The sequence below is a fragment of the Peromyscus leucopus genome, chromosome 20 (assembly GCF_004664715.2).
Source record: "Peromyscus leucopus breed LL Stock chromosome 20, UCI_PerLeu_2.1, whole genome shotgun sequence".
Classification (NCBI taxonomy): Eukaryota; Metazoa; Chordata; class Mammalia; order Rodentia; family Cricetidae; genus Peromyscus; species Peromyscus leucopus.
Window position 1 is genome coordinate 35,520,886 of NC_051080.1, and position 70,528 is coordinate 35,591,413.

The 70,528-nt window shown below is 55.2% G+C and overlaps 2 protein-coding genes across 5 annotated transcripts in view; both read right to left on the minus strand.

Annotated features, from left to right (window-relative positions):
* Positions 1-27,321: 27,321 nt before the first annotated feature.
* On the minus strand, positions 27,322-34,578 carry LOC119086374. Of its 3 annotated transcripts, none has more exons than XM_037197656.1 (4): positions 34,448-34,578; positions 30,102-30,284; positions 28,817-28,981; positions 27,322-28,320 (listed from the first exon to the last, which is right to left on the minus strand). In XM_037197656.1, exons 1-4 carry the CDS (start codon positions 34,478-34,480, stop codon positions 28,270-28,272), a joined length of 432 nt encoding a protein of 143 aa, XP_037053551.1. In that variant the 5' UTR covers positions 34,481-34,578; the 3' UTR covers positions 27,322-28,269. The 3 variants fall into 3 exon arrangements, with proteins under 3 accessions (XP_037053551.1, XP_037053550.1, XP_037053549.1); XM_037197655.1 differs by having other exon boundaries at positions 30,102-30,416; positions 34,386-34,570; XM_037197654.1 differs by lacking the exon at positions 34,448-34,578 and having other exon boundaries at positions 30,102-30,859.
* A 26,372-nt stretch (positions 34,579-60,950) lies between these two features.
* Positions 60,951-70,528, minus strand: part of Mfng (MFNG O-fucosylpeptide 3-beta-N-acetylglucosaminyltransferase) — an 18,823-nt gene continuing 9,245 nt past the window's right edge. The window contains exons 4-8 of one of the 2 annotated variants that reach the window (XM_028871097.2): positions 70,094-70,247; positions 66,275-66,360; positions 64,535-64,700; positions 62,483-62,568; positions 60,951-61,610 (exon numbers count right to left, since the gene is read on the minus strand). In XM_028871097.2, coding sequence (XP_028726930.1) covers positions 61,544-61,610; positions 62,483-62,568; positions 64,535-64,700; positions 66,275-66,360; positions 70,094-70,247 — 559 coding nt within the window. In that variant the 3' untranslated portion in view covers positions 60,951-61,543. Of the gene's footprint in view, positions 61,611-62,083; positions 62,316-62,482; positions 62,569-64,534; positions 64,701-66,274; positions 66,361-70,093; positions 70,248-70,528 lie in introns of those variants that run through there. The other variant, XM_028871098.2, reaches the window with a different exon arrangement.

Here is a 70,528-nt window from a genome sequence, read left to right on the forward strand (position 1 = left end):
CGCCTTCTGGGGCAGGCAGGCTGGCCGTTCCAAACACAGCCCAGCGCGCAGTTTGGTTGTGTTGGCTAGCTCTGTGGATTTAAACTCCAGCTTCCACGCCATCGGGCAGAGCCGGCTGACCGCTGGAGCTGGCCGCAAGCCCCACCACACCCTACTGCCTGACTCAGACCCCATGGGCAGTTCTACATGGCACAGCCCCTATGCACAGCAGAATTTGTCACTCACTGACAATCTCAAAAGCTTTTCCAGAGCCAGGCGCAGCGGCTGTAATGCATGTAATCCCAGAGCATGGGTGTAGAAACAGGAGGATCAGGAGTTCAAGGCTGGCATCGGCTGCATAGCAAGTTCAAGGTCAGCCTGGGCTACATGAAACCTCTACTTTAGGGGGAGAAAAATTAAAAGATCGTCAGGGTGACCCACACTTGTAATGAACGTCAGCACTCCAGATGCTGAGGCAGGAGGATTGACAAAGTTTGAGTTCAGCCTGGGCCATGGTGTAAGACTGCCAGAGAGGGAAGGGACAAAGGGAGGGGGAGGAGGGAAGGAGGGGGAGGGGAGGGAGGGAGAGAGGGGGGAGGGAGGGAGGGAGGGAGGGGAGGGAGGGAGGGAGGGGAGAGGGGGGAGGGGGGAGGGAGGGAGGGTGGTGTGTGTGTGTTCATCTTGGTAATTTGGTTGCCACAGAAGGCAAGCTAACAGCTGAACTTGGTAGCCTGCTCCCATGGTCCCAGCACTCAGGAAGCTGAGGCAGAAGAACTTCCAAAAGTTCAAGGCTACGTAAGGAGCTTTAAGTCAGAAAAGCAAAAACAAAAACCACAGGAAGGCCCAGCTGAAGGATGAGGAAAGCAGGCTCAGGAAGGGTGGCGGTAACCAACCCACAGGTCCCAAGGGAGGGGACCAGACCTGGCTCATTTTCTCCCTGTCCCCCCCCCCCCCCGCCAGGTGGAGAGGTGCTGCCCTGTACCCAGAGGAGCTGGGCAGGCAACAAGGATGTGGTCTGCAGCCTCCAGCAGCTCGGAGTATTTGGGGCCAGGAGGGTGGCTAAGCAGAAGCCGGTACTGCCAACTCAAGGTGGCACTCCTGTGTGCCCAGCCCATCGCTGGGCACTTAGAAGATAAGAGCAGGGGGTAAAGGTGGCCCCTTCTCCTTGGAGTCCCCATGTCCTCGGCGCTGAGTGCACTTCCACAAACAGCCCAAGGCAGTAACCGTCCACAGTGCCTGCCTCCATGGACCAAAACTAAACCTCACAGTCCGGGTCTGTTTCGGTCACTACAACACCCTCCTCCAACTCCCAGCCCTCAGGAGAAGCTACAGGTCCAGGCAGCAGATTGTCACGGAGTCACTGAGAAGCCCCAGGAGCCTGGCCCTCAAAACCCTGCCTGTGTACTTCAAACCAGCACCTTCCAGCAAGAGGCAGGACACAGCATCCAGACCCTTTCAGGACAATCACTTGTCTCACAGCTCTCCTCCCGGGCCAGGACCCCTCTCATGGAGTACCCACCTCTTGGCTAAGCACAAGAAATAGTCAATGTCACCTGGGCAGTCATGGTGGCACATGCCTTTAACCCCACCCAGCACTCGGGAGGCAGAGCCAGGAGGATCTCTGTGAGTTCGAGGCCAGCCTGGTCTACAGAGTGAGTTCCAGGACAGGAACTAAACTACACAGAGAAACCCTGTCTCAAAAAAAAAAGAAAGAAAGAAAGGAAAGAGAGAGAGAGAGAGGAGAGAAGGAAGGAAGGAAGGAAGGAAGGAAGGAAGGAAGGAAGGAAAGGGAGGGAGAGAGGGAGGGAAGAAAGAAAGGAAGGAGGAAGGAAGGAAGGGAAAGAAAAGAAGAAAGAGAAAGAAAAGAAATATCCAGTGTCTCTACTAGGGACTAAGGTCAGGGCTGGGTGGCTCATTGTGACCCTGCAAGGTGACCAGTGGTATACCATGTGTCAAGAAGTCAAACGTCTTCCCCGGAGGGAGAACCAGAGCCGGACACACCCCTGGGCAGAGATGAAGAACACAGCTTGATGACCAGAATCCAGTGAGGCTCCGGGGGGAGGGAGGAAAGAGAAAAGAGGTGGGGTTCCTGGAGAAGTAGCAAGGTCAGGACAAGCCTATGGGTAGGGATGAGGGCATCCCAGAACTGTCACAGATCACGGAGATGCTGGCTGCTTAGAGGGACCCATCATGGCCCACTGCCTGGGTGTCACTGTGGAACCTACTGTACCCCGTGACACCTCAGGCTTATGTCACTTCCGCTACCCCCTCCATCCCTCAGTGCCCTGACACTTGACACCCCAGGCAGGTTCGCCTCTCCAGTCATAGATCCCCCACCAAACCAAATATGGCTGACAGCTGTCCGTCAATTTGCCCAAGGTCCCGCCGAGCCAAGAGTATCCAAGCAGGGACTCCAAGCCCGCTCACAGACACCCTCATCATTGCCTCCATGACTTCGAAAGAGGTCCCTAGGCCACCCCAGCTACTGCAGGGGTGAGCCAGGGCCACAAGGGGCAGAAACATGAGAAGGGTCTTGGGGGGGAAGGGGGAGGAGGGAGGGGCGGGCCCAGGAAGAAAACTGGATCCCAGTCCAGGTCCCCGTTGCCTTGGCAACAGGACTAATTAATTCCAACTTGGGCTCCATCTGTGCCTTGGCTGGATGGGCGGTTTGGGCTGGCGGGTGTTTGTTTTGAAGAGAAGGAGAGAGAAGCGAGAGAAGCTGGGAGGCTGTGGTCCCAAGGGCCGATGAGGGGGGCTGTGGCGCTCCCCCAGGTTCTCACATAGCATCCCCACCAACCACAGCACAGGCGGGCTCGGCCCCCAGAGGCAGCCTCCACTGTCCTTTCCCGGAGGAGGCTCAGCAATCCAGCCCAAACATGGCCTCGTGAAGACAGCAGCCAGAACCTCACCACCACCACCACCACCACCACCACCACCACCACCACCACCACCACACCACCACGTGTGTGCACACGTGCGCACACCGAAGAGAGCACAGGACAGAATGGCAAAGGCTGCGGTCCCAGGGCTGAGATACCTGAGCCTCAGTCTCTCCATCTGCAGGGTGGGCAGATACCCCCTGCTAAGGGAAGCCCTCTTGAGGGTCGCTTGTGGACATTGTCCATCCTAGGGTCAGAGAGGGTGTCACCCAGGAGGAATCTGGCCAGGGAACCACGGGTATAGCGATATCCAGAAGGTGGCAGTTTTGAAGAGCTAGGGCCTAGACCACAACTGGATATGTTGTGCATATGAGAGGGAGAAAGGGCCCTGAGGACGTCACAAGGCTGGGCCAAGTCCTGGCAGGTCTCAGGAGCTGCAGCAAGACATCTGGGTCTTGGCCCAGAAACAGTCAAAAGCCAGCGAAACGCTGGCGAGCTGGCGCTGAGGAAGGGGGCAGGGGGAGTAGGGGGGCTGCTGTGAGGATACAGGCAAGGATGGGGTGAAGTGCCAGCAAGGGCGGCAGAGGGGACAGACGCACGGAGATGCGAGGGCAGGGATTGGTGGTCTCTAGGATGGAAGCCCAGAGTAGGATTCAAGGATGCTGACCAGGCTGCAGGCCAGAAGCTGCAGTGCCCAGCCTGGAGCAGGGGGCCTCAGGAAGGGGCAAAGGGCAGGGTACGGAGGGCGAGGCCAGCAAGAGATGTGTTCTTAGGAGTCAGAGGTCATGTTCAATCAGCAGGGGGCCACAACTGATGCCTGACAGCCAGAGGCAGGTCCCGGGGTAGAGGATGGAGATTCGGGTGGCCCCCAGAACTCTGCTCTAAGAAACTCTAGGGGCATGGAGCATGGAGCACTGCCTAGGCCGTGGCTGAGGATGGGGACTCGGCTAAGGGGGTGCTCTTAGAGACAGGCATAGTGACAGCGCATGCCGGTGCCCTGGTGCCTGTTACCTAACGGTTCTTAGAGTCGGACCCCTCGGGTTCAAGTCCCCAGCCTCCCCCCAACCCTTGCAGAACAGCTTGATGCTGAGCCTCGCCTCACCCGGTGTCACTAGCAAGTCAAAGCAACACTGGGGGGGGGGGCTGGGATGTCCCACCGCCCCCCAGGCTCCAGGTGCTATGTGTTCAGGGAGCAGGCAAGGCACGGAGCTTTGGTGAGCATCTACTGTGTGCCAGGGACCCACCATGTGCTGAGCACCTGCCACGAACCGGGCACCTGCCATGTGCTGAACAACCACCATGTGCTAAACACCTACTATGTGCCAGGACCCTCACCTGTGTTACAGACCTGACTATGTGGGGAGGGAAGGCCAGGGCTCCTCGGGTACCCCCTCACCTCCCTGAACTACCACTCCTGAAACTCCAGATGGAGGAAAAAAGCAAAGGCATGGAGCACATGGCCCACAGGGTCACTGCGAGCATGAAATAAAGCATGTGAGTCGGGGGGTGGTGGTGCATGGTGGTGATCTCAGCACTCAGGAGGCAGAGGCAAGGGGAAGGCTGTAAATTCAAGGCCAGCCTGGGCTACATAGTGAGTTCCAGACCATGGCCTCAAAAAAAAAAAAAAAAAAAAAAACTGAAAAGAAAAAGATGCGGGGGGGGGGGGGGGGGAGAGAAAGGGAGAGGGGAAGCCTGTCCCCTGTCTGCATACAGCAAGCACTAACTCATTGAGCTCTACAGTCACTGTTAGTTCCGTTTCATCTCTCCTCCCAGCAGCTCACAGGACGGGACTACGAGGCCGCAGAGATCTGGACTCTGCCCTGCCTCTTAGCTGTGTGACTTGGACAAGGCACCTTCCCTCTCTGAGTCCCCCACCATTGTCCTGAAGGCTGGATGATACCCAAAATCCCGCTCAGTGCACACAGTAAGAACTCAAAAAATGATGGCAGTGATAGTCAGTGACGGGCTAGGGAGACGGGAACAGGGAACAAATGAATTCACAACGGAGGAGGCGCTGACGGTACCCCCCTGACTCAGGATCTCCCACCCAGGGAAAGGGCAGATGGCTTGGGGTCCTGGCGTCACACCCCCATCCATGCCTGCCCTCCCCTGACTCCCTTCAGGCAGCACCCAGCCACGCTCACCACCACCCCAGCCCCGGTTGTCCCAGCCCAGGGACCAGCCACAAGTCCCTCCTTCACCCCTCTGCATCTGCTCAGGGGGCTGGGGACGAGAGGGAATCGGAGACTTGATTTCTGCCTTCTGTCCCTATTACCATCCTCCCTGGCATCAGGGATGGTGTCCTCGGGCACGGTGAAGGGGATACCAGTCACATACCCCCCCCCCCAAAAAAAAAGCTTGTGAGGGCCAAACAAGCAGGGTGGAGGTGAAGAGCAAGCAGGGAATCTGAACTAGCGGGATCTCTGGATAATGTGACCAGAAGCGAGACAGAGCTGCCAGGCTCCGAAGAGTTTACAGGTGAGGGTGAGGGTTCCTCTGCCCCACTTTCCTGGGACCCTCTCTGGATTCCTGCCCCATCCTGAGACGGCCACAGGCTGGGGGGGGCGGGGAGCAGGAGGCAGCTTACCACAGCTGGTACCCAGCCCATGGGCTTGGCAGAGAGATGGATACTTTTAGGCTAATAACACGGGGAAGCCTTCCCATCGGCATAGTGCGTGAGCATTCTCGTGGACACGGGCACACTCATGTTTGTGTTGAACAAAGAGGAGGGGCGGGTCCTAGGCCAACCCCTGCTGGCACTCTGGGAAACCCCTGGGGCAGGTCCTAGGCCAACCCCTGCTGGCGCTCTGGGAAACCCCTGGGACAGGTCCTAGGTCAACCCCTGCTGGCACTCTGGGAAACCCCTGGGGCAGGTCCTAGGCCAACCCCTGCTGGCACTCTGGGAAACCCCTGGGACAGGTCCTAGGTCAACCCCTGCTGGCACTCTGGGAAACCCCTGGGACAGGTCCTACATCAACCCCTGCTGGCACTCTGGGAAACCCCTGGGACAGGTCCTAGGTCAACCCCTGCTGGCACTCTGGGAAACCCCTGCTCTTCGGAACCAGCTCTGCCAGGAGGGAGTCTAAGGTAAAATCACCTGACAAGTGGCCACAGAGTACTGTTTGTTTGCTTATTTATTTGGAGGCGGGGTCACACGTACCCCAGGCTAGCCTGGAACTGTCTACGTAGCGGAGAGCGACCTTGAACTTCTGATCTTCCTGCCTTACCTCCCAAGTTCTGGGGTTAGAGGCCTCCCCCACCATACCTGGTCTATGCACCGCTGGGGACCGAACCCAGGGATTCGTGAGTCCTAGGCAAGCACTCTCCCAACTGAGCCATATCCTCGACCCCGGGTCGTTTCTTTATCTACAAATGCTGGCGGAGGGCCCTACATCGGGAACGGCAGGCTACAGTCCAGGCCTCGCCATCCGCCCTTTCCCTGAGTGGGAGATCCTGAGTCCGGGGGGCACAGGTGAGCATGTGGGCGGCCCTGAGGAGGCCACCCACATGGCAGTGTGTCCACTAGACTCCCTCCACCCCTAGCTACAGCCCTGTGTCCAACACTGCCGCGCATGCTCAGTTCTGCCGTGTCCCTCTCCTCCTGTCAAAGAACCATCACGGTGCTCACTATGTGCTGAACACCTACTGTGTGCCTAGGGCCTCACAGGCCTCTTTGCGCCAGATTTACATAACAACCCTACTAAAGGACCACTGTTAACCCATTTTACACATGGGGAAACTAAGGCTCCACTAAGCTGGTAAATGGTAAACTAAGGACTCAAACATAATCTGGTGGCAAGCTGCCACTCCCACCCAGGGTATGGCCTTCTTCCCAGACACTTAAAGCCTGGGTCATGGGCTGGACTGACCCCTCAGCTCTCAAGATCGCCAAGGGTACTTAGAACACAAAGTGGTTCAAATCCTAATGCCGCCATTGATTCACTGTGTGATGATGGGCAGGGTCCTTAACCTCTCTGTGCCTTGGTTTTTCCTTCTGTAAAGTGGGCCTAAAATAGTATCTATTTTGTTGGGCTACTGAGTGATCTTCTTAGAATAGCGCCCAGCGCAGGAGTTATTGATGCAGTTTTAATAAAAATAAATGATTGCCCCTGATTCTTGGGTGGCCCAAGCATTGGGTCCTACAGGGGGTAAGAGATAGTGCTACAATTTAAACCCTGACTATGGCCTCCCTGCCCAGAGCAAATTCCCAGGTTAACCTAGTGGACAAAAATTCCTAAAACCCACCAATTCAGATCCCAAGAAGAAAGGAGAGACTGTGATAGACAACGGGGGGGGGGGGGGTGCACAGGGGGATAGCATGGGGCTAAATCCCTAGACCCCCTCCAGCCTCCTGCACTCCCTCCTCGAGACTACCACTCACCTTCCCTACCCCATCTCAACTGTGGGAGACCACAGCAGATCTCTAGGTACACCCCGTCGCCACCGCCACCCAAAAGTCCCCTGGGCTCCCATGAGCCCATGTGAGAGCGGGCAGGGACTGCAAAGGGACATCCAGCACTCGGGAGCTCTGTCTCCATGCCACCCTTCTGCAGAAGCAGACAGGTCAGAACCCCATCTAGAACGGGGTTCTGCATGTGCTCAGCCAAAAGGCACCGGGGGAGCCCAGATGCCCACACTCGGACCTGGAAGCAGATCTCCTCCACCTTGGTCTCAGGGTGCACCCAGGAAGCCTGCCCTAGGGAGGAGGCAATGATTGGCTACCCGGAGCAGAGAGGTAAACAGGGCACAGGGAAGTCGGGGGGGGGGGTGGCATGGGGCAGCTCCTGCTATGCCTGAGGGGATCAGGAACAGCGACTCCCAGACAGTTTTGTGGCGAACCCCAACCAGGAAAAAAAAAAAGTTGCTGTGCGTGGGTTTGGAGAGACTGAAGACAGGTCCAGTGGCAGGCTTTGGGGGTCTTGGAGACAGCAGCCTAGTGCTTTCTATTCACACTCTATGAGCAGGCATCAATCCTTAAAGGGGGTTGTAAACCCATACATTCTTTGTCCAGGATACCCTCCAACCCAAGCCCACCCCACAGCAAAACTGCCCAGGCCACACATGCATCACAGGCCAAGAGCGAGAGAGAAGGCTGTGGGACCCAGATGGGACGAGGCATAGATCTGGGGACCAGACATAGCAGAAAGGAGAACCCAGGAGACAGCAGCAAGAAAGTTCTGCTCAGGCCCCTGTACCCCAGCTCAGAAGCTGCTCAAGGCCGCTGCCATCACCCAATCAGAAAGGCCAGACGCAGACAGCCACAGGGAACGGCAGGTGGGTGTCCAGCATGTGCCTGGTGGGCAAGACGGAGGCCACATTCCTATTTTATCTGCCCAGTCCTCCAAACAGCACTGGCCCCCTTTACAAATGGAGAAACTGAGGCTGGGGGGATGACCTTCCCCGAGCCACAGAAGGGCAAAGAGCTGGAACAGAGCCCATACTTCTATTCCAAAGGCAGAGCCTTTGCAGGCCCTTGTCCACAGGCAGTGAGCAGGGTGGGAGGGGCCACAGAGGCAGACATCCCCACCTTTCCTGGCCCTGGCCGCCAGAGGCCACGCCCAGCTTCCAACCCGCCTCAGAACATGAAGGCTGGAGCCTTGCTTATTCCCCTCAACAGGAATCTGGGTACAGAGCCGGTGTTCAGGAGCCCTTACTGGGTCATGGGTGGGGCTGGGCACTGAAGGGCACCACCTCAGGCTGTTGAGGAATGGAGCCAGGAAACTGGCATGTGGGCCCACGTGCCTGACTCCTCCTGCATCAACCACACGTCATAGCCCAGGAGTTTCTCAGCTCTAATCTGTCGCCCCTGCCAGCCCCCCTGAGTGTCTGGCAGAACTGAGAAGACTCGCCCGTGGAGGTTCTGCTTAGATCCGGGGCTCCTGAGCCAATGCCTCTCCTCTGCTAATCCCTTTGCGTCCATGCCACCCCAGGACGGGGCTGTTCCAGGAGAGCTCTGCCTCCCCACCCCATCCTCAGAGCCGAGCCCCTGTCTACCTGTTCACTTCAGTCACTGTTCTCGAGGGCAGGAGCAGGGTCTCATCCCGAGGTCCAGAGACAGGGTGGGACTAGCCAGGGTCACACCGCAAGGCGGAAGGCAGGAAGGAGGGCTACAGCCCCTCCCCGCTCCCTCCATGCCTATGACCATTAAAGCAGAGTTAATTGGGCGGTGACTCAGTGCGGACACAGGTGGATGAGAGGGTAGGTCTGCAGCAGCTTCTAGAAGTCGTCAGATGCAGGTCTTGGCAGCCCTGTGGATCTAGCCTGTGTGTGTGTGTGTGTGTGTGTGTGTGTGTGTGTGTGTGTGTGTGTGTTAGTGTGTGTGTCCCTCTGCCTCCTCTCATCCCCTTCCAGGGCAAGTCAGGCCCCCATTTCACAGATGAACAAACTGAGATAAGACTTGTGACAACTCTAAAATGGATCTAATGTACAGTGTCTCACTTTCGATGGCAGACAACCTGCCTGTGGCCTCTCTTCCACCACCCCCTTCCAGTCCCTAGGGGCCGCCTCTTGCAAGGAGTCTCCCCAGAATTCAGCGAGACTACAAGCAAGGGGACCAGCCTCTCCTACACACGTAGAGCAGGCCTAGCTCAGAACACCCCCAGCACCTCCGCCCTCAGACTAGGGATCCTAGAAGAGGAAGCCCTACCCCCTCACGCCGGGAACTCCCTTTCCTCAGACGAGAAAGCCGGAGAGGGACGCCCACCTCTTGCCTGGGCTCTCTGTGCACGCGGCCCCCTCCTTGAGTGCAGCATGCCACACCCAGTTCCCTCCTCTCTCAGCCTCCCTACTGGCGTACCTCCAGGCCGGGCCAGTACCAGGCAGGCCACCCTCCTTGCCAGGCCCCATCCATGAATCCCACCTCTGTTGGGTACCACAGACCCCCCTTTCTCCTCCCCAAACAAATGGGGTCTTGAGCAAGACATTGGGACACTGCACACAAGGCCTGATCTATTCCCTGACTGGCGTGGCTGCCAGTGGTGTGGGCAGCCAAGCCAGGGAGCCATCTGTCTGCTACACCACCCTTGTCCAGGCTCTAAAATGGGCCTGGGCACTCAACAACCATACTAACAGCACTAAACCCACAGCCCATGGCCCGGGTGACCAGGCTAGACCTCTGCACAGCCCGGGTGACCAGGCTAGACCTTTCCATGCCCAGGTGACCAGGCTAGACCTCTCCACAGCCCGGGTGACCAGGATAGACCCTTCCATGGCCCAGATGACCAGGAAAGACCTCTCCCATACCTGGACTGTTCTCTTCTCTTCCTATAGGAAGCTCTGAGCTTTGCTCAACCCCCTCCATGCCCTAGTAAAGAACTACTCAGACGTTGATGCTCTCAGACACTTCCCTATGATGTCTGGACTGCAATAGCCATGGGAGGGACTCAGGTGGGAAAGTCTCTGGCATGCAGTAGGAGTTCAATTAAACCAGCCTCCTGTCTGGTGGTGGGGCGCACCTTTAATCCCAGCACTCAGGAGGCAGAGGCAGGTAGAGCTCTGTGAGTTCAAGGCCAACTGGTCTATAGAGCCAGTTCCAGGATAGCCAGGACTACACAGAGAAACTCTGTCTCAATAATAATAATAATAATAATAATAATAATAATAATAATAATCAACAACCAGCTCCCTTCTCTCTCTTCTTTGAAATTCTCTCATTCTCTCCCCATTCTGAAATAATGAGGCACAACCAAACCCAAGCTGGTAGGGTGGAGTGTGGCCTGTCTCACATACACACACACACACACACACACACACACACACACACACACACACACACGAACTCATGCATGCACAAGAAATCAAAATTTCAGTTCCATGCAGGGCAGCTGTGAGGACTGTTGGATGGGTAGCGATACTATTTTTCCACTCTGGGGGTGGTGGTGGTCTCCAAGTTAAATTTGTACATCAAAGCCAAAAGTTGCTGTACCCTGAGAGAGGATCCCCATTTTACAATCACATAAACTGAGGACACAGAATGATTCCATATTCCTAAGGTCACCCAGCTAATGACCTGCGACTTGATTGCTTTTGACAGTTCCGATTGCAAACACAAACTCTTTCTCTTGTCTTAAGCCTTCCTCACCCAAGAGCTTTCTGTGATCTTGCCCCTGGAGCCGGGGTCAAGTCCTAACCCTCCAGCCTGGGACACACAGGCTGCCAGCAAGACTCTGCAGTGCAGCAGACAAAAGCCCCGGATCTAGAGTCCATCAGCCCAGGGCTCAAACGCAGGGCCTGTCACCAACTGCCCAGGCCCAGCTAGCCTCACTCTTCCCCTGTGTGAAATGGAACTACAAAGACCGACCTGCTGGGTTGACGTCAAGGTCACCCTCCCTCAGGCTCATCACATAGTTAATGAAGTTCTGTGTGCCAGGGCCCCATGCAGGCACTGGGACAGAACAGTGACGACACAGAGCCTTGCTCTGGGGAGCTCATACACCACAGCGTCAGGAGAGCAGAGAGTAAACAGACAAACAAAAAGGAATCAATGGGGGCTGGAGAGATGGCTCAGTGGTTAAGAGCACTGGCTGCTCTTCCAGAGGACCTGGGTTCAATTCCCAGCACCCACATGGCAGTTCACAACTGTATGTAACTCCAGTTCCAGGGGATCTAACACCCTAATCCCGACATACATGCAGGCAAAACACTAATGCACATAAAATAAGAATAAATAAGTCATTTTAAAAAAGATATCAAAGCCAGGTAGCACACACCTGTGTTCGTTCCCAGGACTCAGGGGATAATGGCAGGGGATCTGGAGCTCAAGGTCACCCTCACCTTCATGGTGAGGCTGGGATACATGAGACCCTACTTCAAATAGTGTCTTAGGATAGAGAGAGAACTCACAGGGAGGCATTTGCCTCCAAGCAGAAAGACCTAAGTTCGATCCCCAGGACATACATTCAAAAAAATTTTTTTCAGATATGGTGATTGATTGCTGTTAAAGACAGGAGGATGCCTGGACCTCACGGGCCAGCCAGTTTAGCCTACATGGTGAGTTCTAGGCCAGTGAGAGACTCTATCTTGAAAGAAAGAGGAAGGGAGGGAGGGAGGAGGGAGGGAGGGAGGGAGGGAGGGAGGGAGGGAGAAGGAAAGTTGAACAGTGTCTGAGAAATGACATCCTCTGCCGATAAATAACATCCTCTGTTGATAAATGATATCCTCTGTTGTCTACGCACATCCACACACCAGAACACACGTGTGTACATACACACACACAAACACACACTTAAAAAGTAAATAAACGGCCTGGAGAGATGGCTCAGCAGTTATGAGTACCAGTTGCTCTTCCAGAGGATCAGAGATCAATTCTCAGCACCACCCATTACAGATGGTGGCTCACAACCATCTATAATTCCAGTTCCAGGTGATCCAACACCCTCTTCTGGTCTCCTTGGGCATCAGGCACGCATGTGGTACACAGACATACATGCAGGCAAAACACCCCTACCCATAAAAATGGCGATTTTAAAAAGTAAACAAGGCACTGTTGGTTGTGTTCACAGCCGTAAGGAGAGAGAGTGAGGAGGTTCAGAGAGGGTCGTAGGGAGAGCTTTTTCCCAAAGAAGTGACAACTGGAATAGCCAGCCACAGAGCAGAAGCGACAGAAGAAGCAGCCATTGCAATGTCCAGGGAGTGGGCTGAGACTCGGAACCCAGAGACACCTGGGGACAGCAGGTACTCAACACCCAGGGCAGTGTCCTGACAACTAGAGATGTCCTCCTCGTACCGTAGTGCATGCAAAGTCCTCTTCCTCGCTGCACTATTTTAACTCCCATTTTACAGGCATTGCAGCTCCCAAGATCCCACGGAGGGGGACCACCTAAGCCTGGCCATCCCCAGCTCTGGGCTCCTGCCGGCTCCCCTGCCCAAGTGCGGCATTGTGCCCAACTAAAGTCTGGGGGTCCTTGGTCCATCTTAACACCACTTGAGGTCATCCAGCCTTCTGCCCCCTCCCCAGGCCAACCTGAAATGCAGAGAAGGCTGAGGGAATGGGAGGGTCTAGGCCAGGGACTCTCCACTGTTGCGGTGAAGCTGGACATCTCACCGTTCTAGACCAGAACCCGAGCCAAGATCCTTGTCACCTGAAGACAGTCATCTCGGCTGTGACTCGGGTGTCTCCAGAGTACCCTTCGTCACCCCTCTCAGTTTCTTGCCTTAATGTCCCTGGGGTGCCATAAAAGTAGAAAGGATAGACATTCCCTAAGTCCATTAGGGGGCCAGTGCTCCAGGCCAGGGCTGGTTTCGAAGGCTAAGAACACAGAACCCCAAGAAGGAAGGCAAAAAACAGGGATTTGGGCAATAGCTGTGGGCAGGACCCCTTGGTAAGAGGGCACCCAAAGCAAACAGAAGTCCCAGTCAGGGAGCCTACAAGTACATGGAGTTCCATGCTGATTGGCCACCAAGAGACCCCCCTCCCACTTCTAGAGAACTAGGGAAAAGGATACAAGGAGACAGATCTCTGGGGACAAGACCACTGGCCTCCCATAAACAACAGAAAATCACATTGAAGTCACCTTTAAGAGGACAGTAATGATGTCCCCTGCTGTGAGTCAGCCATGACCCAGAAACATGCTAGGTATGCTAGGTATCCACACCGTGTCCCCAACACAGCCATCCTGTGAAACAGACACCTCTTTCCCATTGTACCGAGAGGTAAACAGAGGCACAGGGTCACAGGACTCAAACCCAGAAGTTCAACATTCTTCTCAACTACTTCCTGTTATCCTGCCGAGGAAATGTTGCTTTCAGGGAATTCCTAGGGAGTGGGAGAGACAGAGTCAGGCCCCCCAGGGAAGGAGGGGGTCTGAAAGCTGGGTGTTCAGCAACCAGGGGCCTGGGCCTCTTGGGTGACCTCAGTCAGTGAACTTCCTCAACTAGGACCTCAAAGGCAGAAATAATGCCAGATGCCCAGAGCACCGCACTGGGTTGGCGGGTCCCCAGCATGTACAGGAACAAGAAACGAACATGTGTCCAGATGGGGACCTGGAAGGGCAAAGGCCCTGAGGAGAGAAGGCTAAGAGAGTCCCCGGCAGGCCGTGGTCCCCTCAGAACACCAAAGAAAGCTTTGAAAGGACAGTAGAAGGGACAGGAAGCTCAGGCCTACCCATGGGAAAGCGCCACCCCCCCCCAACACCCACTTCAGCCCGTAACAGCAACCGTGAGTCCCCCTGAAGCCCCCTCCCTGCTAATCCTCCAAAACGCCTTTCCGCAGAAGCCCCTTCTGGGACCTGCACATCTCAGCAGCCTCGGCCCTCCACGTGGAGACCACCACACCTTAGAGACAGCATCTCTCTCTGCTTAGCAACCACCAACACTCGAGCCCAGCCAACCAGCCTCCTCCCTGTCTCCTCCTCTCTCCATGGAGACCACAATGCCACAGCAACTGCCGTCACTCAGTGCCCGCCCGCTTGCCTGGACAACAGTTCCCTCCACGTGGCCACCACCAACACAGCTTTGCTGACAGCGACAGGCTCTCCTCTCCAGGGCAGCCACCAACCCTAGCTCGGCTGGAACAGTGCCGGCTGCCTGCCTGCCTGCCTGCGGCCTCCTGATACCAGACTGCTCTCCCCTGCTACCTCTAAAATTCAATGACAGACCCCCACCACCACATGCATACAGACAGCATCTTCTGTCCTCAGCTCTCACCTAGACCCTCCATCAGCCTGTTCCTTGCTGAAAAGCCCCCACTGGAGGGAAAAGAGGCCATGTTCTCCCAGACTTTCCCAGAGGCTGGCCCCCCGACTCCCCAGCAAATGCAGACATGCCTTGCACAGGCCAGGGAGAGTCAGCCTCTAAGCTAGACAAAAGGGCTGGAAGTGGGGGGCTCCTTCTCACCCACAGTGAAGGACTGTCCCAGCCCCCAACAGTCTGCCACTTTGCCAGCAGCCTCTGAGGCCTTGGGGAAAGGGAGCCAGGAAGAGACAAGGTTGGGGTGCCTGTGGCTGGGGGCAGGGCCTGGGACAGGCAGCGAGGGACTGAAGCTGGGCTACATCACAGGTTTGCAAGGCCGGGTCATGTGAGCCGTGCTCACGAACAGCCGCACACTCACAGTCATAAGGACCCTGTCCTTACCAGATGTCTGCCGGCAAAGGGGGCCCCCTGCAGCCAGTGAGGCTTTGTCCCTGACCCGGGTCTCAAGGAGGTCCCCCAGGCAGCGGCAGCGGCAGTGATGGCAATAGGGGTCTTGGGTCCTGGCCCAGTGCGGCAGGCAGCGGCGGTTCCTCAGTCGCTCTGCTCTGCCAGGAGGCGAGGGGGAGAGAGGGAGGGAGGGAAAGAGGAAGAGAGGGAGGGGACAGCAGGAGCAGGGAGGAGGGAAAATGCTGAAGTCTTGAAGGGTACACTCACTTCTTTCTTAGGTTTCCCATGGCAACAGCATATACCACAAATGATATCAGTGTGAGAGAGAAGAGGCCGAGGGAAGGGAGGGAGGGTGGAGGGAGAGGAGAGAGACGGAGACAGATCTAGAGACAGAGATGGAGGAAGGTGGCGACTGAGACGCGGGGAAGAGACGGAGATGAGGAGAGACATGGAGAGAGACAGGGAGAGAAGGAGACTGGGGAAGAAGACGGAGAGAGGAGAGAGAGAGAGAGAGAGAGAGAGAGAGAGAGAGAGAGAGAGAGAGAGAGAGATGGAGTAAGGTGGGGAGATGGGGAGAGAGGTCAGAGAGATGAGATGAGCGATAGATGAAGAGAGAGAACGATGAAGAGGTAAAGACAGAGACATTTGGGAGGAGATGGAAAGAGACAGAGATAGAGGGATGGGGAGGGAGATGGAGAGACATGGAGAGATACTGTCAGAGATGGCGAGGAAGACGGGAAAGGGGGAGAGAGCATGGACGAGAGATGGGGGCGTCAAAGATGGATCAGTGTGGCAAACTGGTTAGAGGCAGAAGTAGATGCCAGTGGGGGAGGAGTCCTGGAGGGGAGGAGCCTCAAGACACAGAAGGCAGCCTGGGGACCCTCCAAGGTACACCACAGGGCTCAGGGGCACAGCGAGAGGCCGGGGGTCACCAGACACCTCCGAAGCCCAGGGGCAGGAGAGTGATCAACAGATGGATGGATTTTCTGTGAACAGAGGGACTTCCAACTCTGCCGCTGGATTCCCGACCCTCCAATGGGCATCCTGGTCTGAAGGGACCTCTCAAGTCACCTCATTCACGGCCAGGGCCACACATTGTGCATACTCACCTAACGCCCAGGACCCGCACATACAGCCTTCACCTCCTCTCAGTGCCCACCTGCGCCACCGTCCAAATCACCAGCTCATCAACTGGAGCCACACCCTGGGCACTGCCAGTGAGGAAGAGCCCCCCCTGACCCCGCATGCCCTCTCTCATTCAAAACCCCACGTGGCTGGCACACACCCTTGGTCCAGTCCTGCCCTACCCGCCTCCAACCATGGCTTACATACCTGTCTGCCCTCCACCTGCATAGACACACTTGGGACAGGGATGGCAGAGGCCAAGCCCTGCCTCTGAATGTATACACACACGTGCTGTGCACACACACACACACACACACACACACACACACACACACACACACACGCACAGGCCCCTCGCCTGTCTGGTCCTACATCCTCCATCAGCCCAGATGGCGCTCCCAGACCTCCCCCGCAGGCAGGGGCTCACACCTCACCCCCTCACCAGTGCCATTCACAAACATATGTAGACCCACCCAGCACCGGCAGCCAGCGCCCTCAGAACATAAACACTGAGGCCCTGACTGCCTGGGTTCCCTCACCCCCACCAGAGGCAAGAAGGGTGAGCAAGAGTCCGGGCTTACAGAGCGGCTCCCAGCCCTAGCAGAGGCCCACTGAGACCCTCGGCCAGCAGGGCTGCAACCACCCCATTGGGCACACACTCTAGACACACACCCACACAGTGCACCCAGACAGAACCAACACGCCCACAGAGCCTGGACAGGGGGGGGGGGGGGGGGAGAGGGCGTGCTACACAGGCACACATCCTAACACGCAGCCCCACAGCTGTGTCAACACGCCTGGGAACACTGCAGAGACACACATCAGCACACCCACAGACACGCACTAGCCCCCCCCCCCACTGTGGACTGCTCGCACATTCAGACTTGCCAAAGGCACCCAGACAAACACGCCCCCGTGCACAGGACACCCTACAGAGTTTCACACGCCAACACATACATGTCCGAAAGCCTTGCCTACACAGGGAACCCCTCCCAGGCACCGGGACCCATGCACACCTGCCGCACAACCCCAGGACCCTCGACCATGCCTGCACCCTCTGCTGCTCTCCCAGGGGCTGCGCATTGGATCTCTAGTCTGACTGCCCCATCACCTTGTGGGCCTCGCTGTGATCCTACCCCCACCCCCACCCCCACTCGCACCCCCACCCCCACCCCGACCCGCCCCCGCCGGCTGCTCTCCATCTTGCGCACCGAGCCGAGCCCAGAGCCCGTGAAATTGGCTGCGAGAGCGTCAGCGGCTGCGGCTGCAAATTCTAAGCACAGGGAAGTAAGGCGGAAAGCGGCGGCCGAGCCGGGGGCGGGTGACGCCAGGCGGGGACGAGAAGCCGCAGGATGAGGCTGGGGCGGCGGCGACCCGCGGGACCAACCCCCGGCCCGCCGGATACATGCCTCCTTTGGGACGCCTTCCTGGCTCTGCACCCTCCTTCGTGCGCAGCCGCAGGCCCAGCTCCGTGCAGGAACTGGTGCTCTGTCCAAGGTGCTGGGGCAGTTGCTCGCCAGCTCCTCGCCTCCGAGGCCTAGCTTTACCAACTGTGCCACCTCGAACCCGGGACCACAGACTGCCTCCTCTTGATTATCTGTGCAACAGGGGCATCTGGGGACTGTGTCAGGGGCTCTCAGAATCCATGCGGGACAGCAATCAAAGCACGCTGAAGATTGCCCATCCATATCCACCTGTGTCACCCGTGGCAGGGCTCCTCGGGAGGACCAGGATGGACTTGCTGCCTCCTTATAGTCTGGGAAGAGTCCCAGAAAGCCAAAAAAACATGTAACAGGCCCCCTCCCCCTCTACCACCCAACCACAAACATGAATGAGTTGATCATCAAGGAACGCATCGAAGCGAGGTTCCTGAACCCTCACACCACCCTATGTGAGCTGAAGTCACACCAGGCAGGCCTTTAAAACCTGCATTTTAAACAAGCGCCAGAGCTCTGCATGCACCGTTTCTCAGCCCAGCACTTACAGGCCTGTGTGGCGGGTCCTCAAACCACAGGTCTAGACTTGCCTTCTCAAAATGCACTCCAGGCTTCCCTACCTCCACGGCCCTGGCCCACATGCGCTCTCTCCACCTGGCTGGGCCCCCCCACTCCCACCACCAGAGGCTGGCAGCCAAAATCCTCCAGCCAACACTAAACAAGCAAAAGAGTCTCTATGCCTCTCTGGCACGGAGCAGGTGCCGGCTCAAGGGAGTCCTACATTGCCCAGAACAGAAGGCAACCCAGCCTCCCCTAGCCAGCCTGGGGCCGCACGGCACCTGCCCGTCCTGATCAGAACACTCACTAATGAGGACCGGCTGTCGAGCAAGACCTACTATGTGCCTGAGGCTTAGAACTCGTCTCCAGAGGCACTTGTCTGAGCCCTGGGGCCTGCCGTTCTCCGTGGGTGCACAGTGTACATATGTGTGCCCAACCTAAATGAGAACGGTATCAACCATCCTCGGAGGGATGAAAGGAATGTGTGTTTGATGAGAACCTATAGAGTTCGGCACGCGGTGGGAAAGACAGACCAGAAATGGCTCAGCAAGCAGGCAGATCTGTGAAATCCCTCCCAGGTCACGAAAAGGGCAGGGAGAACAGGCAAGCAGGCCTCACATCTGTCTCTCCAAGACCCCCAGGAGGACCAAAGTGGGAAAGAGACAACACTCAGGAGGGAAACTGAGTCAAGTCTGAGTCTTGGAGCTGGCTCGGAACAGACGGGCCAACAACCCTTGGGAGTCACTTCCCACAATCCCTAGAGAGAGGGGGGTGACAGAAAGGATGTGTCTTGCCCTCTCCCAGGGGGGTAGAATGTAACTCCCAGACCCTCCCCACTTCCTGAACTGGTTCCTGCACAATTCAGGGGATGAGAAGGCAGGAAGTACACACACACACACACACACACACACACACACACACACACTGCCAAGTACCCACTAACACAATGCTGGAGGCACTGGGGAAGGCCAGAATCAGAGAACTGCCTTCAGGAACGTCCCAGGCCTGGGGTGGTGACAGAGAGAATGTTGGGAGAGTGAGACCTGGTGGCTGGGCCCACTGTCTCCTCCTGCCCCTTCTGTCCCTACAACCATCACACAAGGACCCCACCGCCTACTTCCTCCCATATAGCCAGGTCCCTGTCCCCATTTACAACTGAGTGACATGAGGCCCAGAGAGGGCCCTAGCAACAGGACATCCCAAGATGGAAGGACCCAGGCCCACTTGGCAAAGGAGTTTATCAATAAATGGGAGCTGGTTGTTCAGAGTCTCCCTGTGAAGTTCCAGCCCTGATCCCACTGCTCTGTGGCCCTGGGCTGGTCTGCAACCTCTGCGTCTTGTCCGTGAAATGAGGAATAACAGTTGCTCTTACTACACAAGGATTCTGTGGGATTAAGCAAGAGCCAAGGGCAAGTTATAGATTGTATCCCAAACCCGGCTCTAGGCAGGGGCTGGAGGGACCTTTCCTGATACAAGTCTCCAAATCACCACTGTGAGGGCCATTGCTTTCTGAAGCCAATCCCTTCCTCTGGCCTGCCCAGGCGGCTCTCCGGTCCTCAAGGCCCCTCGAGGGCTCCCTGGGAACTGTGTACTGGGCTGGGCTGAAGGGAAGTGAGCTCTATTATCCCAAGTCCACAGGCACGATCCCCAGCAACAATGTCAGAGCCTCTGCCCGGGGTGTTCACTGAGCCAGGAGAAGGTTAATTTGATCAGGGATCGGCTGGGACAGCTGGAGGCAGATGACTGCGTTAGCCTTCTGGACTGTTCTCACCCAAGCAGCCTGATGGGTACGGAGGGAGCGGTAAACTTAGAAGCAGTGTACTGGGGTAGTGCAGCGCGGTGGGTAGGGAGAGGCTTGGGGCAGGGAAGGACCTGGACTCTGGAGTCTTAGCAGGGGCAGGGGATGTGCAGGGTCTGACCTCACTTGTCGGATCCTAAGGTAAGCAGTCATTCCTTCCTCCTTACAGAGCCTGCGTCACACGCAACCAGGAATGGCCGCGGTGGCCCTAATCTGCTTCCAGAACAGTGCTGGGGGAACAAGAAGACCACATGGAGGAGAAAGCATGGGGATATCAGAGACCCTGGACCCTCCCCAGCCCCCGGAGAAGGATTGGCAGCTCGGTGTGCCTGTCTCTATCCAAATCTGTGGAAGCCACAGGCAGCCTCTGCCGTAGCCAGTAACCTTTCAACCCACCTGCCACCCTGACTCACCTCACCCCTTGTGGCACAAAGGTCCCTTTCCCTGCAGATCGGATGCAGCCACCCTGCTGAGGAAAGAATTTGTTGACCTCAGTTCGCCTGAGCGCAGCGACCCTGCGACCAGCAGCCAGTCCACCCACCGACAGGACAGGTGGCGATGGTGATGGCGTGAGGACCCCCAGGAAAGAAGAGAAGCAAATTCTTTGCAAAGTCGACTGAACCAAAACAGCAGGGGGTGCCGGAGGAAGGAGGGCTGGTCCAGGGAATGGAAGGCAGGAGCTGGCGTGGGCTGAGTTCCAGCCCACGTGCCAAACACCAGAGGACCCGCGGTAGTTCCTGGGACCCCATCCTTCCCCTCTGGCCCCCTCCACAAGTGACAGGTGAAAGACCTGACAGGGAAGAGGGGAAGAGAATGCCTGAATCACAAAACTCAAAAACTGGCAAACTGAGATCAGAACCCAAGGCTCCAGGCTCCCCTCAACATATGCCCATGCAGCCACATGAACATTCACAAACATGGGTGCCCAAGGTTTGTGAGCGGCTGGGACAGAGGCTAGGAGGTGCCTGTTGTGGCGGAGGATGAGATGCGTTCTTCCTGGGGAACAAGAGTCTTAAGAAAAGGAGGACTGCCAGGAAATGGGGGGGGGGAACTCCTTGGGAGAGACTGCTTGCTCTGAGGCTCCAAGCTCCATCCCCTGCCTTTCTTCTCCCTTTTCCCAGGAGACAGGACCACACTCGGCCCCACACATGCCCAGTGATGTCACATGCCCAGGCCCATGAGGGTAAGCCCTCATGCTGCTGTCCCAGTGACGTCACCGGTAGCCTGAAGCTGATGTCACAACCCAAGATTCTCACTGACATCACACACACACACTTCTCTCTCTCCAGCATCTCCCTACTCTTCTTTTCCTGCCCAAGGGCTGCTGGCCCAGAGGTCACGCTGTCCACCATGCGTAGCAGTAGGGCCCATAGGCAGCTGAGGCAGTGTGCGTTCACCCACATACCAGACAACGTTCACAGGCATGTGCAAGCCCACATGCGCTGCTGTTGATCTAGACATGACAGGTCCCACAGGTGTCCACAGGCTACAGGAACCGTGGGAGACAAGCAACCACACACAGACACAGGCAAACCCGCCCAGCCCCCGGTGATGCGGCTCCGGGTGTTGAGATGCTCCTCCTCCGTCACTGAAGCCAACGGCCAGAGGGGCAGCCTCCACCACATTCCTCCAGGTACCGCCAGCAGCCGGCTGCCCCTTCCCCCAGCTTCTCCCACAGCCTGGCCTGCTGGCAGTGACATCCGCAGCCAGACACAAGAGCACACGCATGCACACACATGCACCAGCACACACACACACACACACACACACACACACACACACACACACCAGTCCAACACCTGTATCTCTCAACAAGGGACCAGTGCCTCTGCAGACGCTGCAAGGCAGGAAGAGTCCGGAGCCCTGGGGAAGTGCCCTTAAGTACCACGTACCTCCAGAGCCGACTGAGATTCCGAGCAATGTCCCTGGCTCATTCTCCTTGGTCATGCCTGACACACCGAGGCCTGGCAGCCTACATCCTCCACACAGTCTCCCTAAGTGCGCAGATTCACATACACCGAGACACACACACACACACACACACACACACACACACACACACACACACATCCCAGCTCTCTCCCCTCCAAACATTCTGAGGAAGCCCCACTGGGCCACAGTGTGTGTGTGTGTGTGTGTGTGTGTGTGTGTGTGTGTGTGTGTGCGAGGGGTCTATTCTGAGTCAATACACACCCCTTCCCACGTGCATATACCACCCCACCAGCCAACACACCCACCCTATGCCCCTCCTAGCCAGCTGCGGTCTGGACATACATACACACACACACACATAAACACACGCGAACACACACACACACCACCCGGCAGTGGCGGGGCCCAGTCAAAGCTGCAGTATGTCGGTTTATGCTGATGCCTCCGTGCTTGTCCCACACCAGCCCTGCCGAGGAAAAAATCCAACCCCCTGCAAGGGTCCCCACGTACCCTAACTCTGGACCACCTACTAAATTCACAGTGCCCCTGAGGAGAAGGGGGGACAAGCCGCACCCCGGTCCCCTCCCCTTGAGCCAGCCACCTAGCCACCCCGTCAAACCCCCTCCCCCTTACCAGTGAGAAGATGAATTCCTTGACCCGCCAGGACTCAGTGAAAGGGGGGGGGGGTCGGAGCCTCTGATTTGCCAAAATGGGGGTCAGAGAGGTGCGATGTGGCACTGGCTAGCAAAACCGTCCTCCGCCAAGCTTCTGCACCACAACCCCGAAAATGCTCACCTCGACGCTCGTCCTCCCTGCCCTCCCACCACGCCTCCGCCCAGCCTCACCCCCACCACCTCGCGCAGGGTGGTCCCCTGAGGGTCTCACGGGGACTCCCAGATCAGGAGGAACCCGGAGTGGCTCTCCCTGGCTCATCCTCCCCTCCCGGGTCCCTTTCCAAGCCCCACCCCCGCTGGCGGCCAGGGCACCCTCCGCTCAGCTCGGATTCCCGGGGTCTCCGCCAGCCGCGGGCAGCTCTCGGATCCGGAGGAATTCACTCACCTCCAGTCCCGGCTGGAATCCGAGCAGGATGCCACCGCCTCCGGGCAGCGGCTGCTGCGGGGCCTGCGCCGGAGAGCGAGCGTGAGCGCGGGTGCGAGTGTGCGCAGCGGCCGGCCGTGGGTCTGTGCGTGTCGTGTGTCTGTGGCGTGGCCCGGGCGTGTGTGTCTGTGAGCGTGCGTGTGCGCGCAGACACTGCCACCCCCGCCTCCCGCCGCGCAGGGCTGCTGCCCGCAGAGAGCCCGGACGCCGGGCGGGGTGCCTCAGAGGCTGGCGATCACTGTGTCTGTCGGTCGGTCCGGCCCTCCGGCTCCTTTCACAGGCCTCTCCGCTGCAGACCCTCCCGCTCCTCCGCCGGCTGCTTCCACGGCCACAAGCGCGCTCCCAGACACACGCCACGGGGCGGGGGCCGCGCTGGGCTCCAGCCTGCTGCAGCTGTGGCGCCCTGTGAGGCGGCGGCACCGCGGACCGCCGAGCCCCGGGCACCCGCCGAGCGCGCCCCCCGGCCCCGCCCCGCCTCGGGCACCTCGCACCCGGCTGTGTCTCGGTCCACCCCACCACCGCCTCCGCCAGTTCATTCAACAGCTGGAGGCAAAGTTGCCCCGGGTGCAGCGCCCGTTAGAGGACAACCCCATCCCTGACCCTCTTCCCCCAGGTGCACCCCTTTCTGCCTGTGCCCTGACCTGGGGTCTCATGCGTAACCGCTGGCGAGCCCTGCGGCGGCGGGGCTGCTGCGTTCCCATTTTGCAGGCGGGACAGATGAGTGCTTGCCTCAAGGTAACACAGCGAGTTCACAGTCTCCACTTCTCCCCGCCTCCAACCCAGGGCACTTGACTGTCTCTCTCCGCCTTAACCTATCCCCGGGAGGATACTGGGATCTGTGGCTACCCAAAGAAACTTCCTAAGGCCTTCCTGGCCCCAGCTCAAGCTGCACTTCCTACACACACACACACACACACACACACACACACACACACACACACAACCTGCGCCACCTGCAAGGAGGTCTTCCTGCACCGTAGCGGTAGGGAGAGGCTCTGAGCCCACAGCTGGGTACATGAGCAGCTGGTGGGGAGTCTGGGCTGGTGTCAGGAGCCTCCTCCAGCGGCTGTGACCGGCAAACCCAGACAGTTGAGCTCTGCCGCCGCCTCTGCCGCCGCCGCCGCCGCCAGGCTTTGTGCTTCGCAATCACTTTTACGGGCCGCATTCCCAGTGCCTGTCCTCAGGTGGTGGCCAGCAGCTCAGCCTGGCTGCTGGAACTCCTAACAAGGGCATCTCATGCAGGCCTGGGCTGAGTCTGGATGGATGAATGGGAACTGATGGATAGGAGCTGCTCAGCTGGAGGAAGTGGAGAAGGGTATCCCAGGCTGCAGGAACAACGTGTGCAAACACATCCTAGAGTATTTATTAAGTACAGAGGGACCCACGGAGTTGGGTATTACCGGAGCAGAAAGAACTGCTGTTCAAAAACACCTCCCTCTTGTCATCTGAGGACAGGAAAGAGGCCCAGGATAGGACCAGAAGGGTAGACAGGCGATGAGACGCAGGTCACCTCTTGTGTCACGGTACAGAGAGACTGTTGGATGTCTCACCTCTGGCCCCCAAACCTGTATCTTTGGCTGGCAGGCACCCTCCTACCTACCTATCCTCAGGTCCCTCTTTGCAGACCCAAGGAAGTCATTATGCTGCCTCCGCCCTCTAACCTAATCCCCTTCCCCGAAGAGAGATCGGAAGAGCTCAGGGTTCCCCACCCGGGATTGGGCGCCGAGCTGGGTCCAGCTCCAGTAGAGCGGTCCCCAACTCCAGGCCCACTTCTGGCAGGGACAGCTGCCCCTGCGCCCTCTGGCGGATCGGATGCGCAACTGCAGAGTACGCCCGCTGGCTCGCTCGCGTGTCCTGGGGTGTGTGAGCACTGGGAGAGGCCTACCAAGCAATGACCTCAGGGAGCACCAGGCACCGAATGGCAAAGGAACACTTCTGGTTCCATCTGTATGAGTCCCCCAGAGTGACAGCCACCCCACCCCCAGCCTCAGTTCACTCCTGTAGGCAATGGGTAAGTCCTGGCCAGTCCTGAAGGCTGTGCGTCCACTCAGCAGTGGTTTTGAACTTTCGTCTTTCCCATATCTCCCCCGCTCTTGAAGACTGGCCCCACATAGAGCACAGAAACTGCTGCCAGTTTCCCTCTCTGGGCTCAGTTGTTGCACCACACAGGAGATGCTGGCGTTGGCCTGGACTGGGGGTCATTGTGGACCACACCATCTGGATCCTTGACTGGGCTTTCTCTACATCAGCACTGTCCACTGTACCTTTCCACCATGGTGGAAATGATTTAAGTAGCCGCTAACCTCCTGTGGCCATTGTGTGGTTAAAATCACGGCTTCTACGACGGCAGAATTCACTTATCTTTTTTATTTTGATTGATCTAGGCTTAAACGGCCACGTGTGGCTTGTGGCTACCATGTTAGTGAAGATTTGGGTACACAGCAGCCTCCTGGTTTAAAGGGGGGGGGAAGCCTAGAGAGAGAGCTCAGTGTGTGTGTGTGTGTGTGTGTGTGTGTGTGTGTGTGTGTGTGTGTGTGTGCACCATCCTGAACATGAGGTCATGGGGGTGGGGGGAGGCATTAGCGCGTTCCAGGTCTAGGCCAGGCCTTTCCATTCTCCACCCAGTCTCCTATAACAGCCCCTCCTACAGCTCTCATCTGTTTAAACCCTCCAGAGGTGGCCCAGAGCCCAGGCAGGCATGCAGATATGTTCTCAACATCGCCAAGTGATTGGCACCAGCTGCCTAGGTGCTCACTCTGTATGAAGTGTCTGGATCAGCTGAAGATGTCTACCTCAGGTGTGGCTGCTGGGGCATACGCTGGATCATCTCTTCTAGAGAATGAAATCCAGGCTCCCCACTTGGCTCTCTGGGCAGGCTAGTTTTATGGCAATGACACCAGACAGAACTATCTGAAAGGAGGGGATCTCAAATGAGAAAACGCCTCCGAAAGATCCCGACATTTTCCTAGTGATTGATGGGGGAAGGCCCAGCCCATTGTGGGTGGGGCCACCCCTGGGCTGGTGGTCCTGGGTTCTAGAAAGCAGGCTAAGGAAGCCATGTTGAGCAGGTCGGTAAGCAGCACCCTCCATGGCCTCTGCTTCAGCTCCTGCCTCCAGGCTCCTGCCCTGTTTGAGTTCCTGTCCTCACTGCTTTTGATGATGAGGGGTTATATGGAAATGTGAGTAAAATAATAGACCCTTTCCTCCCCAACTTCCTTTTGGTCATGGTGTTTCATCACAGCAATAGAAGCCCTAGCTAAGACATCCTCGTAGGTCCTGGCAGCTGGCACCCCCCTCAGCATCTCTTCCAGCACCAGCACATGCTCTAGGAACCAGCAGCACAAGGTCAGCCCTTTCCAGAGAATGCCATGAATCTCTCAGCCCAGACTTTGTCCTTCGCCTGGAACAACTCCTTGCACCCTCAAGCCTCCCTGCCTGCCTCCCAATCTCTCCAGCACAGGGCACCATTCAAGGCCCACCTCCCCCGCGAACCCTGACGACCTCTACTGAGCTGGTTCTGTTACTTCTTCCTTCTTCCGTTCCCAGAACATTCTGGAGGCCCTAGTGACAGCATCCATCACGTCACGCTGTCTGTCACTCTGGTCTTGTCCACTGCTGAGGCCTTCCCTGTTCCGATCATTCTTATCTGTGGCCCTTCCCCAATTCACGCCTCGCTTGAACACCTCTCTCCAGGAGGCCAATGCTCTTTTCCTATGTCAGTGTCATTAGCAGGCTATAAAAATGGCCATTAAGGGCTTGTCTTTTAGGCAACCAGCCTCTCTCCCTCTTCCCATAATACCCCAGTTCCTTGTCCTCCCCACAGCCACGGGCAGTCTTAATGGGATACGAATCAAGGTGCCCCTCCCCCAAGCCGAGCTGACAGCCCACAGGTGGAGTGATATGTGGGCAGAAGGAACAGCTGTATGGGAACCATTCCAGAGTCCCAGGGTCCAAGATAACACAGAGGGCACTTCCAACTGCCTAGATCCCTGTCTTACATCCCAGACCTCCACCCACCTTGGGCTCTTCACATGATGCTGAGCCATGGTCCCCACAGCCCACCAGCGAAGTGCCCTCCATTACTGAGTTGACCAAATGTGGCTCACATTCTAATGACCCCACTAACTTGGCCATATCATGAGGACATCCCGCCCAACCAAGGTCTTCTTTGGGGGGGCTTGGAAAACCGCGGGAATCGTGGGAGTGCCGCCTACCATGTGCGCTTAGCTGCATAGCGAGATGCGCCCTTCAGACGTACATGAATTCTCTTTCACTTGATTTTCATGCCGTTTTGAGTTGATGCTAAGAAATTAGGTTAAGCGATTCTCAAATCACAGATACATGCACACCGGGTATAAGGTGTCACACTCGCGTTGGGCCCCCGGCGCTGGGGCAGAATGCTTGACTCACTGGAGAGGAACCCGGAATGAGAGGCAGAGACTAGAGAGCACACGTGAGTTTAGGAGAATACCCCATCCTGTGAGCAACGTGGATGCCCTCCCCCAAGAGCCATGGAGCAGGAAGAGGCGAGTGCAGGAGACAGAGAAGCCTTCTCAGCAAGGGGTCCTCAGATAGGAAGTCTTGCTTCCCTGGACACTGTGACAGGGCCAGGAAGCAAGGTTGAAGGCCAGGGTTAGGGATCAAAGACTTCCGGGTCCTAAGAAGGATGAGAGACCTTGGAGGCTGGCTGGGGAGATTCACTAAAGGGAAGAGAATAAATCTGGGAGGCCCTGGGAAGCTAAGCTCCCTCCCCCCACCCCCTCCCCACTTCTCTGCCCTACTTCCTTCAGGAAAGCCTGTCTGTCGGCCATATCCACCCTCTGTCGCGTAATGAATTATCTCCCAACTCCACAGCTGAAATCAGCAAAAACAAAAATCAAGCTTGCCACTCAGGTTCTGGGGTCCAGAGTAAGAGGGAGGAGTACGTTCCCATAAGGCCGTCCCTGCCCTCTGAGGCCAAGGCTGAGGACCCGCTTCGTGATGCTGGCTATGGATGATGACAAGTGTAGGCTGAGAGGTGGGGGGCGGGGGCGGGCTCGGGGAATCGGCCCCTTTGTCCCTGTAAGACCACACGTGCCCCCTCGTGACACAGTGACTGTTTCCCCCACAGACAGACAAAGGCAGGAGCCAGGATGACTCCCATAACCTGTCCCCAGATGACACCATGGTCAGGGCCGCACTGACCATACAGGGTGTGGGTTCTAGGAGAAAAGATTCCATCAGGCCGTCGTCCCGAGGCCAGTGGGTCTGATGTCCGACACCAGGGGAGCCCGAGGAAGTTCTGAGCTCTGTGTCCAGATAGACAAGAAGAAGACAGCCAGGGGGTATCAAGCATTCATCTGACCTCCATCACAGGAGAGGTGGATTCTGGGAATCTGTGGTCTCTGGTTCAAGAGCAGCCTGGGAACTGACAGGAACGACCATGAAGTTCCTCATAAACCTAGCAAGAGTGAAGGAGGTCAGGGACACAGCCCCAAGGGGAGGCGCTGACAGGGCAGAGGCCAGTGTCACATTCTGCTGTCTCCTGGAGTGGGCCATCTGACTCAAAGAGCCCTGTTACAGAGGGGCCCACAGCAGGGGTGCAGATGGCCCCCTGCTTGCCTGGACTGAGGATGAAGTTACTGGGTGTTAAGGTTGCCAGGCTGCTTCCCTGCAATGAGCCCCAGGACAGGGAGGGCACAGGAGTGTCCTTGGTGGTACATGCAGAATTCAAGCGAGTCCACATGTGACCGAGGCCAGTGCCCTAGCCAGGCAGGGTTGCTGGGGAAAGCGTGCCCTGATGAGAGGCCCCCTGATGGTGCACATGTTAGATTGAGACTGTCCATCAGCCCTCCCCTGAACACTCCTACAGAGCGGACCCCATGGCAACCCGCCTCTCCCTCAAGATCTCCCAGGAAGAGCCGACTGTGGGGACAGGAACTGGGCTCTGAACTGACCTGATACATGCTGTCTGAGGGCCAAGGCTGTCCGTCCCCGGTGTCAGGTACTTGCCACCAGGCCTGAGCCCTCTGCACAGGACCTGGGACACTGCTGCCCTGGGTCCCACGGGAGCTCCATCCGCTGAAGGAGGTCCTTCGAGCCAGGTCACAGGTCCAGCCAGCCTGTGTTATGAGGCCATCTATCTCTCTGCCCGGAGGCTGGGGATGGTGTCACCCCCCCCCCCACTTTTCTCTCCAGTCCGGAACTGGGGCAGTCAGGGTCTCCAGGGAACTGGAGGTCACGGGCTTTGTGGCCCGGCTTGTGACCACTGCCCCGCTGCTGGCTCCAGCCCCAGGTGCCTCGGGGATCGGAAAAGTGCTGAGTGGCTGATTTCTTCGGAATTCTTTCGCTGCTGAAGAACACCCAAACCCGGGCTGACAAGATGTCGAGCCAAGTGAGAAGGCGCTTGCAGCCAACCCCGATGGCCTGAGTTCAATCCCCAGGAGGCACACGGTAGAAAGAGACGACTGATGACCCCCACATTTGACCTTTGACCTCCACACTCCACACACTGTGGCACACATGCACATACACACGGCACAATTAACCAAAATATAATCATTTACATAAACAAATAAATAAAACCTTTCCAGGCTCCTAGTGAATCCTCGCGTTCAAGCGCCCATCCCTTTCCTTGGCGCCAGGAGCCTCCCGCAGCCTGGTCATGCTCCACCTCAGACAGTAACACTAGCTAGTCATGGAGGCATTCCCTCTCTTCTAGGCTCTGGCCCAAGCACGTCACAAGAACCAAAGTCCCTGTGCGCAACAGAAAGCATCCTGCGCAGATCGCAAAAACGAGTCCCGCTTTCTTCGTGTGGCTCAGAGATGTTAAGCGATGCCACCACGGTCACACAGGGAAGGGGCAGTGTGGTTCATACAGGGCTTTCTGCTGACAGACAGCTGGGCCCAGGGCCTCATGTTTTACCCGAGTCTCATCCCTAGCCCCGCTCACACCCAGTCATTCCCCAGGGCCTGGGCTTTCTGACATTCTCTCCATCTTCCCAGTGTCTGTCTGGAGGTCCCTGTAGGTGGGTGAGCGGCTCAGCATTCCCCCCAGCTAGAGAACGTGGCTGCCACCTTTGTGGCTGCCACCCAGTGACTCAGTGACAAACCCAGTGGCCAACTGGACATCCCGCTGGACCCCTGTCCCTGCCACCCATCGGAATTCCCACTTATACATCACTGTCACCCATACTGCCCTTGTTTGACCACCCCATCCCCCCACCCCCGCTTGTCACTCACCCCATGCTCGTCTTCTGTTCCAGGTCTGACCCAGGACACCACACTGCGTTTAGCCGTCCTGTCTCCCGGGCCCTGTGACAGTTTCTTATTTCTTATGGCCTTGAGGTTGTGAGGGACCGGCCAGGTAAACCGCGGAACGTCCCTCCGTCTGAGTTTGTCGATTCTCTCTGTCATCCGTCTGGACTGCAGAGGACAGAACGGAGCTGGAGAGGAGGGGTGACCAGCAGCACAGGTCTGTGGGTAAATAATGTCCCTCACCGCTGTCCACCGTGGTCGTCTGGTGAAGGTGGGGCCTCCCTCCACGTCATAGGGAAACTGGGAAGAGAGAGGAGCGCTGTAGGCGGGGAAAGCGAGGTGAGTCCCTAGCTCTAGGGACAGGAGGGTGACACAGCTGTGCCATGGAGTGTCCATGAAGGCTGAACCCAAACCTCTTAGGGGGCCAGACCCCGTGAAGATTGGCCTGGACGCTAGGAAGCCACAGAAGGTATCGCCAAGCTTAGGTGGGAAAGGAGGTAGAACCGGCACAAGGGCCTTCGGAAGGAGACTGGCAGGAAGAGGGACTGGCAAGCAGAACTGAGCTGGAGAAAGGGGGCACAGTGTAGGGGCAGTGATCACAAGCTCCAGAGTGCCACAGCCTGGGTTCAAATCCCCAGGTTCCTACTTCCCAACACAGTGGTCTCAACAAAGTCGTTACTCCCCAAATTCAGTGTAGATTTTCCAGGTCCGAGCTTGGCCACCCGGTACCTACTGGACCCTGGCCACCCGGTACCCACTGGACCCTGCCCACCCGGTACCCACTGGACCCTGCCCACCCTGTGCCCACTGGACCCTGCCCACCCGGTACCCACTGGACCCTGACCACCCGGTACCCACTGGACCCTGACCACCCGGTACCCACTGGACCCTGACCACCCAGTACCCACTGGACCCTGCCCACCCTGTGCCCACTGGACCCTGCCCACCCGGTACCCACTGGACCCTGCCCACCCGGTACCCACTGGACCCTGCCCACCTTGTGCCCACTGGACCCTGCCCACCTTGTGCCCACTGGACCCTGCCCACCCGGTACCCACTGGACCCTGCCCACCCTGTGTCCACTGGACCCTGGCCACCCGGTACCCACTGGACCCTGCCCACCTGGTACCCACTGGACCCTGCCCACCCTGTGCCCACTGGACCCTGCCCACCCGGTACCCACTGGACCCTGCCCACCCGGTACCCCTGTAGCCAGCGCCACCTCCTAGCCTGTGCCCCCTACAGACCATGAGGCCAAGTGAAACCGAAACTGTGGAATCCCATGTCCACAGCATCAAGAACTCAGGACATCCGCAGCTAAGCCTCACCCAAGCACGGGGCCTCCAGGCTGGGGGCTGGAGAACTCTGCACAGGGCTCGGGGCTTGACTGTGCTTCCCTGCCCAACCTCAGGGCTCGCCTACTCCAACGGTCCGAAGCCTGTGCTGCCCCACAGCCCCACTGGCCTCCATCACCATTCTCGGGCCGGCCCTGCCGCTCCAGCCGCCATACCCAGTGGCTGCCACTTTTATGTGTCTGTTCCACATCCTGCCCCGGGTGGCAGGCAGCACGAGAGCAGCCCAAGGTGCTGTGTGCCTACAATTAAGCTGTGTGTCCTTTAAGTTTATGGCTCTAATATCTTTGCCAGGAAGCTCTGAGCACCGAGGTTCAAGATGTCATGGAGTCAGCGGCCGGGCTTCCCCCAAGGGCTCTCAAGCCTACTGTCCGCCCACAGTTTGGATGTTTTATATGAAAGGAGAAGCCTCGTTAGAATTTCATCCACTGGTTCCTTTTTTTCTTTTCCAAACATAAATTGAAAAATTAGAACCAGTGCCTTTTTCTCTCATTCGTGTGTGTGTGTGTGTGTGTGTGTGTGTGTGTGTGTGTGTGTGCATGCGCGAGCACAAGTGCATGTGCACACGTGTGTGTGCATGTGTGCTCTAGGGAATTGAACCCCCAGGGTTCAAGCCTGGTGGGCAAGTGTTCTGCTGCAGAGCCACGCCTGATCTAGAACCCTTCAAATGCACATTTATTCACTTAGCCCTTTATTTGTTGGTAATGTTTTTTAATCTTTTGGCTTTTTTAAGACGTATCTTCGTGTGGCCCAGGTTGTAACCAGGGACGACCCTAAACTCTCAATCCTCCTGCCTCCACCTCCAGCGTTCTGAGTTGCAGGCCTGGGCTGCCTCACCATTGTGCTGAACTGGAAGATGTGAGGTTTTCCTCGCTGGGTCCCTGGTGGTGGACCGTGATCTGCAAAGGAAGCTCCAGGGTGGAGTAAGCGAACCTCCTGTGTGCTGGCCTGACCTGTGTCCTCCCCTTACCAATCTCAGGGGTGGAACGTCGGGACCCTTCATCCTTCCCTGACTCTGTGTGAGCCGTGTGCACGTGGCCTCGTCTCTCTGACATAATGGAAGCTCAGGGAGTCCATGCCTGCTGGTATTCGCCATGAGAGACTCTCGTGTTTCAAAATGGATAGACAGATGGATGAAAGATAGATTGATAGATAAGTGATAGATGGATGGATATATGATTGATAGGGAGGGAGGGGAATAGGTAGGTAGATAGATGATAGATAGATAGATAGATAGATAGATAGATAGATAGATAGATAGATGATAGATAAATAGATGACAGATAGATAGATAGATAAATGATAGATGATAGATAAATGCATAGATAGATAGATAGATAGATAGATAGATAGATAGATAGATAGATGATAGATAAATAGATGATAGATAAATGGATAGATAGATAGATAAATGCATAGATAGATAGATAGATAGATAGATAGATAGATAGATAGATCTAACCATTTTATCCCACTTCCCCATTTTGAGTCATACTTCTGGAAGAGTTTAGCTTGGCAATGTGTGGCCCCGGGCTGTCAGCTGGAGTTGCCACCATCTGATAGCGCAGCTGGGTTGGGCATCTGGGACAGCTCAGCCACACAATGGCACGAGCTGCCCACCGCTGACCAGTGGGTTTGCCAGAGCTGGCGATGTCCTACCCACAGGATGGCAGAGAGCGAAATCAGGTTTTGCACAGGCAGAGGCCTCCCTGCCGGGCACTCCCAGAGAGCGGGCCAAGAAGCGTGGCTTCAGAGGCCAGGAGACACTTGCACTGGTTTGGGTTGTTGGTTTCATTGGGACCTATGTAGTCCAGCCTAGCCTCTAACTCACGGCCATTCCCCAGCCTCAGACTCCTGTGCCTTGGGTGACAGGTGTAAGCCACCCTGCCTGGCACTTCCTCTGCTTTCTCCTGGCTCTCCAGCCGGAAGTAAAGGGAAGGGACAGAGACCCCATTCCTCAACAGGAATTTTTTTTTTAATTGGGGGGTTGGGGCTAAGCGTGTGGCCCGGGGAGAGTCCTCAGAACCACAGGCATGTCCTGAGCCTGGCGTTTTTGGATTTTACACAAGAAAAGAGAAAACAGAAGCACAGGAAGCAGTCACAAGCCACTGAGAGAGTCATGACATCTGTGACTGGTGCAGCGCGTCACACCATGTCATGTGTGTCCGGGAGCCTTTCCATTTTTATCTTTTCTCAAACAAAAAACAAACAATGTGTTCCACAGGAAACCTTCAACAGAAAGTGTAGAACGAAGGCCTCAGGTATGAAACGGACGAGCTCTGTGGCTGGTGGCAGGAAAGAGACCAAACCAGAGGTGTGCACCCAAGTGGCTTGATGTGTCGAAAAGCCAGACAGAAATCTACTGCAGGGACACACTGGAGTGAACAGGTTATGCTAGTGACAAGATTGTGTGTGTGTGTGTGTGTGTGTGTGTCTGTGTGTGTGTGTGTGTGTGTGTGTGTGTGTGTGTGTCCATGCATGCAGGTGTGCAGGTGTGACAGAGGAGGGCATCAGGGGTCCCACTCTCTCACGCTCCACCTTATCCCCTTGAGAGACAGGGTCTCTCACTGAAGTCCTAGCAATCCTCCTGTCTCCACCCCCCCCCACTCCCACCCTCCACCCCCCACCATAGTGCCGGGTGACAGATGTCCACTACCATACCAGCTTTTTACACGCTGGGCGTCTGAACCCAGGTCCCCATGCCTGCACAGGGAGCACCCTTACCCACAGAGCCTCCCCTCAGCCCCAGGGTTTCCTTTTCTACCAAGTCAGAAGCCCACACAGGAGAAGAACATTTCCCCCGCCATCTCCTGGTCCCCCCCTCCCGCCAAGCGCTGCAGCCAGCTGTACGGCCACATCATCCCACCCAGTGTTTCCAGTCATGTGAGGAAAGCAGACTCCAGCAGCAGCTGCCCACCTCTGCACCCAAACCTTCCACCTTGGCTCCCATCTTCCCTTGAGCCCCGGGTGACCCCGCACCGTGGTAACAACAGGAGCATGAGGAGAAAGCATCTTGCCTTGTGGTTGCCAAAAAGCAGAAAAGAAAAGGGGAAGGGGGTGGAGCCAAGGTGCATCCTTCAAAGACACACCCCAGTGACCTACTTCCTCCAACTAAGCCCCACCTCTGCCTCCCACCCCCCAATAATGCCGTCAAATTATGAAGACATTAAGTGCACCGCCTGAAGATAAGGTCAGAGTCCTCAGGATCAGGCAGTTCTCCCAAAGACCCACCTCAGAACAGCGCTGTGTCTAGAGCCTAGCCTTTTGGGGGTGCTTCATAAATGAAGCACCACAGAACGGCTGGATGTTGGTGCCTTTGCAGATGTGGGAGGAACAGCTTAAAAAGCCCTTCTCCATGACACAGTAATGCCACGGAAAGCCACTTTGATTTGGAGCGGTGTGCCTCGGCACCCTGTCCTTTCGGCACCTTGAACAATCTGCTTGTCTCCTTGGATCCCAGATATAATCCCTGCATTCCATAAAACGATGCCAAGATGTCAGGAAACCAGACCACGGGGCGGACTTCTTGATCCCCGCGAGGCCTCCTCTCTACCGCTCCTTGATGTTTCTCTCCGCTGCTCAGAGGGAGAAATCGATGACACAGTGACGAGCATATTAAAAACCACAGCTGAGTGCCAGCCACAGCCAACAAGCAGGCATTCTCTCCAGCGTGAAAGCAACCCAAGCGAGGCTTCCCAGTGGCCTGCCCATGTGCCAGCTCCTGAGAACGCCGCACACAATGAAGGAGGCCACCCTGAGAAATCCCTTCTATGTCATCCCAGGAGCTGTGTCCAGTCCCCAAAGCCCAGGATGCCAATCACTACAGATGCCAGGCACTTGCACGCACCCAGCCACAGCTTCAGTCCCTTGACTTGGCGAGATTAGAGGTGAAGGAAGGCGGTTGGAGGGACGGCTCAGTGGTGAAGAGTATTTGCTGTTCTTACAGAGGATCCAAGTTCGGTTCCTAGCACCCACGTGCCCACAACCATCCAAAACTCCATTTCCAGGGGATTCGATTCCCTCTTCTGGCCTCCACAGGGACCAGACACAAACATGGTGTACACACACACACACATACACACACACACACACAAAAAAAAAACACTTATATACACAAAATTAAATAAATACATTTATTGCTTTAATCTGGTAAGAGGTGAAGAAGGCAGCTGGCACATTGGTCACCAACCTCAGATCTCAGTATTGATACCCCTGGAGAGCACTCCACAGAGGAAAGAGAACCCACTATGTGCCCCCAACCCGCTCCAGGAGGCTTAGTGGGCAACAGATAACAGCAACAACAAACAAAATGAGTAGAAACAGAGTCACCCCTTTGAGGGCTGGGCAGTTGGTGCAGGTGGTAAAGCGTTTGTCAGACTAGTGTGAGAACGTGAGTCCAGTCAGCACCCCATCCAGCCCTGGGGAGATGGAAATGGGAAGATCTCAGGCTCCATGACCAGCCAGCCTATACTATTTTGTGGTGATAGATTGTGTACCTTAATAAAATTTGCCTGAAGATCAGAGAACAGACCAAGCCACTAGATTAAACATAGAGGCCAGGCAGTGGTGGCACACACCTTTAATCCTAGCACTCGGGAGGCAGAGATCCATCTGGATCTCTGTGAGTTCAAAGCCAACCTGGACTACATGAGATTGACTCAGTCTAGGAGAGGAAACAGAGCCAGGCGATGGTGACACACACCTTTAATCTCAGCACTTGAGATCTCATGCCTTTGCTTGGGAAGCACACACGCCTTTAATCCCAGCACTAGGAAGGAAGTGATATGGCTGGGCAGAGGGAGGTATATAAGGCATGAGGAGACAGGAACTAAAAGTTTTTCAGCTGAGGGCCCTTTCGGCTGAAGACTCGGAGGCTTTCCGACAGAGGATTCGTGGAGTTGGCGAGATGAGATGTGGCAGTGGCTTTTTCCTTGGTTTCTCTAATCTCTCAGCATTTACCCCAATATCTGGCTCCAGGTTTTTTTATTAAAAGACTGTTCAGCAATTCATGCTACACTATTTGGTGAGTTCCAGGCCAATGAGAGACCCTGCTTTAAAAAGAGGAAAAGGTGCCTAAGGAATAGCAGTTAAGGACATCCTCTGTCTCCACATACATGCACCCTTGAGCATGTATGTCCATATAAATGCATGTAACACATACACACACACACACACACACACACACACACACACAAGAATCATCCCTTTGTGTCCTACAAAAGTGTTTGTGTGTGTGTGTGCACATCTGTGTGCACACGTGCACATAAAGGATCTTCAGTCACTCCCCATCTTATGTTTAGAGGCAAAGTCTCTCGCTGAAGCTGGAACCCCCCCATTCATCTAGACTGCCTGGCCGATGAGCCCCAGCGATCTTCCTGTCCCACCTCTCAGGACTGGGATGACAGGCACACCAAACTACATGGGCGCCAAGAATCCTCATGCTTGTGTGGCACGCACGTTCCTGAAGCACCCCTCTCCAGCCCCTCAGAGCCATATGTGAATGCATGGTACAGCGTTAAACAATAGGAACCCACTGGTCTAGCATTCGTAAGCCTTCAGCTCAGAGTCATGCGGCTCACTCACATCACCAGCTACAGTCTCCACTGTCATTTCCGCAGCTTTGCGTCAGCCCCAACGTAAAGCCTGTGCCCGCTAGTTAAGAACTCCCCAGGCCCCGCCCCTCAGCCCCCAGACACAGCATGTGTGAACTTGACCTTCCTGGGGACGTTCTGTGAGTGGAAATACACATTCGTCCCTCCTGTGGTTCCTCTCATGCAACGTGTTTAAGGTTCGCCAGGATTGCACACGTTAGCGTCTCTCCTCTCCTTGAGGCTGATGGCCACACATCTGCTCTCCTGTGTTTGGCTGTTGTGAATGAGGCTGGAACATGCAGAGCTCGGTTTGAGTCCTCTCAGTTTCTCAAGTGTGTCCCTAGGACTGGAAGAGCTGGTCACACAGTCCTCTACCTTCAACTTCTAAAGTTATTATTATTATTATTATTATTATTATTATTATTACATTTACTCATTGTGTGCGTGTGTGTGCGCACGCAAACATGCACGCCGTGGCGCATAGATAGCAGTCAGAGGACAATTTGCAGGAGTCGGTTCTCTCCTTTCACCATATGAGTCCTGGGGATCGAACTCAGGTCGTCAGGCTTGGCAGCAAGCTCCTCTGCCCACTGAGCCATCTCAACAACCCTCTACATTCAATATTTTTACTTTTTAAAAGATTTATGTATTTATGCATATGGGTGCTCTATTTGCATCTATGCCTGCAAGACAGAAAAGGGCATCAGACAAGATAGGGCATCAAATCCCACTATAGATGGTTGTGAGCCACCATGTGGTTGCTGGGAATTGAACTCAGGACCTCTGGAAGAGCAGCCAGTGCTCTTAACCGCTAAGTCATCTCTCCAGCCCCAACTTTTTTATTTTTTAATGTATCTTTTACTTTATGTGTATGAGCATTTTGCCTGCATGTATAAATGTGTACCATGTGCATGCCTGGTGCCTGCAGAGGTCAGAAGAGGGCATCAGATCATGCCCTGGAATGGAGTTACAGATGGTTGTGGTCACCAGTGGGTGCTGGGAACTGAACTAGGTCAGTGTTCAACGTCTTAAGGAATGCCAGGCTGTCTTCTCAGGACCCACACCATCTTCTAGCCTGTGATCCATTTTAAACATTCAATTTGATGGTTTTTGTTTGCTTGTTTGTTCGTTTGAGACAAACAGAGCTTCTAGCGTGCCAGGCTGGTCTTGAAATCCCTATGTTGCTAAGAATGGCTTTGAACTTGTGATTCTCCTGCCTCCAGCTCCCTGGCGCTGACATTGCAAGTGTGTCCCCAGCTAATGTCAATTTATTTTACCTCTTTTTTTTTTTTTTTTTTTTTTTTTTTTGCTATGCAAATCTCTCCCCAGTTGACCCCAGGTTGGAGGCTCCTGTGGGTTCCCTGTGTCTCCGGGTGGCTGGAGCTGTCCCAGGTTGTAGACACGCTGCTCTGGAGGCTTTGGTTCTAGGATCCTCAGGCTGAGTACTGAAGGGCCAAGGCAGCTTTTACACCAGGATAGACCCACAACATTGCTTGCTGACATCCCATGGGATGGGATCTGTGAGTTCACATCAAGGCCTCAATGGTAAATACGGGGTCAGGTAGCTATGACCCCCAGAAAATTGGGGCGGGTAGAGCAGCTAGGAGGGGCAGGAATTCCTGTCAAGGAGTATGGTTAGGGCAGTGGAAATGGGGGGGTGGGGGCGGACAGGTGGTCAGAGGTAGGGGTAAGGAACAAGAGCTGGGAACCCACCAGAGGAAGTTCGTGAGTTCTAGGCTCCTACCTGAATGCCTGGAATTGTCTCTGAAAGGAAAAAGAGACATTCATTCATTCAACAAACATCCCCTACACTATGCCAAAGTCATTTGCAGGCCCCGAGGAGACAGGAAGTCCGGCTTCCTTGGGCTCATGCCTGTATGTCTGACCAGCCTGCCCGTGAAGTGCAGTACTCCCAGCTCCCTTGCTGAAGCTGTAAAGCTGGCCTGGCTGTGGACAGCACCTCAGACATGGGGGTCACAGCGGGACTGTGACCAAGTTGCTTCAGGCCCTGCAGGGAGGAGACCAGGTGAAATCACTGGCCCTTCCCTTAGCCAAGAGTCCCCACCGGTGACCCTTCAGCGTCAGAACACCCAAGACACCATCCTCAGGGCAAGACAACGGGCACCAATTTCTGAACATGCACTTTAGGAGGAGAGCGAGGGAGTTTAAGTCTGCAGGCGCAGAGTGGCCATTTTCTCCACACTCCTGGTGCTTCTCACATACTTCACCATAGACCACCATACCCCACCACAAACCCCCTAAGCACCCCAAAACTTGACCCTCAGGGAGATGATTTGAGCCTCCCACCTCCTTCAGTTTGGCCAGTTCATGAATAAGCCCTCTTCTGAAAAACCTGTCCTTTTGATGGCTGGCTTACCGCACCGGGAACAAACGGGGTCCCCTCCACAAAGTCTCACTGCCACTCAGTAACAGTCACCACTCATTAGGGGGTCCCGAGGAACTGCTGTGCCCTGAGCCCTTCCCGGGGTTAGCGCTCAATCCTTACAGCAACCTCTCCTTTAGAGGTGAGCCCAGAGAGGCCGAGCAGCTTCCCCAGGAACACACAGCTGGGAAGCAGAAGAATTCACACTCATGACCCCAAGCTCTGTCTCTAAATTCCAGACCCTTCTCTGAGGTCACTGAAGGAGACCTGGGGTGGGGGTGGGGGTTGACATCTCACGGGCGCTGGACCCAAGGTCTCTCCGAGTCCCACGGTGTCTCTGGGGAGCCCCACAGTCTCCTCCCCAACCCTGTGAAAAGACAAATTTCCCCCCACGTGGCAATGGCTGGCGTCCCCAGTAGCTGCAGAAAGCTGTGCCCAGGATGGCAGCCCCGCCTTGTCGGAGCCCGGCGGCAGCTGAGAGCAAACATGTCTCCTCTTTGTCACCGAGTAATAGACTCTTGAAAAATCACATCCTGGGAGGATAGCCGCTGAATCTGATAGTCTGGGTCTCTCTGTCAGCGAACCACGGAACCATAGACTAACGATCTCCTTGCAGAGACGGCAGGAGCCCTGAGCGCCACCCTTTGCCATTAGGGTCTATGGACTAGGGCTGCAAGGCTGGGGGGACTTGGTGTGATCGGGAGGCCTGGGGGTGCAGAGGGAGGGGTGCGGGGGTGGGAGCCCAGCCCGCCATTGTGTGCTAGAGCACTCGGTTGGTGGGTGAAGCCTGGCTCTGCTAGTGATGGTTTTTAATTATGTAAATCAGACGAGGGCCTGTGCCTGGCACAGGCTCGGCATCCATCAGCTGGCAGCAGAATTAATCAATAAATAACCAGCTGGATGGGGCCTGGGCATGAGAACCAGCCACGCCCCACCCCCACCCAGCTAGAGGGAGTGAGGAAGGGGGGGAGCGTCGGAGCCACAAAGGGCTGTCAACACAGGTGCGCACCCGTGTGCTGAAGGGCTCCCCATGCTTGCCATGGTAGTGGCTACTACAGACTTGTACCTTAGCACAGGTTAGACATGCTTGCACACCACAGAGGCATGATATGCAACACACACACACACACACACACACACACACACACACACACACACAAAGAGGTCCACAGCCTCCTAGTGCCCTAGCACACCCAGGATCGCCACAGTAAGGGATGGGGTCCCCATTCCAACCTCATACTTGTCCCCTCTTAACTCACAGCCAACTGGGCCGGGCTGAGGTCTGCACCTAACAAGCTGAAGCCCAGAGAGGGAACCTGCCCAAGGTCATGCCCAGGGGACCTCCCTCCTCCCCCTAGCACTGCTCAATAGTGCCAAGGGACTACAAACTGGAGGAAACTGAAGAAGAGAAGGGGATGTCAGGGGCTCTGGAGAAAGCCCCGATGCAGCTGGCAGGGTGGCGGCCTGGTGGGGGTGCGGGCAGGACAGGCAGAGAAACCGGCGTCGGCCTCCCCGCTCTCTAGCAAGCCCTGATGGATGACTTCGCCCACTGCTGTGCTGGCTCCCTGGCATGGTCCATAAATCAGACCCTCATCCCAGCCATGGCCGCTCCTTTGATCACTTTCCAGCGTGTAGGGGATGGGGTTCAGCATCCCTGGCGGCAGGAGGGGTTGGCAGAGAGGACCGTTAAATTGATGGACAGGTTTCCTCTCCCTCCGTCCCTCCCCTCTGCGCCCAGCTGTCTGCCAGTCTCCGCGCTCTGCTGGGATCTTAAATAGTGAGGGAGAAATGAACTGAGATGTGGGCGTGTCTCTCGTACGTGTCTCCCCCGTGAGTCCCCGGCCCTGGGCCTCAGAACTGCTCAGCAGCAAACAGTCCCCAGGCCAGGTTCGGAGCACAGCGGTGCTGTGGAGCAGCAGACAGTGAGGGGCCCTTCATGGCCACTGCAAGTTTCACAGGGTCCTGGGCTTGTGCCCAGGAAAGGGGCTTTGCGAACCCAGGGTCCCTGAGCAGTCAGTCAGTCTGAGGCAGCTGCCCACACCTTGGAACAGATGTCGGCGTGGGGACTTGGAAGCCGCCGTAATGGAGCAGCAATGGAGAGTGACTCAGCCTCAAGTCTTCGCTGTGTCACCCTGAGCAAGCAGCTTTACCTCTCTGGTTCTCGTCCCCTGCGTACAGCGTAGGGTAATCGGTCCTGGGTGGCAAATGAATGGAGGCATCACGGGAAGCAGAGTCGGAGGCTCTAGAACATATCCACTGTCACCATTTAAAAAAGGCACAGGTCCTCACAAGTCAGCCTCTCTCGGGGCCTTTAAAACCCAGGTTGCTGCCCTTACCCCTTCCCCAGCAAACCCCTGGCTGATGCTGGTAATAGGGCCACACTCCGAGCGCCTCTAAAGCCCACACACGTGCTCACAGAGCCAGCTCAGCTCCCCACCCACTCTACAACCCAAAATAGGAAGCTATGCCCAGGGCCATGTAGGGTGAGGGTGGTGGTGGCCTGGGCATCAGCCTCCCGGGGCAGGGCTTCTCAGCAGGTAGGGGGGGTTCTCTGGGAGTGGGGGACACTTCATGCTCGCCCCCACCTCACCTCCACTGCCCCCAGGAGCAAAAGGACAGACTCTGCCTTCCCGGCCTGAGGTAATCTTTTAATCTCTTTGGCTTTAATCTTGCGGCCCAGCATAAACCCAAATCCTCCAGGGGAAGGAAGGGGTTGGGGGACAGTCCCCTGTGCTGGCTGGTCGCTAATCTAAGCCCTAGGTTCTCACTCCATGGCAGATCTCCCCTCCTATTCGGCCCCCTTCTCAGGAGACACAGGATCAGGACGTGGATCTGGGAGACAGGGCAGGGAGCACATCCAGACGGGGGTGACGGAGAGATGGGGTGATAGAATGATAGGATCGTGGGGTCGCGGGATCACGGGTAATGGGGTGGTACAGTAACTGGGTGAGGTGATAGGGTGAGGCCAGGTGGATTTGCTATGACCGCTATGGCCAGCAAAGCCTTTTTAACCAGGACACCAAACACATTACCAATGAAAGAAGAAAAGTATACACTAGGTTTAATTCAAACGAAGAAGATATGATTAGCCGGAAGGAAGGAAGGAAGGAAGGAAGGAAGGAAGGAAGGAAGGAAGGAAGGAAGGAAGGAAGGAAGGAAGGCAGGCAGTCAATTCATAGATGCAGAGTAAACATCCCAAGAATACGCCTGACAAGGGGCCAGCATCACACATAAAGAATCGCCAGCACGGGGGAGCTGGCTTAGACAGTGAAGTGTTCACTATGCAAGCATAAGGACCTGAGTTCGAGTCCCCAGCACCCATGTGAAGTACAAGCAGAACATTATGTGCCTGTAATCCCACAACTGGGAAGGCAGGGACTTAAGGATCCCTAGGGCAGCCAGTCTAGCCAAATTGGTGAGTTCCAGGTTCAGTGAGATGTCCTGTCTCAAAATATAAGGTGAAGAGCATTGAGGAAGATGCCCAACATTGACCTCTGGCCTATACACACACACACACACACACACACACACACACACACACACACACACACACACGTGCATGTATGCACTTATCCACACATTTAGGAGTTTGAGACCAGATTGGCCTGTGAAGCCAGAACTTATCTCCACAAACTTGGGGGGTGGAGCAGAGGATCTGCCGGCCTCTTCTTACTGCTACGGCTTAAATGTCTGTGTCCCCTGCCAAATCTGCAGTGAAATTTGCCACCAGTGGAACAGGATTAAGAAGCAAGACCCTAGCAGGGCGGCAGTGGCGCACGCCTTTAATCCCAGCACTCAGGAAGCAGAGCCAAGAGGATCTCTGTGAGTTTGAGGCCAGCCTGGGCTACAGAGCGAGATCCAGGACAGGTACCAAAACAACACGGAGAAACCCTGTCTCGAAAAACAACAACAACAACAAAACAAAAGAAGAAGAAGAAGGAGCCGGGCCCTTATAGAGTGATTAAGTCGCAAGGGCAGGACCCTCCTGAATGGGATTGGAACCTATGGAAGAGCCTCGAAGGAGTTCTGCCTCCCTTGTGGAGGATGTAACCAGAAGGCTCAGCAGTCTGAGGACCCGGACTCTTCGATCTTGTGTTTCTCAGCCTCCAAAACAGTGGGAGGTAGATTTCTATGACACATCAACTACAAGCCTCGGGCGTTTTGTTATAGTAGCAGGAGAAAACCAAGACCCCTAGCTAACTACGCACCTAACTATCCCACTCCCAGAAACCAGTCCCCGAAGAGAAGGCCTGTGAGCACAGTGAGCATGAGCGTTCCCCGGGGACTCACTCCGTTTGTCTCCAAACTGGCTGCGCCAGGGAGACGGTTTGGCAAATAAACACACTTGCCAAGAAAGCCTGACCCCCTGACTTCAACTCTCCGCACCCACGTAAAGGTGGGAAGAGAGAACCAACTCTACAAAGATATCTTCTGGCCTTCACGCGTGTGTCATGGTGTGTGTGCCCAAACATATGGATGATACATATACATGTCTATACATACACAAAATAATAATAATTAAAATTAAAATATAAAATATATACTTTGGGGGTCCGGGGGGGGGAGCGGTTTCAGGACAGGGTCTCGTGACATAACCCTGGCTGGCCTGGAACGCACTATGTAAACCAGGCTGGCCTTGAACTCGTAGTGATCAGCCTGTCTCTGCCTCCTCAGTGCTGGGATTAGAGGCATGAGCCACTAAGCCCAGCAAAGTATATACTTTTAGAGGTTTTAGGCTCTAAAAAAGAAAACAAGACGCTATCTCAGAGAGAGTGGATCGGAAAGGAAGGGGGAGAGAGAGAGAAAACCACAGGCTGTCAATGACCCCTACCTCCCCATGCTCCCTGTCAGAGACACAGCCACCAGGTTTAAGCCACTATCGTCCCCGCCTGTCACCAACAGTGGACTGCAATCCCTTACCGCACTTTCTGCCTTCCGTGCTCACTTTGCACACACACACCCTCAGCCCTCCTCTCGGATGTCCGGGGCACCACGAAGACCAGCATCCCATTCCTCACATCCAGACGCGGTGGCCCGTGGCTGCCTGGGTAAGTGGTGCTTCTTGAGAGAGGTTTTCGACCAGGGCGTCAGGGAGCAGCCAGTGGCAGCCTGGGGGACAGCCCACTGCCGTGAAGAAGAGGGGCTGGGAGTAACGGCAGACCACGATGAAAAAAAAATCTGCCGGGTGGTGGTGGCGGCGGCGGCGGCGGCGGCGGCGGCGGCGGCGCACGCCTTTAATCCCAGCACTCGTGAGGCAGAGCCAGGCGGATCTTTGTGAGTTCGAGGGCAGCCAGGTCTACAGAGTGAGATCCAGGAAAGGCGCAAAAGAAGATATCAGAGAAACCCTGTCTCGAAAAACCAAAAAAAAAAAAAAAAAAAATCTGTGCTCACTGGGCAAGTGGTTGGTTACCTGGGCCACCTTGGGTAGAAGTATATGAAGCAGTCTTTCACCTTCAGGGATGGAGTGCTTTTTCGTAACTCATAAACTCATGCTGGAATGGAACCCAGGGCCCATGCATGCTAGACAAGCGCTCCACCGCCGAGCTATGACACCCCAGGCCAAATGTCACGATTCATTCTGCATCCTGCATTCTCAAGCTTCTGGTGAACGAACTAATAATGAGTCTTCCCCTTTCATCTAAAACCTCCGAACTGTGGGCGGACAGCAGGCTTAAGAGCCCCCGGGGGGCCCGACCCCTGACCTCCTGACATCTTGTGTCTCGGTGCTCAGAGCTACCAGCAAAGATATTAGAGCCATAACTTAAGGGACATACGGCTTAATTGCAGGTGGTGGCTTGCGCTGCTCCCAGGCTACCCGCCACCTGGGGCAGGCTGGGTAGCAGCCACATGGAAGTGGCAGCCACTGGGCATGGTGGCTGGAATAGCAGGGCTGGTCCATGAACAGTGATGAGAGCCAATGGGGTTGGAGTAACAAGGACATCAGACTCTAGGGGTGGTTGGGCCCTGAGGCTGAGTCGGGGGTTGCTGCTTAGACAAGTCCCGTGCCCCGTGCAGAGTTCCGCAGTCCCTAGCCTGGAGGGCCCAGGCTTGGGAGAGTGCTCACCTATCCTGAGTTGTCTGTCTGTCTGTCTGTCTGTCTGTCTGTCGAGACAGGGTTTCTCTGTGTAGCTTTGGAGCCTGTCCTAGAACTTGCTCTGTAGACCAGGCTGGCCTTGAACTCACAGAGATCTGCCTGCCTCTGCCTCCCGAGTGCCCCCTGCTCGGCTGTCCTGAGTTCTTAATGCTGAGAACATGGCATCCTACAGTTTTAGTCTCGCCGGGCCCTGTGCAGTCTATAGCAAGACCAGGCTGGGAGGTGGTACCAGCTCAGAATGGGGTATTTCAGATAGGTGCTGGGCAGTCAGGCCTGGGACGAGACAACCCAAAGTCAATGAGTAGCAGTGACTTGCTGGGACCATCGCAGCAGGAAGTGGGAATCCGGGGATTTGAACCCAGTCTGTAGGACTCCAATGTTACCAACACTCCATTCTGCTCACTGCTGTTGGACCTCGCAGCTGAGCGGTTCTTTGACTGCCCCTGCTGTGTCCTCCTCCTCCTGGGAGGTTCTGGCCAAGTCCTGATCAATATGCCTTCCTGCAGTCTTCCTTCCTTAGACCCTTAGGCCAGCCCCTCTCTACCTTCCCACTCTGTAAAATGGGCACCCATGGATGGGGTGGGATTCCAGATGTGAATGAGGGGTGCAGGCTATCAGCAACCCTTGCTGCTTCGTGGTGAGAACACTCTCTCTGGAGTGTTACAGCGTTTCTCGGAGGAAACCAAATTTCCTCCCTGGTGCTGGAACATTCCACAGCTCTCCTTGCAGGCTGCTCTCACGACAACCCCATGTTTGGTCTCCTGGAGTCAGGAAAAGCAGCCCAAAGCTTTTTCCTCTTGCTTAGTGTGGAGGTGGAAATACGCGCTTGTGATCAGCCAGTCATTTGTCAAACACAAGGTCAAGAATCCTAATTTGTCTCATCACGAAGGCGGTGCGCGGCCGCTCCTTGCATCCCACAGCATCTCCCCTCTGACCTTGGCAGAAATTCCACCATCTGATCCAGAGAGGCTGGCAGAGGGAGGCACGGCATCCCAGAGTACGTGCACGTATCCAGGTCAGCCGGGAGAGGGGCCAGGGCAAAGAAGGGAAGGAGAGCCTTGAGCACAGGGTGGGATCCTCTCCAGGTAGTGGGGATTCTGCTGTAGCCACTAAGGGCTGTGCGCGCGTGCGCGCGCACACACACACACACACACACACACACACACACACACACACACACTCGTGCGCGGGAGGGGGGATACGTAATCCCTTGGCCCCCAGCACTAGGGACTTAAGCCTCTATCTAGGCTAGCCAGGCTCATGCCCCCAGCTGCTCTAGCCACCTCTGTCCCAAGTCTAGGTTCCCAAAGGCTCAGCAAGGAAACCCTCCATGGCTAAAAGCCAAACCCAGCCGAGCCAGCTGTTACCAGTGGGAATGTCACCAGAGTCACACACCAAACACAGGTGTACACATGCACTCACATACACAGATGTGCGGCCAGAGCAGCGCATTAGACGCAGGCGCACACCAATTTGTGTCCCCAAAGACAAGACAATCCCAGAGAGACACAGAACCATCTAGGGAGGATGCACACAGCCACACACACAGAGACCGCCCTGTGAGCGTTCTGCACCCCAACTCCGGAGTGCAGGGGGGAAATGACACACTCATTCTTGTCCCTAGCTGAGGTACTCCATCCTGAGGCGCCCAGCCCTCTGCCTCTGTGAGCTGAATCCAGTCAGCTCTTCCTCTCGCTCTGGCTGCCTTCCCCAAGTATGTGAGTCCCACTGTGGTGGACCAGCCGCCACTTTTACGGATGAGGTACTCTTGAGGAGGGAGAAGTGAGAAATCTTAGCTTGGAAGAGACACCTAGACGACGAGAGGAAAGACAGAAAACGCAGGACAGCCTCAGAAGGGCCTGGGTCTGAACCCACCAGCTCTGAACTTTATTTCAAAGGGCTTTTTATCATAACGCCAAGGGGAGGAGCAAAGGACCTCCCCCTCGGTAGATACAGCCAAGTGTAGACCCTTCCAAACACCTGGTACTCAGGCCCGTGGTCCAATCATCCTCTTTATGCTAGATAAAGCCACTAGCAAACCTAAACAGGCTCCGACATCCCCCCCAAATCTCATCAGTTCCTCCTGTTTCCTACCCTGTAAGCCTGAACCATTGGGGCCCAGGGTATAGGGGCAGCTTGCCATTGTCCTGCAGTCTCCCAGCCCCAACATAGGCGGGCACCGCGCAGAGTAAGTACCTGACCCCAAACCTCCCACCCCTGGACTCTGGCTTCCTCCTCCTCCTCTGCACTTCCCAGAGGAGCGGCTCCAACTCTTCTTTAGCAATGAGTGTGTGAAAATACAAATTAGAGTGCAATTAGAACAGTCATCAGAGATGGAGGCAGAGGCGCACCGGCACAGCTCCAGGCAGGGCGAGGCAGACTCTCAAAGACTACACAGATACCCCCAAACTCTCAAGTAGGAGGGGCCGGGCCAGCTCCCTTGTCGATCACCCCGTTTGTGTTTAGGCTCCTCTCTAATGCCTTCACGCCCTCCCAGAGGCAGGCCGCGTGGGCACGGCTTCAGACCCATCTCTCAGCACAGGAAGCAGACACCCAGAGTACCGTAATAAACAGCTTGCAGAAGGCCTGTGTGCCCAGACTGGCCTCCAGACAGCTAGTGATCAGGGTGGCTCCAGGCCTGTGAGCCTGGCTTCTGGCCTTCCCCTCTCCCTGAAAGAGAACCTCCAGAGCTGGTGCAGGTTCAGTATGGACCCACGGGTACTGTCTGGTGTTCGTAGTGGGGTGTGGCCGCCGCGCGCGCATGCCATCGTCACCCTTCACCAAGTGACAGGATAGAACTTGTTTGAGGACAGTCCTAGATTCACTGCCTTCTGAGACAGTGAAATGCCTCTCACTTCTAACTGACGGCTGCGTCCCTGGCTGGTCATGCTTGTTGAGCCTGGTAGAGGCACATAGCATAATTTTCCTCCCCTGACTGGGCAGTATTTCCTAGAAATTGAGTACAAGAGGCCCACTCTGGTGCTATGTATGTCCATTTAACCCAATAAGACCCCTCCAAGCCCACTCCAGGTCTAGCTGGCCCAAGCCCTGAATGAGAAGCCAGTACTGAGGCACGGGCTCCCCCTGCTGGTGATGGCCTGCGCTACACTCCAAGGTTCCAGCAGTATGTGGAGCCCACCAGGCACCCATACACACCACCACTAGGACTGCCTGGAGGGGTGAGGGGATTCATGAAGTCCTGAGAAGGAGCCTCAATGGGACATGAAGATGGGGAGATTCCTACTTCAGTAGCCAGGAGTGTGGCTATGGGCGGCAGGCACCTGGGTAGCCAGTAGATGCCAAGTAGGGTCAAGCAAGAGGGCAGAAATAAACAGCCAGTGTGGCACGTGGACCATTGGAGGGACCAGGAAGTGTGGCATGAGCAAATGAAGGAAAATCCGCTTTTTCTAGAGGGTGGGGTGGACGACACTAGAGGTCTAATGTGATCTGGGAAGAATGGTAATGTTCTTTTGTTCTGTGTTTGAGGATATTAGACATATTGTAGCTGGCCCATCACATCCATGATATTTAAAAGCAAGGGTTTTATGTACAAAGGGCCATCGTGATAATGTAGCAACTACACACAGACCACACACCCAGCAGAAAAATCCCATAAATGCTGTCCATGAATGAATAAACAAACAGGAAAGGAACGAAGGTGCGGAGAGGACGATTACGGATGTATTTACAGAACAGTGGGGTCCACAGATGGCTAGCTGGCCTATGGAGTCACTTGGTTAAATCAGTGTCCTTGATTCCCAGGGGGCTGCAGATGTGTGTCCCACGCAAAGCTCCAAGGACACAGATGCCCAATTTAGAACAGCCCTGGATTCACTTTTGAGAGAACGAAACGTCTATCACTGGAGGAGCCACTCTGCCTTGGTGACAAGAGACTCCTCTAAAGCCTCATGCAGAAATGGGGACAAGAGCTGACACTGTCCCAGCTCCCATGACAGAGCATGGCTGGCCTTGAACTCATGGCTCAAGTGCTGGGACCACAGGCATGTGCCCCGCCCCACCCCCAGCTGGCATAGGGTTTTTTTGCTGTTAGTTTATTTTGTGTGTGTGCCTGAATGCATGTATGTCTGTGTACTCCATGTGTGCAGTGCCTGCAAAGGCCTGAATGGGGCGCTGTATCTCCTGGGACTGGAATTACAGATGGCTGTGAGGCACCATGTGAGTGCTGGGAATTGAACCCCGATTCTCTAGAAGATCAGCCAATGCTCTCAACCACTAAGCCATCTCTCCTGCCTCTGGTATATGTCTTTATTACCAGCAGATATAAATATTACATCAGCCGCTGTGCAGAGCACAGCGCACTTGTCATACCGAGTTTATTTATAAGTTAGTTCATTCATGAGATTTTCCTCCCTGGGGGCGGGGGAGGGGGGAGGGGAAAAAAAAAACCTTCCATGACTGGCTAATTACAAACATGTATTAGTGTAATGTAGTTAAATGTGGTTATGATCCGTGCATCTCTCCTAAGTGTGGTCCTGATTCACTCATAACAATTTTCTTTCTTCCTTGATTAAAGTAGGAAGAGTGTGTGGTTCTGTGTGGGTTTGGAAGAATAATTGCCATTCACGTCTTTGAGCCCACAGGTAGGACAGAGCGGGTGAGTCAGGACAGCGTTTGCTACCAGAGCTGTTCCATTATCTTGCCAGACTCTCCTGATAAGAGAAAGGGAAATTCCAGCCTTGGAGTCTCATGGCTGTAGCCCTGGGAGAGAACCGAGAAAAAAATAGGAATATTGAACTCTTTGGGAAGACTGAGAGATGTTAAATTTATTTATGTGTATGTGTGTGCTGACATGAGCATGTGTGTAGCACCCATGTACTTGAAGGTCAGAAAAGGGAGTCGGATCCCCTGGAACTGGTTTCAGGTAGTCTGTGAGCCACCTGATGTGGACGCTTGGGACCTCTGGAAGAGCAGCAAGTGCTCTTAACTGCTGAGGCAAATCTCCAGCCTGATTCTGCCTCTTTGGGGATGGGGGCATGGGCTGAGACCGGGTTTTTTGTCTCTGTATAACAGCCCTGGCTGTCCTGGAACTCACAGAGATCCCCCTGCCTCTGCCTCCCGAGCGCCGGGATTAAAGGCGTGCGCTACCACTGCCTGGCTCAAGAGGATTTTAAAACATAAATAGTTTTACCACAACACCAGGTCAGGGCCGGGCGGTGGTGGTGCATGCCTTTAATCCCAGCACTCGGGAGGCAGAGGCAGGGGGATCTCTGTGAGTTTGAGGCCAGCCTGGGCTACCAAGTGAGTTCCAGGAAAGGTGCAAAGCTACACAGAGAAACCCTGTCTCGAAAAAACCAAAAAAAAAAAAAAAAACCAACACCAGGTCAGAACTAGTTCTGTTGATAGCAAAGTATTCGATATCTCATATGGTCTACAAACAAATGTAATTAAGTGGCACAGGATGTGGTGATAGGCCGGTTTTGACTGGTATTAGGAAATGTCAGATCTGTGTCCCTGAGGAAGACAAAAATCTTTGGCACACTGTGGAGAACCTATGTGCTCGTCTTCAAAGCTGGGCCTTGCTCTTACATGACGAGTGGGATTCAAAACTAGCACGTCTATTCTCAGGGGTGGCTGGACAGTGAGCACTGAACCACAAACACGCCTTCTCTTCGAGGCTCAGCCTCCCTCCTCAAAACCTACCCACCAGTGTGCTCGCCTGAAATCCACAGGGCAGGAAAACTCACAGGAGCCTGGCTTGAGGGGTGCGTGATTGGAAATAACTCCATTGTTCCCCAGGAGAGAACTGATTGGCAGAAAACCAGGAACGGTGATAGGGACTCCTTGGGACTGTGTAAAAGAACCAGGTCTCAGCAGCAAAGCAGGCAAAGGACCAGAAGAGACAGACATTCGTGCAGAGGAGACCCACAGACAACCAATAGCAGGAGGGCAGGTCCTCGGCGTCACTGGTCACTAGGGAAATGCCGTTCCACAACCCCAGTGAGGCACCACATTGTAGCCACAAAAGGTTACTGTATCAAATACATGGACATGCAAAAGGTTACTGTATCAAATACAGGGACATGCAAAAGGTTACTGTATCAAATACACGGACACACACAAAAGGTTACTGTATCAAATACATGGACATGCATAAGAGAAGGGAACAGTGTCAGTGGGCTGTGGAGAAATGGGTGTGGCGGTCCACCCTGGTAATCATAGCATCAGGGAGATAGAGACAGAAGGATCGGGAGTTCAAGGCCAGCCTCAGCAACATAACAAGTTTGAAGTCAGCCTGAGCTGTAAACGGTTCTAACTCAAAACTACATTAAAAAAAAAAAAAAAGGGAACCGTGGTGCATTTCTGATGGGAATATAAACTGTGTGGCTGCTGTAGAAAACAATATGATGGTTCCTTTCAAAACTTTAGTGCTTGGGCCAACAAGATGGCCCAATGGTACTTGTCACCAAACCTGACGACCTGAGTTCAATTCCCAGGACCTACATGGTGGAAGGAGAGAACCGGACCTCACAAGCTATCTGCTAACCTCTGCATCCACTTCATGGTGTGCTTACAAACATAAAAAGTGTTCTTTAAAAAAAATAAACACAAAATTATGATATGGCCCAGCAGTTCCACTGTTGGAACTGAAAGCAGAGACGCAGGTATTTGCGCATCCACCTTCATAGCATCATTATCCACAACTGTCAAAAGATGAAGGCAGGCAGGGTGTGGTGGCTCACATATTTAATCACAGACTCAAGAGGCAGAGGCAGACAGATCTCTGAGTTCCAGGCCAGCCTGGTCTATAGAGGGAGTTCCAGGACAGCCAGGGCTACACATGAAAACCCTGTACTGAAAAAAGTAAAGAAAAGGCCGGGCGGTGGTGGCGCACACCTTTAATTCCAGCACTCGGGAGGCAGAGGCAGGCGGATCTCTGTGAGTTCGAGGCCAGCCTGGCCTCCAAAGTGAGTTCCAGGAAAGGCGCAAAGCTACACAGAGAAACCCTGTCTCGGGGGGAAAAAAAAAAAAGTAAAGAAAAGAAAAAAGGAAGTAACCCAAATGTCTGTCAACAAATGAACAGTTGAACAAGACACAGTCCATACCTATAGCAGAATACCATGCTGTCATAAAAAGAAATGGACTTTTGATATATGCTCCAACATGGAGGAACTGTGCAGATATTATGCCTTAATATTATGAAAATGTTTTGGTGAGGGCTGCACACTGTAAATAAAACCAATGCTGCTGAGCTGTACACTCAAATATGATTAAAATAGCAAATTTATATGATACATATATGAATCTAATTTTCAGAAATTAATAACAGAGAAAGAGAGGGTGTGGCTCAGTGATAGAGTGCATCCCGGCGTGCACAGAGCTTGAAAGCTTTAATTCTCCTGTGTCTAATCTCCCCAGAGACACAAAGCTACTCTCAATCGAGTGCTGGGTGAAGCTTAGACCCAGGGGCTAGAGATAAAGGACAGATTTCCAATGACATTTCAGGGCTTCTGGTCAGAGGACTTCAAAATAAAGCACAGAGCGTGGAGTGTTAGGTGAGCCATCCCCCACCCCCACCCCCACCCCCATCAGAGCAGAGACTTCAAGAAACTTGGGTGGGCATGATTTGGCCAGAACAAGAGGAACACAGAGAGAGGATCTTTGAGGGTTTGGGGGCTTGTTTGGATTTCAGGTCTTATTATATGTACGTGTGTGTGTATGTGCGCGCGCACATATGCACCCATGCAGGCTGAAGGTGGACACCGAGCATCCCTCCGTCACTTTCCACCTCATTTTTTGAGACAGGGTCTCTGTCTGCACATGGAGACCTGTCTGGCTGGGCTGGTGAAAAGCAAGCCCCAGCGATTCTCCTGTCTCTGCTTCCCCTGCACTGGGATCACGTTGCAGTCCCACGCTGCTGACCCGTGGGTCTGAGGGATCAAACTCAAGTCCTCATGCTCGGACGGCAAGCCCCTACTCACTACCGAGCCATCACCCCAGCAATGGCTCTAGCTTTATTAGTGAGGCTTTGGAGAATCTGAAAGTAAGCACAGTGTGCCTCTCCCAGCCCTAGCACGGCCCTTCTGATGCTCACCTCCTTACCCAGCCCCTCGCCCTCCAAATCACTGCTTGATTTCAGCTACTCATGACCTGCCTGTCCCTTTGGTCTTAGAGTGCCAAATGCCAAGCTCCCCCTGAGCCAGCCCAACTCAACACAGCCTCTTTCCGGTGACCACAGCAGTTCGGAACCACTCTGTTGGTGTTTGGTGGGCAAGCCTCTTCTGAGGACCCTGGGATGGGGCCACACCCACCTCCAGGCTCTGCACCTCTAGCTTCTCCCCTCCATCCTAAGGGCATGAGGACAAGATGGATCTGTGTTTGACATATGGCAGCCACCAAGGGAGTGGAAACGTCGTCCTTCTGGGGGCCAGGAGGAAGAGAGAAAAGGCCATGTCTGCCTTCCTCCCGAGGTAAAACTCACCCTTATTCAGGTATGGAAGTGAGAGGTGAGAGCAGAGGGCCCGGGCAGAGTCCTAGGCGCTGAGCTGAGTGGGCACTTTACTCTTGGGTGCCCTGTGGGGGTCAGAGGATGGATGTCATCATCTCCAGTTCTCAATTAGGAGACTTGATGCTAAGTAGTATGTTCAAGGCCACATGGTCCCTCAGGGCAGGTTCTGATCCAGAGTCGGGAAGCCCCTGCCTCAGAGTCCCTGTGCCTTCCTGTCCCCAGGCTGCCTCTCCTTCACACACTTCCTGAATATCTCAACCTGGAGATATTCAAGGCCACTCTCCTTTCTACCAATCAATGAGCCAGGCTTTAGACTCGGAGAAGCAGCATCTCAATCTCTCCCATCCCTCCAGGGTCCTTGGCTACCAACACTGCCCTTGAACACAGTAGGTGCTCAAACCATGTCTGGGGGATTAATTTGTTCAGACAGGCTCAGGCATCTCGCTGTGCTGTTTGCCCAGTGTGGGGCCGCATACAAGTTATGAAAGATATCAAGGGGAGATACTTGTAATAGGGCCCCTCCCGGTGTGGAGTCAGAGCTGTCGTCCCTGCAGCAGGACTGGTGGCCTCCCCCAAAGTCATTTCTGAAGCAGAGACAAGGATGGAGTCACGTGGGGGACCCAGGGGGCCCGTTAGGCTGGACTGTGAATATTTGCCTCACTCACATGTGATCTTCCCCAGATCCAGGGAGTCTGGAAAATAGCTGTGGTGGCCGGTGAGTGGGGCTCTGTCCATAGTGCTGAACTCGCCCATGCCTCTCCTACCTTGTTCCCTCCAAGCCTTCTGAACCTTCTGGAGGCTCGGCTCCTGAGAGTCCACTATGAACCCTGAGCTTTTTTTTTTTTTTTTTTTTTTTTTCTCTTTTCTTTTTTTTTTAAGACAGACTGTCACGTAGCTCACATTGCCTTGAATCTACTATGTTGCCAAGGATGACTTTGAACTTCGGATCTTCCTGCCTCCACTTTCTGGGACGGCAGGCAGGTACCACCACCACCCCCACACCCCCCAGCTGTATGCAGTATGGAGGCTCTAACCCAGGGCCTCACACACTCTGGGTTAGCACACTAGCAACTGGGCACTCCCAGCCACCGGAGCGCTCCATCAGGCACCTGTGGTTGGCCCTTGAACACCTGCTTCAGAAATCACCTGGTCCTCATGCCTGCTAGGAGCCTGGCACTATGCCACCGAGTAACACTGAGGGACAGAGACGGAGTCAGCACCTGGACAGGACGGGCCTATCTCGTGAGCGTGGGCGATGCACCAGACACATCAGACTTGTTTTCTCTTACGAGCATGTGTGTGAGGGCAGGGGTGGCCGCACACAGCTGATGCTAACACTTTTCTCTTCCTCCGGGGTCTCCACAGCCCTGTCTCTGTGATGCACTCCACTCCCTCAGATCTCCTCTTGGCTGAAGGACCCACATCTGACACCATGTCCTACAGCAGGTGTCCGGGTTCCTGCTACCTCCACACCCCTCCTCCACGCCACCCCAGCTACATTCTATTATCACTTGCATGCCACACCATTGTCTTTCACCAACACATGCTGTCCCCTCCGGGATGTGAGCTCCCTGTTCAGAGCAAGGCTTTGCACCTGGCTCCTCTGGGGAGGATCTAACACAGATTCCATCTGCCCACCCCAGGAGGTGAGCAGTAAAATCGAATTAGTGGGTGAACGGTGGAGGAGACAGGCGTGAGGTCAGGCTGTGCCCAGGGAAAGCGCCACTGGGCCACAAGGCAGCTGGCACCAGTGCTCAGAACCAAAAGAAATCAGGGTGAACCTCGGGGAGACCAGGCAAGGAGCCAAACGCAGAGCAGGAGGGGCCGGCCCCAGCAAGCCTGCCTCCCCAGCAGTGGGTGTCAGGACAGATGTGCCCATGGAAAACAGATGTTCTCTGGGCCTGAATGTGGGGCAGGGGGGGAGGGAGCTGGGGAGGGAGGAAGGGGAGGGGGAAGAGCCTCAACTGGGAAATGGAATGTCCATAGATGTTCTTTTATTATTTAGTATTCTTTGTATTGTAGAAAGTTTCAAATGGGAGCAAATTGGGGGAGGGGAGCGACGTAATGAATCCAGCACGCTGATGCGCGGCTCCAGCCCCTCCTTGCTCTGCCATTCTTATTTTATGCCTTCCCTCAGGCCTCTTTGTAACAAAAATTCCAGACATATTCCACCCATAAATATTTCAGAATGTATCTCTCACATATTAGAACATTTCTCAAAAAAAAACCTCCATACCACTGTCTCGTGTAGAGACGTTAATGCCATCTAATGCGCGGTCCCCGCTCAAATTTCCTCATTTTCCTCAAAAGCGTCTTTTTAGGGCCCATTGATTTGAATCAAGATCAAAACCAGTTTCGAGCACTGAGTCTCTTTCGTCTCCCTCTCCTGCCCTCGTGGTTAGTTTCCCTTGTTGAAGACACCGGGTCCTCCGTCCTGTACAACTGTCCCTGTGGAGCCCTTGATGAGCTGATCCTTATGATGCCATTTAACCCCAGGGCCAGCTGCCAAGGTGAGTGACATCTGAGCAACGCTGGGACTCCTACCTGCTCACACCGGGAACACGCTTTGGCGGGATGCCAGCACTGATGAGCGGGTTCTGGTGTGGTCAGCCCGAGCCATTAGAAAGTCCTGCCCCAGCCGGGCGGTGGTGGCGCACGCCTGTAATCCCAGCACTCGGGAGGCAGAGCCAGGCGGATCTCTGTGAGTTCGAGGCCAGCCTGGGCTACAGAGTGAGATCCAGGAAAGGCGCAAAGCTACACAGAGAAACCCTGTCTCAAAAAACCAAAAAAAAAAGAAAAAAGAAAGAAAAAGAAAGGAAGGAAGGAAGGAAGGAAGGAAGGAAGGAAGGAAGGAAGGAAGAAAAGCCCTGCCCCAGCACATGCCTGTACTGGTGTCAACCCTCCAGAACCCCGAGGGATGGGGAAATCCCACTTCCTCCTTTGGCTATCCATCCCTCAGACATTCCTAGAGATCTACCAAGGTGTGAGCTGCAGGGAACAGGCTGCCAGGACCCCCGAATGCTGGGACCACTTAAAGTCAAGGGTCAGCAAACAAACCCTGAAGCGAGCCAATGCCAGCGGGAGACATGAGGCAGGGGAGACATCTTAGCTGGTCAAGTGCTGGCCTTGCAAGAACAAGGATCTGAGTTCAAACCCAGCATCCCCATAAAGAGTGGTGGCGGCATTCACTTTTCACCACAGTACTGGCAAGGCAGAGACAGGGGGCTCCCTGGGCCTCAATGGCCAGACTGTCTAGTCAAATCAATGAGTTCCAGGCCAGTGAGAGACCCTGTTGCCAAAAAAAGAAAAAAAGGCGCACGCACGCGCGCGCGCGCACACACACACACACACACACACACACACACACACACATTGAATGTACACATAGACACATATACACTCACACACATGCCCACACACTGAATGTACACACAGACATATACACACACATACTCACACGCATGCCCACACACTAAATGTACACACAGACATATACACACACACATGCACACATGTACCACATGAATATACATACACATATATATATACTCACATACACTCACATGTACCACATACATATACACATACATATATACACACACATAGGTATACACATATACACACACATACACCTACATGCACTACATGCATACACATACTCATACACCATACACACATACATACACACATACCCATATACACTACAGACACATATATACATATCTACACATGCATGCACACACATACACATATATACGCACATACACCCACACAACACACACACCCCCACACACACACACACACAGAAGACTAAAGGGTGCAGTCCTCAGGAGCTGAGGGACCCACAGCAAGCAGATCCTGATCTCACTGGGGACTAGGGGGACCTCTCTATGTGGGAACAGAGGAGCCCTGAGCAGACAGTGAGAAAGATCAGGAGCCTTCAGAGTGGCAGGCATGAGCTTGGGACCCATGGGGAGGGCAGGACCACGGCCATCTCAGTCCTCCAACCCTTCACTACCGAGAGAATGAGCTCAGGGGGGAACCACTGAGTAGCTGCCCACAGGCAGCTTCCTGTGAGGGGTCCCACTTAGCTCATCTGAAGGGACATCCCTGCACCCATCTCACCAAGGAGCCCAACGAAGGCAAGAGGTTGAGGCCCAGGCCTGCAGAGACTCCCCAGCCCTCCAAGATTATCCCATACTGGGCTGGAGAGATGGCTCAGAGGTTAAGAGCACTTGACTGCTCTTCCAGAGGTCCTGAGTTCAATTCCCAGCAACCATATGGTGGCTCACAACCATCTGTAATGAGATCTAGTGCCCTCTTCTGGCCTGCAATCATACATGCTGTATGCATAATAAATAAATAAATCTTTTAAAAAAAGATTATCCCATACGGAGACAACTGACACAGGCCAGCCACCTCACAAGCAGGTCTGAGCCACGCTCCCATGCCTCGGTTTCCCAATCTAAGAAATAGGAATAATGACGCCCCGACTTCAAACAGGTGAACTTGAAGTGACCTGGTTCATGTGAAATGCTTAGAATTGGGAGCAGGACCAGGGGCGTGGCTCAGTTGGTAACAATGGCCTAGCGTGCACAAAGCCCTGAGTTCGACGCTCACACACACACACACACACACACACACACACACACACACACACCAGCTTCACATAAACTGGGCGTGGTGGCACATGCCTATAAGCCCAGCAGTAGCAGAAAGATGGAATGTTCAAGTCCATCCTCAGCTACCTAGGGAGCTTACATACAGCGGGCCGCACTACACGAGACAAAACAGAAAACTAGAGCCCGGCCAGCAGTGTGTCCTCTGCTCGGGTTTGTGTGGCTGGCGGCCTCTGTCCACAACAGGGCGACACTGAGACACACCATCACTAGCTCCCTAAATGCTGTGGAAGGTGTGGGTGGTGTGGTGTGGGAGGGGCACAGGATCACTTGGCCCCCTGCTGGCTCCTGGCTAGGGCTGGGGGCCAGCTGGAGAAACCCAGGCCCCTTCCAGCCCTGTCAGTCCTGGTTTGCTTTCTGTTGTGGTGATAAACACCCACATCCAAGTGACTTGTGCAAGAGAGGGCTTGTTTCCGCTTACAGTTCCACCTCACACTCCATGAGGGAAGTAGGCACAGGAACTTGAGGCAGAAACCAAAGCAGAGACCATGGAGCGACATTGTTTACTGGCTTGCTCAGCTTTCTTTCTTTCTTTCTTTCTTTCTTTTTTTTTTTTTTTTTTTTTTTTTTTTTGAGACAAGGTTTCTCTGTGTTCCTGTCCTGGATCTCGCTGGCCTCGAACTCATAGAGATCTGCCTGGCTCTGCCTCCCGAGTGCTGGGATTACAGGTGTGTGCCACCACCACCCCGGCTTGCTACTTTCTTGCCCAGGGATGGCACGGCCCACAGTGAGCTAGGCCCTGGTCTATCAATTAGCCGTCCAGGAAATGCCCTACAGACATCACCACAGGCCAGTCTGATGGAGGCAGTTCTAGAGCTGAGGTTCCCTCTTCCAAGCATGTCAAGTTGACCACCGAGATTAGCCACCAAGCTGCCCCAGACTACGACCTCCCCTCTAGCCCCCCCCCCCTTGTCACGGGCCACCTCGGTTGCCCAGCCCAAGGGCCAGCTGCCACCCACAACCCTCAGCTCATCCCAGTTATGAGCACCCTGCAGACTTGGCTCAGCAGTCCAGGCCACAGACGGGGGGGACTAAGGGTCAAGCAAGGCTTCTACAAGAGTCTCACCCTGTCCACTCGGGGTTCCTGCCTCTGGGCTCAAAATGTGTCCCTCAGTAGCTCGGGGCCCGAAGAGCTTGAGAACCAGCCCCGCAGATGCCAGAGGGTAAAGCCCCACTCCCCTGTCCTCCCTCCTGGCCCAGGCTCTGCTGAGTCAGCTCCCTTCCCTACCCAGCTATTCTGGGACAATGGAGGCAGCAGATGGTAGGAGCTCTCTTCTCACCACCCGACCCCCGGGATCTGAGAATAACCCCAAAACCCGCTGCAGCTTCTGAGAGGGGCCCGTGGCTGTGGACAGGGCCATTCCTCTCACCACACTCGGCTCTGGGCTACCGGGCCCTCCCTCTGCCAGCATCCCACTCACGCGCGCGCGACTTTGTCAGCCAGGATGACGGCAGCTTTGGAGGTGTGCACCAGCTCACCAGGCATGCACCAAGTCCTCTCAGAGACTGAGACACAGGCACCTGGTGGTCCCCAACATGTCAGACACACACGTGCTGGTGGCATTCTGGTCCTTCAAGGACAGAGTACATGTCCAAAGGAGTTGTGGGCCCTGGCAGCCTAGGTCAGGGCCCCTCTAACCACCTCTCCCAGAGCCCAGGCCTGGCCCCAACTCCCAGCATCACTGGGCTGTGTGCAGGGCAAGAGCATGCCGGCCCCTCGTTCCTCATCCTCTCGAGTGCTCCCTTCCCTGGAAACCCCTACCATCCTGGTCCTCTTGATTCACACACCCAGCCTCCCTGGAGCCACAGATGTGAAAGGCCATTGTGCTGACGTGGCCTCTACTTTGGATGTCAGTTGATCCCGTCACCTTTAGCTGACACCCAAGGCAAAGCCTCAGCTCAGAGTCACCATGCTGATGTCTCAGATACCATGGGGTCTCCAGTCCATGCCCTGGGGGCAGGGAAAGGAGGCAGGCTCCCAGCTCTGCAACTCATACCCACACAGGTGCGTGCCACAGCCACAAATACATCCCCACATACACATCATACATGCATAACCTTATATTGCATCACACACACACACACACACACACACACACACACACACACACACACCCTCATAGTCCTCATTCACCAAGCCCTCCCTCTCCCTGCACCAGGGTCTGAGCCACACACCACATCTGACCACCAAATGTGGCCATCACCACTGATCAGAGACCTTGTTCCAGCCAGAAACACTGGCTGCCCACAGCAGGAGACTGACAGAGAGAGACTTAAATAAAGGTTTAATTTCTCACAGATCAGATGTCAGAAAGAACAGTTTTAGATGATTGTCTTGGCCTTTCTCTCATGGTGGCAAAGTAGCTTCCCAAGATCCAGCCATCACACGCACATTTCACAGTAGGAAAAATGGGTCTTGGGCTGAGAAACTTACTCCTGAGTTTCCAAAGTCCACGTCCATTGGCCAGGTGAGGAGAGCCAGGAGCAGCTGAGACCAGTCCCACAGCTACAGATCACAGCCCTGGCTTTGTCCCAGTGGTCCTGGTCCTCAAGGAATAACTGAGGCCAGAGGCAGAGGCCAGACCCCAGTCAGGACACACGTCACTCTCAGGAGAGTAAGGAGACTGAGCACCCCACACACAACTCAAGTGCCCCCGAAGTCTCTGCAGTATGACCAGGTCCCTGGGCCCGAGACACCTTCAGCACCAACCACAGTCCAGATCCTGGCCTTTCCTGTCACCCAGAGGCCCTACCGGGGACCATCTGCCAGTGGGCACTCGACCAGGAGCCCCCAGGACCGCGTAGGAGGTGGGGTGGGGTTCAGGCAGAAGTGTCCGTCAACCTCTGCAGCAGTTCAGAGTTCACAGTGCCACCAGCAGGGGACACCAGGGTGTGTCCGGGTAGAGGAGACAATGGAGGGAGCGAAACCTGGAAAGAGGCCATCAAGGGGAGACAGTTACCCCAACCTCGCTGACCCGCGGCCACTGTGAACACTCGGCCCAGGTAGCTCTGTCACATGGGGCTATCCCATGCCTGGCAGGACAGTGGCGTCCCCAGCCTCTTCCCAAAGGCTAGCAAGCACCCCCAGGATGGAGCAATCAGAACTGTCTCCAGACATGGGCAACATCTCCCCCAGTTTGAGAGCCTCTCCTTTGAGACTCCTTGAAAGCCAGAGGAGAAACTGAGAGCCCCCTGGCTGAGTTCTAGAACCTTCAAGCTCACAAAAAAAAAAAAAAAAAATAGCATCAACTCACTGAGGCTATGGCTTGCATGCCTCTGCTGATGGGCAGCTCACTCTGTTAAAAGGCAGCTCCTTGCTGGGCAGTGGTGGTGCACACCTTTAATCCCAGCACTTGGCAGATCTCTGAGTTCGAGGCCAGCCTGGTCTACAGAGTGAGTAGGTCAGCCAGGGCTACACAGAGAAATCCTGTCTCAAAAAAACAAACAAACAAACAAAAAAGGCCGCTCTTTTCCTCTTGGAACTTTGAATTTCTTCCCTACACTGAGTCAAATTCTATCTCCTCGAAACAAGGCTGTGCTTACCATAACCCTGGCCAGAGGGCTCTCGGAGCAGCCATGAACCCCAGTGCTACAGATGGAGAGACAGAAGCCCAGAGAGGACAAGGCATTTACCTAAGGTCACACAGAAAGCAGCAGATAAGAATGTTAACCTATTCTCTCTATTTCCAGTTCTGTGTGCTCAGCCATGACCTGTGGCACTGCTCCCCCTCAAAGCTCCTCCATCTTTGGGTGCCGAGGTCCGGTCCCCACCTCCACCCTGCACCTCAGCCCATACCCACCTGGAGGGGTCCTCTTCATGGGAAAAGGGGCCCGGTAACTTGATGATGTTCAGTTTCCCCTCAAAGACACCGTAGCTGAGGGTGACCTGGGGGGAGATGGAAGGGTATTTGAGGGTGCCCATGGGGGCGGGCATAAAGGTAGTGTTTTGGGACCAGCAGAGAAGACTCTGGGCCTTCCGAGAGGCCTGACGATTGGGCCTCCTATACTGGTGGAGCCCAGCGTCTCCCCAAAGGCCCTGCAGCCCAAGGGCATGCTCTCGACCGCCTCTCTTTGGCCCTGGCAGCCACGCTTACCCAGGCAGCTGGTGATTCCCTCCTCCTATGGGTTTGGACACCACACCCATCGAGAAGGGATCATTCCCCTCAGCTGAGTGCCTGGACTAGCTAGGAGATTTCCACAGCCCCATGCAGGCCTCAGCCAGTCCTGGACTGTCCCATGTCAGTAAGACACGGGACAGAGACTTTAGCTGAGATGTGAACACATGCCATGACTAAGGACTGATGACTTTGTGGCCACCAGGGCTCATAATCCCTCCTCTGGCTACACCAGCTGCGTGCCACAATTAGCCTAGTTTTCTGGGCCTCAGTTTTTCCCATCTATAGAATGGGGATAATATTTGTGGTTGGCCTTCAGAGATTTTAATTATTTATATTTAGACAGGGGCTGGAACTTCTTCTGATCCTCCCGCCTCTACTTCCAAGTGCTGGGATTAGAGGTCTGCACCGCCAGACCTGGTTTCTGAAGACCTAGGGATCAAACTCAGGGCTTCATGCACACTACATAAGCGTTCTAACCACTAAGCTACATCCCAGCCCTGTAGTCCCGCCCTCTGTATCTACAGCTTCTACATCGTGGATTCAACCAAGCATGGGTTGAAAATATCACAGCGACTGCATCTGTGCTGTGCACTTTTTTTTCCCCCACTTCTCATTTATTCCCTAAACAACACAGCATGACATTTTACTGAGTCTTTCTATCCTATTAGGAACGGAAAATAACCCAGAGCTGATTAAACGCGTGTGGAGGAGGGGTGTGGGCCCTGCCGAACACCGCAGCCCTCCACAGAAGGAACTGAAGCTGAGGGTTTGGGGGGCCCCTGGGGTCCTGGCAGCAATTCCCGTGGGTGCTGAAGGAAGCCTGTGTGGGCACAAGGCGACGACTGGCAGACACAGACAGCGAAGGGGGCAGGGCCCTCATACTGCCAAGTGTACCAAAAAGCAATGACAGACGTTCCATTTCTGGCCACCCCAAACTTGTCCACATTTCCTGGCTTCCTAATGGGTGGGCCCTACATCCTGATTCCCTGCCTAGCCAATCTCCTCACTCCAGGTGCTGACCCAAGCTAGGCCATCAGACCATGGGGTCTTAGGGTCCGCTGAGGGTCTGTGGACTCTCTCTCCATGGTGACGACAGACCTAGGGCTGAGATCCTGCCATCCTAAGGACCCAGTCCCCTGAGGATAAGGCCAGTGAGGAGAGAATAGATGGGACAGGGGAGATAGTCCCTTCTGAATGCCAGGTCCTGTCCCTCCTCGTTACTCGATTGCACACAAGCTTTCTGTCACGTGTACCCCAAATTCTAGGACAGAAGACCTCAGGCCCTCTGGCCAGGCAGTGGGGCTGGCAGGCAGGTCTACAAGCCAAGCCAGTCTGTCCCAAGAGCAGTTACCGCCCGCCAGGCACAGGTTACTCATGTGTTCATCACTCATAATGGGCTGGGAGGACCAGTGAGCAGGACCAGGAGCCTGAGATGGAGGAGACTCCAGACAGGAGTCGGAAGGGTCACATGGCTCCTCCAGCGGGCTCCTGGGGCGGGGGGAATGTGGAGGGTGGAGGATTCAGAGTGGAAAGAGAAACAAGGGGGTTCTGGGGGTGCCACCCATGCCTGTAAAGTCTCTGGAAGGGGTACGCTGCTCCCTGGGCCTCTGTTTCCCCGTCAGCCAAGTCCCGTAAGCTCAAGTTCCAGGTTGATCTCCAGTACCCCAACCTTCCCCTGGGGAGCCTTTCCCCAGCCCTCACCATCGCCCGCCCTCGGCTCGGCAGCTGGCTCACCTGCTCCAGAAGCTGGGCAGCCCCCAGCAGCTGCAGGGTCTCCAAATGTGAGTGGAAAAGGGGACTGGGCTGCAGGTGACCCCCCAGCTTGCACTCGATGATGTAGCCCACAGTGCAGTCGTCAGGGAGCCGGATAAGAGCTGAAGTGTCCACGAAGTGGGAGCCGCTGAAGGACAGAGCTGGATGGTGGCCACTGACCCAGGCCCTGCACACCTGCGCCCCCTCCCACTGCCCAGCAGGGCCTCTGCCGGGCCAGCACACTGCGCAAGGACACTGGGCAAGTCTAGAACTTGGGGAGTCTCAGGCTCCTCCCCTAAGGAATGGGTGGGCAGCAGCCCTACCTCCCCAAGGTCCTGGAAAGAAGGACTGGGTGGGGCAATGTTGAAGAGCTCAACTAAATGGATCCCTTCTTCTCCCCATTTTCTCTCATTCATTTGTTCATGGATTCACCATTCAGCTTGACATCCCCTGGCTCCTTATACCTCACTATCAATAAGGACCTAGACATGAGAAAGAGGTGCTTCCTGCCTGCCACAGACTGGGATACTGAGGCTGGGGCCAAGTCAGAGGGAAACGTGGTTTGGGGGAGCTGGGGAGAAAAGGTGGACTTCCCAGAGGTGGCAGCAGGTTTCCAATGGCATCGGCAGGGAACATCTCCTGACTGCCCCTCAATGTCCTTTCCCCAGCATGCCTGGCCAGGGGTGGGGTAGCACAGAAATCCAGGCTGAGAGCATCTCAGCTGCACATTTAGATAGGGATGGGTACCACAGAGGTGGGCAGAGCACAGTGGGACACCCTAATCACAGAGGTGACCTTTGGTCACAGGTGCATGCCTGCTCTGGGCTTGCTCTAGGGTCAGCATGCCCTCTGACATACTGAATCCTCTAGGAAACAATGGGCAGATAGAGACAGAAACACTCAGAGCAGCTAAGTGACCTTGAACCTGGGTAGCCTAAGGTTTGTCAACTTCTCATACGGGTTCTGGAAGCGGCACTGTCCTCCTGTTATGGTCCTTCTGAAGTACAAGCTAACTCAGGGCAGAGATCCATGCAAGCTCATGGTCACTGACACCAACCTGGGAAAAGGCCAGGGTCAGCCACTTCCAGAATGTCAGTATTCCTTCCCCCCCACCACCATCCACCATGCTCCTGGGATCCCCCTCTTGTGGGGGCCTACAGGGATGTCTCAGATAAAATGCCACCTCTTCCAGGAAGCCTTCCTCCTGTCCTCTCCTCCATCTCTGAGGGCTCCAGTGCTTAACCCGCATGACGTCAACCGTCAGAAGATAAGGATAAGGCTGCCAAGGCCCCTGACCCACAGTCAGGAGGGTGTCCACCCGGACATTTTCCCACTAAGCCCTTACAATGCCATTGGCCACTTTATTTTTCAGTTCCATTTATACATGGGGAAACGAAGGCAGAGTGTACTGAACCACACTCCCTAGAAGTTGACAGAAATGTTCCCCACAGGCCTGGGCTGCCCTGGCACAACTGAATAAGAGGCCATTTGCCCTGGGTACCCTCTTGTCCCTCCTGCCTCAAAGGTCCCTCCCGTTCCCAGCCCCTCCCTCCTGCCCCCCACTCCCAGGCCCCTCCCGTTCCTAGCCCTTCCCTCCCGCCCCCACTCCCAGGCCCCTCCCATTCCCAGCCCTGCCCCTCCCAGGCCCCTCCCATTCCCAGCCCCGCCCCTCCCAGGCCCCTCCCATTCCCAGCCCCGCCCCCCGCCCAGGCCTCTGGTTACCTGGCCCATGGTTCCATCTTCAAAGCCAGCTGGCGGCTAATGCAGAAGCCAGCACCCCCTGTGGCAAACCAGAACCGTACCAGCCTCTGGAAAGGAGATGACAGAGATGTGCAGTGAGCCCAGGGCACTCATAGGCACCAGCTAGACCACTCCTCCCCCAAAACCACCATGACCCCAAAGCTCTGAGCTTCACACCTCGCTGGAGGCTGAAGCCTGGCCTTAACCTGCCCACTTCACAGCAAGGGAGCCGAGGCCCAATGCCACACAGCTAATTATGAGCGGTGAGGCCACGGGGGAGCCCCAAACCCAGCCAGCGTCTGGAAGAGGAGGCATTTGGTCTGAGACATCCCTGTTGGCCCTCACCGGAGAGAGATCCTAAGGGTGATAGGGTGACATGTGCCATTTTACCCTCTTCCTTTGAGGGGGACCCAGCACCTGCTCCCCTAGGTCACAGAGGTGGCCAGATGCTTCCGGAATGAAGTGCAGGGCTGGTGCCCTTGACCCAGCAAAAGGCACATGACTCAGACCAGTCCACCAGAGCCCTTCCCAGAATGCTCCAGGAAGACCATAGGGGAGAGGACCCCATACAGGGTCACTAGCCTGAGGAGCAGGACTCCCCAATGCCACCGACACCAGGCCCCCAGCTCTCACTTTTCCCGCCCCCGATTCCTGAGGCCGAGAAAGGTTTTCCACAGATGAAGAGCAGGAGGCCACCCCTGTTGACAGGCAGCCCCTTAACATCATCATCCCAGTAATGGGGAGCACCCCATCTGCCATTTTCTGACCCATCTACCACCATCCCCTCAGCCCAGGCCTCTTCCTGGCTCTCTTGTGAGGACCCCGAATTCGCCTGTGGGTTCTCTTTTTTGGAGAACTTTTCCTTTCTGCCATTTCATCTCTTGGTCTAATAACACACACACACACACACACACACACACACACACACACACACACACACACACCGCATACCTTCCCTAAAGTCCACAGTTGATGCTTAATAAATGTATCTTGCATTGGGCTGTGTTTTCCCCCATGATGCTTTTGTAGAAAGATCCCTAGGCAGACAATGAGGAGGCCCAGGTCTCCATCTCCCCGCTTTGCCCAGCTGCGGGACCTCAAGGGAGCCACTTCCGGGCCCTGGGCCTTAAATTGGGCCTGGGAGCCCAGCCGCCCCCGTTCCGCCACCTGACAGCCTTCCTTCCTAATTCACTTCCACAAACGTCCTTTAGAGAAGGTCCGGGGTTCCAAGAGGCAGAGTGGATGTCTCTTGAGGACCCAGCATTCAGGAAGTGCTCCATAAATGCGTGTTTTGTTGAAATTAACACGTGGGCGGCTTCCACTCTTGTGTAATTACAGCAACCACAACATCCCTGACAGGAACTCAGCCTGAGCCATCCCTGTGCCCGGCCCTGTGTGGAGGGCTGTGCTAAGGGCCGTACCCCAAACACGGTGACCAACACACAGAGGACTGAGGTCACCTGCCTCAGGGCACAGAGCAGGAATCGATGCCAGGTCAGAGCTCCTTTGCCTTTGCTGCCCAACCCCGAAGAACTCCGGGCTCTGCACTGGCCTGGGCACTCTGGGATTCTGGAACATTCCAAGACAGAATAGGGGGTGGGGGCATTCCCTTTGGCGGTGTATGCCAAGGAGAGCATCGTGCATGTTGTGGGTGTGCTGGTTAATTTGACACAAATTAGCGATACCCGGGAAGAGGGGCCCTCCATTGAGACAATGCCTCCATCGGATTGGCTTGCAAGCAAGTCTGTGAGGCTTTTTCTTTTCTTTTCTTTTCTTTTCTTTTCTTTTCTTTTCTTTTTCTTTTTGGTTTACTGAGACAGAGTTTCTCTGTGTAACAGCCCTGACTGTCCTGGAGCTCACTCTGTAGACCAGGCTGGCCTCAAACTCACAGAGATCCACCTGCCTGCAGAGGTTCTGGTATTAAAGGCATGCGCCACCACCGTCCAACTCTGAGGTATTTTCTTGCCTGATGATTGATGTGAGAGGGGCCACCACCAGCCCACTATGGGTGGTACCAGCCTTAGGAAGTGGTCCCAGGTTATATAAGCAAGAAAATGAAGCAAGCCATGAGGAACAAGCCAGGAAGCAGCACTCCTGCATGGGTTCCTGTGTCTGTTCCCCCCTGCGTGCCTGCCTTGACTTCCCTCGATGATGGACTGCAATCCAAACACAATCAGCCAAGCAGGCCCTTCCCGCCCCATGTCTCTTTTGGTGTTTATGACAGCAACAGAAAGCTGACCAGGACAGTGGGACACAGGTCTGGGTGTACCCAGTCAGGCCTTGAACTAGCCAGGCAGGATGTGGCTACAAATGAATCCCATAATATCCATCCAGTCCCCAGTCCAGGAACTCTGACAAGTGGCCCCACTTGATTCTTTGGCTCAAAACCATGAGTAAGGGCTGTTACCACCTGCTCCACAGATGAGAAACCGAGGCACAAAGAGGTTGACCAACGTCAATCAGGGTCACCAAGCCAGGAGCGACAGGGCTGCCCTATGAACCCAGGGAGGCCTGCGCCAGCCTGGAATCCTCAGGCCTGGAGACGGAGGGGCTCCGGCTGGATGGGAGGTCAGAGTGGGGGCTGGGGACACCCCTCGGCTCACCTGAGGTGGCACATGCATGCACACCCTGGGGCTCAGGAGGATTTAATTAGGGCTTAGCGGCTGATGAGCCACTGATAATTAAGGCTCCGGTTTCCCCAGAGCAGCAGATGGTGGCCTGGGGAGGGAGGGAAGCCCCAAGCATCAGCTCCTGCTCCAAGGAGGGCCTCCCGGGAGGGGGCCTCCTCCTTTCTGCCTTCTCCCTACCCCGGGGGTTACTACCCAAGCTCCAGAAACTAGGCAGACAGGGGGGGGGGGCAGGGAAGAACCATGCAATTAGGGGAACACAGGCAAAACCTCATTATTCATCTGGTGTCTGGTTGAAGCACGGTCCAGCTCTCCAGGCTTTGTTTTCTATCCTGGCCATGGTGACGTCCTCGGACTGTCACTTGGGTCTACAGTGTAGTTGATTCTGGGCCCCCCAGCTCCCAGTGTCCATCCACACTTCAGTGGCTGGGCAGTGAAGAAGTTAGGGGGGGGTGTCTGCAGCTCTGAGCACCCACAATTTATCACCTGGCCCAGCAATAGTTGGGTATTTTTCCGGCTTTGAGACAGTTTCACTCCATAGCCCAGGCTGGCCTGGGAATTCGCTATGTAATTCTGGCTGGCCTTGAACCGGTGATAGCTGCCTCAGCCTCCCCAAGTGGTGGGATTATAGGCATGCACCCCCATGGTAACGGGGATCAAAACTAGAGCTTTGTACATGCTAGGCAAGCACCTTACCAACTGCACTCCAGCTCCAGCCCAGGAGTGTTTAAGATTCTATACAAATCCGGGGCTGGAGAGGTGGCTCAGTGGTGAAGAGCACCGACTGCTCTTCCAGAGGACCCGGGTTCAATTCCCAGCACCCACATGGCAGCTCACAACTGTCTCTAACTCCAAGATCTGACACCCTCACATAGACATGCATGCAGGCAAAGCACCAATGCAAATAAAATAAAAATAAATTGAAAAAAAAAAAGATTCTGTACAAATTCATGGTGAAACCAGGTGCCTGGGGGCTTGGTCATGGATGGAGTCAGGAAAGCCTTCTTGCCAAGCCAGAGCTCCTGGATGACCCAGGCCTTACTAAACAATCAGGTCCCGCCTCCGGGTCAGGCCCCGCCTCTGGGTCAGGCCCCGCCTCCGGGTCAGGCCCCGCCCCTCGTCTCAGCCCACCCCTGAGAGCAACAACCAACTGGAAGAGGAGGAAGGGACGCACCGTGCGGTTTTTTGATTGCCCCTCAGAGGCGTGGATGGGCCGGTTCAGGCTGGGCTTGCCCACGTAGATGTCACGGTCCTGCGGGAATGTTTTCAACAGCTGTAGCAGTGCCCTGGGGTTCACGTAGTTGTCATCGTCCACGTGGCAGAACCACCTGTGGGGATGGCGCCCCCCGCAATGAGCGCGTGGAGATGCTGTGTTCCAGAGACCCCCACGGTCAAGAGCTAGCAGCTATAGGCTGGGTGGCTGTCAGGGTAGACTGACCGGTGAAGGATAGACAACCGGGAAGAATGGAACTCGGGGCCGTCTTTGCAGGCACTGGGTCCAGAAGTTCCAGAGTCTGACCCTGTGGTTTATTCTACTCACACATTTAAGCATAGTAAAACTTGGGGGAAAAGATTTCATTCATCACAACAAAGCTTTAGGCTGCGCTAC

Coding starts and splice junctions, on each gene's coding strand:
- LOC119086374 (XM_037197654.1), bottom strand. CDS start 30,512: ATGGACACTCCATGGCACAGCTGTGTCACCCTCCTGTCCCTAGAGCTA. Junction 28,982..30,101: donor GAACAGAAGACGAGCATGGG/GTGAGTGACAAG, acceptor CTCATAACACAG/GCTGGCTGGACCTGTGACCT. Junction 28,321..28,816: donor CCTCAGACAGCATGTATCAG/GTCAGTTCAGAG, acceptor CACTCTTGCTAG/GTTTATGAGGAACTTCATGG.